The 72,089-nt window shown below is 45.6% G+C and overlaps 1 protein-coding gene across 3 annotated transcripts; it reads right to left on the bottom strand.

Annotated features, from left to right (window-relative positions):
- Positions 1 to 36,909: 36,909 nt before the first annotated feature.
- LOC147124391 (AN1-type zinc finger protein 5-like) lies at positions 36,910 to 70,281 on the bottom strand. Of its 3 annotated transcripts, XM_085986353.1 has the most exons (7): positions 70,146 to 70,276; positions 62,194 to 62,353; positions 57,431 to 57,536; positions 55,737 to 55,834; positions 39,883 to 40,008; positions 38,997 to 39,082; positions 38,727 to 38,816 (listed from the first exon to the last, which is right to left on the bottom strand). In XM_085986353.1, the coding sequence occupies exons 1-6, from the start codon at positions 70,269 to 70,271 to the stop codon at positions 39,033 to 39,035; spliced, it is 666 nt and encodes a 221-aa protein (XP_085842479.1). In that variant the 5' UTR covers positions 70,272 to 70,276; the 3' UTR covers positions 38,727 to 38,816; positions 38,997 to 39,032. The 3 variants fall into 3 exon arrangements, with proteins under 3 accessions (XP_085842469.1, XP_085842489.1, XP_085842479.1); XM_085986343.1 differs by lacking the exon at positions 38,997 to 39,082 and having other exon boundaries at positions 36,910 to 38,816; positions 70,188 to 70,281; XM_085986363.1 differs by lacking the exon at positions 38,997 to 39,082 and having other exon boundaries at positions 36,910 to 38,816; positions 69,840 to 70,230.
- Positions 70,282 to 72,089: the final 1,808 nt, after the last annotated feature.

Raw genomic sequence — 72,089 nt, 5'->3', positions numbered from 1 at the left:
GCACCCGGGAGACGGCCGGCGCCGCAAAGCAGGTCGGCGTTCGGACCAAGCAGAGGGAGGGAAAAGTCCCAGAGAGTCCGGTTGGAACGAGTCTCCACCTATTGAAAAAAAAACCTATGTAAATAAAAACCGCGGAGAACACCGTTGTCAGCAGCAGCAGCGGCAGGAAAGCGTGGGAAGCGCCATTTTTTTTTCTGCAGGGAAGAAAGGAAAGCGCGGGAGGCGCCATTTTTTTTCAGGATGCCTAAGGCTGGCAATATTAATGCTTTCGATAGCGATATAGAGGATTGGACCACATATGTGGAAAGAGTGGAGGTATATTGCACAGCAAATGAAATAGAAGATGATAAAAAGGCATCAGTGCTTCTAAATCTAATGGGCGCAAGGACATACGGGCTGTTACGAAACTTAATCACTCCAGCCAAACCAAAGGACAAGAATTTTAAGGAGATTGTTGGTACCCTACAGGAGCACTTAAACCCAACACCACTGCTGATAGTGGAATGATTCAAATTCTTCAAGAGGAATCAGCACAAGAATGAAAGTAACGCTGATTACCTCACCGAATTAAGGAAGCTGTCAAAGCACTACCAATTCGGGGCAGGACTGGCAGATTCTCTTCGAGACAAATTCGTCTGCGGTCTCCTAAGTGAAGGAACACAGAAAAGGCTACTTTCTGAGAAAGATTTGACACTGGACAAGGCTTTCAGTATGGCTGTATCATACGAAGCAGCCGCAAGAGGAGCTGCAGAGATACAGCAAAAGCCACAGGACTTCGGCACCCATGAAATGACACAGGGTTTCGAGAGATGTTATCGCTGCAGCAGATCCACCCATGACCAGAGGGACTGCTGGTTCAAGGACAAAGCATGCAGGCAATGCGGAAAGATTGGACACATTGCACGTGTGTGCCGATCTGGACACAAAAAATCCACGGACAGGAAAAAAATCAATAAGGAAAAGTACAGAAAGGTACAAATGATGACGGACAGTAGCTCCGAAGACCAGAAGAGCGATAGCGACTCCGGAAACAAGAGACTAAACTGTCTCAAATTACATAATGTAATTGCCAAAGAAGGTTACCAGGCCATTTGGGTTACCCTCACGATAGCGGGGTCCCAAGTTAAAATGGAGCTAGATACAGGATCAGCTCTGACCGTCATAAGTCGACGGGATTACGAGCGGCTATTTCCGCATATACCTTTGAAAGACACATCCATTATCTTGAAAACATATACGGGGCAGAAAGTATACCCCAAAGGGAAAATAAAGGTGCCTGTTGTACACAACGGCAAGGAAATACAGAAGTTGTATTTATACGTTCTGCAAGATGGTGGTCCACTGCTGTTGGGATGTGAATGGATCAGGAAGATACGTTTAGACTGGCACTCCATTCAGGCACTGACGGTGACCAGTAAGAAAAAAAATGATGATGACGTCATACCTGAACGATTAAAAGACATCTTGGCCAACGCCAAGGAAGTGTTTCAACAGGAACCAGGAACCTTGAAAGGCGTCACCGCCTCAATAAAAGTGGAAGATGCGGCAATTCCCAAGTTTTTTAAGGCAAGGCCGGTGCCATACGCAATTCGTCCAGCAGTCGAGGCAGAGCTGGAGAATTTGGAAAAGGCAGGCGTATTATCCAAGATAGATTGGAGCGAGTGGGCAACACCCATCGTCCCGGTCATGAAGAAAACGTTGAATAATGATAAATCTGAAGAACACAGAAAAATTCGCATCTGTGGGGACTTCAAGGTGACTGTAAACCCGGTCCTTCACATGGTACAGTATCCTCTTCCGAGGATAGAAGATATTTTCGCCTCACTGTCCGGAGGGAAACGTTTCACCAAAATTGATTTGGCACAGGCATATCTACAGATGGAGGTTGAAGAGACCTCTAAAAAGTATCTCACGATAAATACACACAAAGGCCTGTACCAGTACAATCGACTGGTTTTCGGAGTAGCATCAGCTCCAGCTATCTGGCAAAGAGCTATGGAGCAAGTCCTCCAAGGGATTCCGGGGTCTCAATGCTACCTAGGCGACATCCTTGTAACAGGAGAAAATGACAACGAGCACCTTGCCAATTTGGAGCAGGTGCTCACTAGGCTGAGAGAATGGGGCCTATGAGCAAATCGCCCCAAGTGCAAATTTTTCCAGAAACAAATATCATATTGTGGCCACATAATTAACGAGGAAGGGTTGCATAAGTCACCTGAAAAAATTGAAGTGGTCATAAAAGCCCCAGCACCTGAAAATGTCTCACAATTAAGGTCGTTCCTGGGATTGATAAATTACTATCATAAATTTTTGCTGAACTTGTCAACTCTTCTGCACCCTCTTAACGAACTGCTACAAACGGGAGTAATTTGGAAATGGAGCGAAGACTGTAAACGTGCCTTCCATAAATGCAAAGGCTTGATCATGTCCAAGGAAGTTTTGGCTCATTACAACCCATCACTGCCAATCAGACTGGCGTGCGATGCATCCCCTTACGGCGTAGGAGCGGTATTATCGCATAGATTCCCTGATGGCTCGGAGCGGCCAATAGCTTTTGCGTCATGCTCATTGAACTCAGCTGAGTGTAACTATGCCCAGATCGACAGGGAATCACTCAGCCTGGTATGGGGAGTGAAGAAATTCAACCATTACCTACACGGACAAAAATTTACCTTGTTGACTGACCATCAACCCCTCGTCTCCATATTCAACCCTAAAAAGGGTGTTCCCATTATGACAGCGCAAAGGCTACAGAGGTGGTCCCTTTTCCTAGGGGCACACCAATATGACATAGAATACAAAGGATCAAAACAGCATGGGAATGCTGACGGTTTATCGTGCCTACCGTTGCCAACGGTAGAAGAGGCACCTACAGTGGACCCAGTGGAGATGTTCCACTCAACCATAGTGGAATGTCTACCAGTAACAAATTCTGCCATTGAAAAGGAAACGAGAAATGACCCGACTCTCTCACGAGTCTACGATTTAACGGTGAAGGGATGGCCAGCACATGGCGAACCACTGTTGCCAGCATTCTCGCTAAGAAGAGAACAGCTGTCAGTGTGCCGAGGAACCTTGATGTGTGGATCCAGAGTGGTGATTCCACCCAAACTCCAGGATAAAGTGCTAAAGGAGCTTCACGAGGGGCTTCTGGGTGGAGTGAAAATGAAGAACCTAGCCAGAGCTTTTGTGTGGTGGCCAGGTATCGATGGAGACAGCGAAGAAATGACCAAGAGCTGCCTAGGATGCCAGAAGGTCCAAAACGCCCCACCACAAGCCCCTCTACATCCATGGGAGTGGCCCTCATCTCCATGGCAAAGGGTACACATCGACTTTGCTGGTCCATTTATGGACTCAATGTTCTTAATCGCGGTTGATGCGCACTCCAAGTGGCTGGAGGTAATAAAGATGTCCTCCACCACCACGGAAAAAACCATCACAGTATTAAGGACCATATTTGCCAGGAATGGGCTGCCTGAACAGATCTGTTCTGATAATGGACCGCAATTTGTGTCCGAAGAATTCAGGAAGTTCTTAAAAAACAATGGGGTTAAGCACTACACGTCCGCCCCATACCATCCCGCCACCAATGGATTGGCTGAAAGGTTTGTCCAGACTTTCAAGAAGGCCATAAAGGCCATGGGTAATGAAGACATAAATCTTCAGCATAAGGTAGACAACTTCTTGTTTGCATACAGGAATGCAACACGTGGTTACAAACCAAACTCCCGCCATGATGTTCTTCAATAGAAGCCTAAGATGCCGGCTGGGTTTGATCAAGCCAAACATCAGAAGGGACGTGGAGAACCGGCAATTTCAAGGCATGAATGAAAGGCCAACTAGAACCTTCCAGATAGGTCAACAAGTTTTGGCCCGGGACTACCGTACCGAGAAATGGCAGCCTGGAACTATTTGCACACGACTAGGACCGCTGATGTATACCGTGGACATTGGAGAAAGCATAATAAGGCGCCATGCTGACTAGATCATAGAGTCATCCGAAAAGGGACAACCTACACCACAACTCTATACGCCTAATGACGAAGCAGAGATACCCATAGTATCTACCTCCGATCTGGTGATACTGGAACCAGATGAACCCGACACTAGCATTCAAGCCGAATCAACCTTGCCAAAAGAACCTACTACACCACAAAAACTACTACACCACCGAGGCGTTATCCGGACCGAGTCAGGAAGCCTCCAGAGAGACTGACTTATAATTGATTAACTACAGCAAATGTGTAGATTATTGTTCTTGTAACATGTTAATTAATGATTACTTAAAATGTTATGTACTGGTTGTCTAAAAGGGGAGGAATTGTGGTGTATGTGCCTTTAAGAGCCCCCTGTGTACTGTAATGCCGGTAATGGCCACTCGGGCTATATAAGCCTGTATAGTGTCTTGTATCTGTTAGTTCACCTCCAGACTTTGTTCAGTAAACACCTGTGAACCCAACTCCTGCATTCCGTGACTCCATTAACACATGGATACAACAACCACCCCTTAACTCCTGCTAGGTTGCCTTGCCAAGGAGTCAGAACACCCTGCTCACCTCTGGTCCCAGGAAGTAAAGAGAGAGAGATAGCTTCTCAGCAGCTATCTTATATACCTGGTGAGCCCCCTGCCATTCTGCCTTGCAAGGGCTGTGTGCAAAATTCCCACCCAAGGGGTCCAATACACAAGAGAAATCTGTGATTGGCTAACTCAGAGTGGTTGGACTGGGTTAATGTGTCTTCTGGAGCTCCCTGGGCTGAAACAAAAGGGAAATACAACTGCTCTATTGTCCAGAATGCTAGGTGATTTAGACCCATTCAGTTCTTAAACGGTCCCATTCAAGATCCAAATGTCTCTTCTGCAGTTTAGATGTATCCACTCGATATTCAAACAAATGCTAATAGCATTCAATTGCTTTGTAAACAAAGCATTGTCCTGTGGTCATCTGGAACCACTATTGATTGACAGTCTTGAGTGCTTAGCAAACAAAGTTCTTTGTTCATGCTGGCAGTTTCAAGCACTCGATCTTAGAGTCAACATTGTAGAACGTTTTGTAAACAGGCATCGATTGTCCTGCTGCAGGGGGTGTGGGGACACTCCTTTGATTGGCAGCTCCATTGAACCTTACTTCCAGACACAGAAAGCTGCTTTCCAAGTCCTTTGTCTTCGGCCATGTGGTGACAGCCATTTTTATCCCTGGAAATTTAAAAGCACAACGCCCAGGGATACATTAATCAAAAAAATTAATCTTCAGAACTGTAAATTATCGCGAATTCTTACAAATCCCAGCCCAAATCTCCCATGTGGAGTCCACATGACTCTTTTTATTGGGCAGAGGCTCCACCCTCTTACAAGGCCCTGTGGAATCTTCAACCTCTGGTTGTGACCTGGCGTATCAGGTTCCCAACCTCTTTTCCAATCCTTCTGCCAGAATTACAGTGGGAATATGCCAGAAGTGCACTTGGCACTTCCAACAATGCAACACTTCCTCAGTACTGCACTGAAGTGTTAGCCTACATTATGTACTCAAATCTTTGAGTAGGGTTTGAAATGCAAACTTCTAACTCAAAAGAGAATACTACCAACTGATCACGCTGAAACATAGGCCTAAATTTTTACAATTACAATCATTATGATCAGGAAATCCAGGGCCTGACTTATGCACTCTGACATAAATCGTGCCATTTATGTAGAAAGGACTTATTAAATATACTGGGCGGTCTGCTGGTGGCGCTGTCCAGGGAGAGTATAAATACTCGGGCACGGGCCCAGCTTGCTCAGGGACATTTTGTAAACAGGAACTAGCGAAGGATAACTAGATTTCCATGTTGTGAAACAGTCGATTAAAGCCTTGTTTAATACTCTGACCAAGTGCCTAGTAGTTTTCTTATGTCAATTTAATCGACTGTTTGCTGCTCCATGCTCTGAGTGGTTTTGGGAACAGACGGCTATGACTCAAACGGTAGAAGAGAACCAGAGGTAGTAATCAATCCATCATGGAGAAACTACTCCGACCCGCCCGTCTTGACCTGGACCCAAATTCACCTACAATGGCTAAGGTATGGAAACACTGGCATCGTACCTTCAGCAACTTCCTCAGGGTGTGTGGTGAGAATGTTCCTGATAAGTTAGAGATACTTGCCAATTATGTATTCCCCTCATGTGTTTGACTATATCGAAGACTGTGTAGACTATGACTCCGCTATCCAAATACTACAGCAACTATATGTTAAGGCCCTGAAATGAAGAGTAGATTGCCTTTCAAAAGCTAGGCTTTATTAACCTTAAAAACCAGCAGCACATCTTAAGCACCCAGTCTCAACCAAAACTGTGGAGAACTGAATTTAAGATGGCCACCACAGATCACATGACATCAACTACCAATGAGTTTACAGCATATATCTCAAGGCAGGAAAACAGGCAACCAATTACAATGCTTCTTATAAAACAAGAATAATCACCACATTCACCCCTCCTTTTAAAATATACTTCAACCTAGGTAGCCTTTATAATTTACAATTAGTTATTTATGACTAAAACAATACATGTATAATGTTTCAACAATTTTAAAATTTTACTAACAAATTATTTTAAAAGTCCATTTTTAATCGGTCAACCGGATATCTTGTTCGTGTCGACCTTCTTAACCTTGGTGAAGTTCCTTGCCCTCCCACACCAGGAGACACAGAAATATCTTCTGCAGGGAGGCTATCAATATCCCGATTATCAACGGTTTCCGGATTGGAAGTCCCATTAGAAGGTAAACTGGGAGGGTCATGAACATCCATCGGGGGCAGACTAAGAGAATTGTAAGTGTCTGCAATAGGATTGGAAACATTCGTAGTATCTGTGACGACATCAACATTATCTGAATTATGACTATTGTTAATATCCTCAAAAGAGGGCTGGCCACCACAAGGAGCTAAGTCTTTAACTGAAACCGTACTTTCTTTCCCATCTTGGAATCGAATGTGAGCATATTGGGAATTTGCCTCCAATAGCTCCACCTCCTCCACTAAAGGATCATACTTTGACAGTCTAACATGGCGTCGGAGCAGCACAGGTCCCTGCATAGTAAGCCATGAAGGTACCGAATATCCCGTAGTGGATCTCCGCGGATAGTTGAAGAGCCTTTCATGGGGGGTCACATTAGTAGCCGTTGAAAGCAATGATCTAATGGAATGCAGGGCATCAGGCAATACCATTTCCCACTGTGTATTCTTAAGGTTCCGGGATGTCAAAGCCAACATAACTGCCTTCCAGATCACCCCATTGTATCGTTCGCACTGTCCATTACCCTGGGGATTATACGGGGTAGTTCTGCTAGTAGAAATTCCCCGACTCTGGAGGTATTCCTTCAACTGGGAAGACATAAAAGAACTTCCCTGATCCGAATGGATATACGCAGGCATCCCAAAGATGACAAAAAGTTGAGTCAGACATTTGATAACTGTAGCAGCTGATACATCTGCACAAGGAAAAGCAAAAGGAAACCTTGAAAACTCATCCACAACAGTAAATATATATCGATTCTGAGTCGTTGAAGGAAGAGGCCCCTTAAAATCAACGCTCAGACGTTCAAAGGGAGAAGTAGCCTTTATAAGATGAGCTCGTTGAGGCTTAAAGAAATTCGGTTTACACCGAGCACAGACAGAGCATGATGAAGTCATCCGCTTGACGTCTTCAACTGAAAAGGGCAAATTCTTACTGCATACGAAGTGTATCATCCTCGTAACACCAGGATGGCACAAAGCATTATGAAGATTAATAAGCGTATCTCCGTGAATCACAGAACAATAAGCCCTCGACAGCGCATCAGCGGCAACATTATCCTTCCCCGGACGATAGACTATATCAAAATGGTAGCATGCCAACTCAATCCTCCACCTCATTATTTTATCATTCTTAATCTTTCCAAAATGTTTGACATCAAACATGAAGGACACAGATTTTTGGTTAGTTACTAACGTAAAATGTCGCCCAGATAAATAACGTCTCCATTTACGCAATGCTTCTACTATTGCGTACGCCTCTTTCTCTATTGATGAATGTCTCTTCTCACTATTGTTCAGAGTACGTGAGAAAAAGGCCACAGGTCTTCCATTTTGGTTCAGAGTAGCCCCAATTGCAAAATCAGAAGCGTCCGTCTCAATCACAAAGGGAACCTGCTCATCAATAGAATGCACAACTGCTCCAAGGATATCCTTTTTAAGATTATCAAAACACATCCTGGCCTCCCATGATAGAGGATATGTTGTAACCCGAATAAGGGGCCGGATCTTCTGCGAGAAGTTTGCAATCCAATTAGAATAATAAGAAAACAGTCCAACAACTCGTTGCAAAGCCTTAGAATTAGTAGGACAAGGTAAATCAATCAGTGGTCGCAGCCGTTCTGGATCTGGTTTAATCTTGTTTCCCGAGATAATATACCCCAGTAAATTTACCTCGGTGGTCGAAAAGATACACTTCTCTTTATTAAAAGTTAAGCCAACTTTTTCCGCAGCTTGAAGGAATCTTTCTAAATTAAAATCATGCTCCACCCTTGATTTGCTACACACCGTGATGTCATCTAAATATGAAAAGGTGTCAGAAAGAGAGTTATCACTTATAAAAGCATCCATTGCCCGTTGAAAACAGGCGACACCGTTAGTAACACCAAATGGTACTCGGCAAAACTGATACAGCTTTCCGCCAGCCTCAAAGGCCGTATATGGTTGGTCCCTCTTAATGATAGGAATCTGATGATAAGCACTCTTTAGGTCAATAGTGCTAAAAACCTTATATTGAGATACTTTATTGATAAGCTCATCAATCTTAGGCAGGGGGCACGCATCTAATTGAGTAGACCTGTTAATAGTTTGAGAGTAGTCGATCACCATTCGCTTCTTATGTCTCTCATTAGTGGTGACAACTACCTGTGCCCGCCAGGGCGAAAAACTAGGTTCAATGATTCCTTCCGATAAAAGACGTTGAACTTCAGAATTAATTAATTATTTATCCTGACTGCTATACCTTCTTGACTTGGTAGCAATTGGCTTACAATCCGGCATCAAATTGGAAAAAAGTGATAATGGAGAAATGGATAAAGAAGTTAATCCACAAATAGACAAAGGTGGCTTAGTTCCTCCAAAAGAAAGACTAAGAGACTCATGTAATTGAAGCACATCATGACCAATCAAAATATCCGCACAGAGATTACGCAGAACAGATAGGCGTATATCAGTATACATATTACCTAGGAGAATTAATTTCACAAGGCAACAACCAGCTACTTGTGAGGTGAGAGTCGTCTGAGCCATACACACCTGATAAGTAACAGGTGAAATTTTCAAACGCTTCTCCCTCACAAACTGAAGACTTATAAAGCTCTCAGTACTGCCCGTATCTATAAGGGCCTTCACTTCTAACCCATTAACTTGGGCCATAACTATAGCTTTGTTTAGGCCATGGGCAAAGGCGGCAGAAACTGATGCAATAAACGCCCTATCTAAAGGCTGAATGGTCGCAGAGGAGGCAACCGATTTGCAAACACGTGCGTAATGACCTCCCTTGCCGCATTTACTACACACAGCCTCCCGGGCAGGGCACTTCAGACCGGGGTGCCGGGCGTTCCCGCAAAAATAACACTTCTGAATCCTGGAGGCAACAGCTGCCGAAGTAGAAACTGTTTCAGAATCTGGTAAACCACTCCTATTAAGTCCAAATAATTCCTTTTCATCCGGAACTGCTGAAACCACGGTCACAGGCCGATCAAAAAGAGCATAAGAATCCGAACTTCTCTGAGCCAAATCCAATGTAGAGGCTTGCTCAAAAGCACTCTTGAGATCCAAGGTTTTATTTTCTAATAACCGCTGACGAATTGATCTAGACAGTAATCCATTAATAAATGCATCCCGTACCAACTCTTCCTTATATTCTTCTGCAGACACAGCCTTATAATTACAGTTAGCACCAAGGCGCCGGAGTGCTTGTAAATAAGCATCCAAGGATTCTCCCGCCTGCTGCCTACGGGCAAATAAAAGGTGACGTGCAAATACCTCATTTTTGGGTTTAACAAAATTTTTTTCCAACGTCGCAATAGCCAATTCATAAGTTTCACAGTCCAAAATATACTTGTACACATCCGGAGCAATGTAGTTGATTAGTATATCCAACTTTAGAGATTGCTGATCCAACACACCTAAATAGTTTTTAAATGTACAATACCAATGTTTCCATTGATCATCCACTCCTGCAGAATTAGGGTCAGCATTAAATCGTTCTGGTTGAAGATATCGTTCCATTATAGCAAAAGGTTAATAAATTGAAATGAAGAGTAGATAGCCTTTCAAAAGCTAGGCTTTATTAACCTTAAAAACCAGCAGCACATCTTAAGCACCCAGTCTCAACCAAAACTGTGGAGAACTGAATTTAAGATGGCCACCACAGATCACATGACATCAACTACCAATGAGTTTACAGCATATATCTCAAGGCAGGAAAACAGGCAACCAATTACAATGCTTCTTATAAAACAAGAATAATCACCACAGGCCCCAACCGAAATTTTTGCATAGCATCTACTGGCCACAACTCAACAACAATCTGGGGTATCACTTGACGAATTCCTTCAAAAGCTTCGCAGGCTCAGCAAGGATTGTAATCTCAAAGCTGTCTCAGCTGAGCAGTACCAGGAGGAGTTAATTTGTGATTCCTTTATTAACGGAATTGCATCTCCTTTCATACATCAGTGTTTGTTGGAGAATAAAACCCTCAAGTTACAAGCTGCCTATGACCAGGCATGTTCTCTAGACTGAGCAAAAAAAATGCAGCTGCCTATCTTTTACCGCGTGCACAGACTGCTGCTATCACTTTTGGTGACTCCTCCAATGGGCCTCGGGTGGAAGCCCTCACTGATGACTACTCTCCTAGCCGATGGCGACCCTACTCTAGAAGCCCTCACTGATGACGACCCTGCCCTAGCGGCATCTTGGCAATCTGGAAGGAAGTGTTTCTTCTGTGGAGGTGCATTCCACTACAGGAAATTTTGTCCTGCTCGTAATGCAACCTGCAGTCATTGCAGTAACAAAGGTCACTTTTCTAAGGTATGTCAGTCAAGAGCCTCTGTTAGTAAGAAAGGTCACTTTTCAAAGGTATACCGGTCAAGAGCCCCTGTTAGTTTTGCAGTTGCTATCAATAAAACTGCTCCTCCCCCAAGAGCCACTACTAAGGTTACAACTGTCAGTGGCTGTGGACCGGGGAGAAGCGGCGGTGGCGGAGTAGCGAGTACAAAAGCGGCGGCAGACCAGGTAGGCCCCACAGCAGCGGCGGACCTGGGAGAAGTGGTGGTGGAGGAGCGAGTACAAAAGCGACGGCAGAGCAGGTAGGCCCCACAGCGGCGGCGGACCTGGGAGAAGCGGCGGCGGCGGAGGAGCGAGTACAAAAGCAGCGGCAGACCAGGTAGGCTTACCAATCTCAGAGCGGGAGAGAGAGAAGTCAAAAGTAATGAATCCAAAAGAATGTTCCCGATGGTCGGGGAGTCCAGAACCAGGGGTCACAGTCTAAGGATAAGGACAGAAATGAGGAGGAATTTCTTCACCCAGAGAGTGGTGAACCTGTGGAATTCTCTACCACAGAATCCAGTAGAGGCCAATTCATTAAATATATTCAAGAAGGAGTTGGATATATTTCTCAAGGCTAAAGGGATCAAGGGGTATGGGGAGAAAGCAGGGACCGGGTACTGAATTTGGATGATCAGCCATGATCGCATTGAATGGCGGAGCAGGCTCGAGGGGCCAAATGGCCTACTCCTGCTCCTATCTTCTATGTTTGTATGTAATCGAAGTGTGATGTCACCAGAAAGCAGGCAAGTGGTTGGTTGGTGAGTATTTCTCACTTTCTCCTTTTTTCCAAACTTAAACTGTGGTTTATAGTTTATAAGCTCTCTGTGGTGTAGCGGGGACTGTTGGTAACCAAGGCCCTTTGAGTGTATCATTTAATTGGTGGTATTGATTTGATTTAAATTAGTTTAAATTAATTAAAGGGTAAGCCATGGCAGGACAGCTCGGCCCCGTAGTGTGCTCCTCCTGCGCTATGTGGGAAATCAGGGACACTTCCTGTGTCCCTGATGACCATGTGTGCAGGAAGTGTATCCAGCTGCAGCTACTGGCAGGCCGCATTGCTGCGCTGGAGCTGCAAATGGATACATACTGGAGCATTTGCGATGCTGAGGACGTCGTGGATAGCACGTTTAATGAGTTGGTCACACCGCAGGTAAAGGTTGCATAGGCAGAAAGGGAATGGGTGACCGCCAAGCAGATTAGTAGGTACAGGCAGGTAGTGCAGGAGTCCCCTGTGGTCATCCCCCTCTCAAACAGATATACCACTTTGGATATTGTTGAGGGGGATGGCTTATCAGAGGAAGGCAGCAGCAACCAACTTCCTGGCACCAGGGGTGGTTCTGCTGCACAGGACGGGAGGAAAAAGAGGGGTAGAGCTATAGTAATAGGGGATTCTATTGTAAGGAGAATAGATACATGTTTCTGCGGCCGCAAACAAGACTCCAGGATGGTGTGTTGCCTCCCTGGTGCAAGGGTCAAGGATGTCTCAGAGCGGCTGCAGAACATTTTGGAAGGGGAGGGTGAACAGCCAGTTGTCGTGGTGCAATGATATAGGTAAAAAATGGGATGAGGTCCTAAAAGCTGAATATAGGGAGTTAGGAGGTAAATTATAAAATAGGACCTCAAAGGTAGTAATCTCAGGATTGCTACCAGAGCCACGTGCTAGTCAGCATAGAAATAGAAGGATATTTCGGATGAATACGTGGATAGAGGAATGGTGCAAGGGGGAGGGATTCAAATTCCTGGGACATTGGAACCGGTTCTGGGGGAGGTGGGACCAGTACAAACTGGACGGTTTGCACCTGGGCAGGACCGGGACCGATGTCCTAGGGGGAGTGTTTGCTAGTGCACTGGGGGAGGGTTTAAACTAAAATGGCAGGGGGTTGGAAACTTGAGCAGGGAGACATAGGAAAGGGAAACAAGGATAGAAGCAAAAGACAGGAAGGAGAAAAACAAAGGTGGCAGTCAGAGAAATCAACGGTTTAAATCAAACGTGGCCACAGTAAATAATAATTCTAATAGGTCTAAGAGCGTTAAAAAAGCAAGCCTGAAGGCTTTGTGTCTCAATGCGAGGAGCATTCGTAATAAGGTGAATGAATTAGCTGCGCAAATAGAGGTAAACAAATATGATATGATTGGGATTATGGAAACATGGCTCCAGGGTGACCAAGGCTGGGAACTCAACATCCAGGGGTATTCAATATTCAGGAAAGATAGGCAAAAAGGAAAAGGAGGTGGGGTAGCATTGCTGGTTAAAGAGGGGATTAACACAACTGTAAGGAAGGATATTAGCTCTGATGATGTGGAATCTGTATGGGTAGAACTGAGAAATACCAAGGGGCAGAAAATGTTAGTGACAGTGGTATATAGACCCCCAAACAGTAATGCGGAGGTTGGGGATGGCATTAAAAGGGAAATTAGAGAAGCGTGCAATAAGGGCACAGCAGTTATCATGGGTGACTTTAATCTACATATAGATTGGGCTAACCAAATTAGTAACAATACTGTGGAGGAGGAATTCCTGGAGTGTATAAGGGATGGTTTCCTGAACCAATATGTCAAGGAACCAACTAGAGATCAGGTCATCTTAGACTGGGTATTATGTAATGAGGAAGGATTAATTAGCAATCTTGTTGTGCGAGGCCCCTTGGGTCGGAGTGATCATAATATGATAGAATTCTTCACTAAGATGGAGAGTGAAGTAGTTGACTCAGACAAGGGTCCTGAATTTAAATAAAGGAAACTACAATGGTAAGAGGCGCGAGTTGGGTAGGATTGATTGGGGAATGTCACTCAAAGGGTTGACGGTGGATAGGCAATGGCAAACATTCAAAGATTGCATGGATGAACTACAGAATTTGTTCATCCCAGTTTGGCATAAAAATAAAACAAAAAAGGTGACACAACCGTGGCTAACAAGGGAAATTAGGGATAGCATAAGATCCAAGGAGAGGACATATAAATTGGCCAGAAAAAGCAGTAAACCTGAGGATTGGGAGCAATTTAATATTCAGCAAAGGAGGACAAAGGGATTAATTAAGGGGGAAAATAGAGTATGAGAGTAAGCTTGCAGGGAACATAAAAACTGACTGTAAAAGCTTTTATAGATATGTGAAGAGAAAAAGATTGGTGAAGTCAAGTTTAGGTGCCATGCAGTCAGAATCAGGGGAATTTATAATGGGGAACAAAGACATGGCAAGACCAATTAAATACATACTTTGGTTCTGTCTTCACAAAGGAGGACACAAATAACCTCCCAGAGGTGTCTGGGAACATAGGGTCTAATGAGAGGGAGGAACTGAAAGAAATCAGTATTTGTAGGGAAATGGTCTTAGGGAAATTGATGGGATTGAAGGCCGATATATCCCCAGGGCCTGATAATCTACATCCTACGGTACTTAAGGAAGTGGCCCTAGAAATAATGGATGCATTGCTGGTCATCTTCCAAAATTCGATAGACTCTGGAACAGTACCCATGGATTGGAGGGTAGCTAATGTTACCCCACTATTCAAAAAAGGTGGTAGAGAGAAAACGGGGAATTATAGACCGGTAGTGGGGAAAATGCTAGAGTCCATTATAAAAGATGTAATAGCAGAGCACTTGGAAAACTGACAGGATCGGACAAAGTCAACATGGATTTACAAAAGGTAAATCGTGCTTGACTAATCTACTGGAATTTTTTGAGGATGTAACTGGTAAAATAGATAAGGGAGAACCAGTGGAATGTGGTGTATTTGGACTTTCAGAAGGCTTTCGGTAAGGTCCCGCATAAGAGATTAGCGTGTAAAGTTAAGGCACATGGGACTGGGGGCAAGGTATTGATGCGCTATCAATTACTCATAAAAGACTGAGAGTTAGAAGAGTAACTAAAGGCTTTTATTAACAACAGAATGGAGGTCTGCCTCGTGTGGTCGACCGGTCCATGATACTAAGGGCTGGGGAGCAGTCACCTTTATACTAGGACCTGTGGGAGGAGTCAGCCGAGGCATGTCCAGGCATGTACACAGTGGAATACAAACAGGACAAACAGGAATACAAACAGTGGTTTACCACATTCACCCCTTGTTTAAAATTGAGTCCGGCGGGGTGAAGTGTATTAAAAGTTAGTGTATTGGAGTCTCTCCGGAGGTCTTGTCTGCCGCTGTGATCTGCGTGGCGACGGCAGGGGTAGTGAAGTTTCCGGCGTCGAGTCCAGCGTAGGCTGTGGCACAGGCGTGTCGTCCTCGTAGATGTCGAGCGGGTCGCGGGGCCCAGGCCTGCCGTCTGCTGGGGCTGGATATCGGATCGTGGGGGGGGGTGGTAGTGGGTAGTGGGTTACTGCGGCCCCCGAGGGTGCAAGGTCTCTTATGGAGACTGTGTCCTCCCGCCCGTCCGGGTATGCGATGTAAGCATACTGGGGGTTGGCGTGGAGGAGGTCGACCCTCTCGACCAGGGGGTCCGTTTTATGGGTCCTCACGTGTCTTCTCAGTAGGACCGGCCCTGGGGACGTCAGCCATGGCGGTAGCGATGTCCCCGATGTGGACTTCCTTGGGAAGACAAACATTTTCTCATGAGGGGTGGCGTTAGTGGCAGTGCAGAGCAGTGACCGAATAGAGTGGAGCGCATCAGGGAGCACATCCTGCCAGCGGGAGGTTGGAAGGCCCCTAGACTTTAAGGCTAGCAGGACGGCCTTCCAAACTGTCGCATTTTCTCTTTCCACCTGTCCGTTCCCCCGGGGGTTGTAACTGGTGGTCCTGCTTGTGGCAATACCCCTAGTTAGCAGGTACTGACGGAGTTCGTCGCTCATAAACGATGAGCCCCGGTCGCTATGGATATAGCTGGGGAAGCCGAACAGGGTGAAGAGGTTGTTCAGACATTTAATGACCGTGGCACTGGTCATGTCCGGGCAGGGGAAGGCGAACGGGAAACGGGAGTACTCATCAATAATATTGAGGAAGTACACATTGCGGTCGGAGGAGGGGAGAGGCCCTTTAAAATCGACGCTCAGGCGCTCGAAGGGGCGAGTGGCTTTTATCAGGTGGGCCCTGTCTGGTCTATAAAAGTGCGGTTTGCACTCAGCGCAGACTTGGCAGTTCCTGGTCATGGTCCTGACCTCCTCAATAGAGTAAGGCAGGTTGCGGGCCTTGATGAAGTGGAAGAACCTGGTGACCCCCGGGTGGCAGTGGTCATTGTGGAGGGCCCGCAGTCTATCGATCTGCGCGCTGGCGCAGGTGCCATGCGATAGCGCATCCGGGGGTTCATTTAGCTTCCCGGGCCGGTACAAGATCTCGTAGTTGTAGGTGGAAAGTTCGATTCTCCACCTCAAGATCTTGTCATTTTTGATTTTGCCCCTCTGCTTGTTGTTAAACATAAAAGCAACTGAACGCTGGTCAGTGAGCAGGGTAAATCGTTTTCCGGCCAGGTAGTGCCTCCAATGACGCACAGCCTCCACAATCGCCTGGGCCTCCTTCTCAACAGCGGAGTGTCTGGTCTCCGGGCCTTGGAGGGTTCGTGAAAAGAAGGCCACGGGTCTCCCCGCCTGATTGAGGGTAGCGGCCAGGGCAAAGTCAGACGCGTCGCTTTCCACCTGGAAGGGGATGGATTCGTCCACTGCGTGCATGGTGGCTTTGGCAATGTCCTCCTTGATACGGTGGAAGGCTAAGCGGGCCTCTGCCGTCAAGGGAAAAGAGGTGGACTTGATCAGCGGACGGGCCTTGTCCGCATAGTAGGGGACCCACTGGGCGTAATAGGAGAAAAACCCTAGGCACCTCTTCAGGGCCTTGAGGCAGTGGGGCAGTGGAAGTTCCATAAGGGGACGCATCCGGTCGGGGTCGGGGCCGATGACTCCGTGTTCCACAACACAGCCAAGGATGGCGAGGCGGTTTGTGCGGAATATGCACTTCTCCTTGTTATATGTCAGGTTTAGGAGTTGGGCGGTGCGGAGGAATTTTTCGAGGTTTGCATCATGGTCCTGCAAGTCACGGCCGCAGATGGTCACATTGTCCAGATATGGGAAAGTGGCCTGCAACGCATTTTGATCTACCATCCGGTCCATCTCCCTTTGGAAGACGGAGACCCCGTTGGTGACGCCAAAGGGAACCCTAAGGAAGTGATAGAGGCGGCCGTTTGCCTCAAAGGCAGTGTACTGGCGGTCCTCAGGGCGGATGGGGAGCTGGTGGTATGCTGATTTCAGGTCAATGGTCGAGAAGACGCGGTACTGCGCGATCTGGTTGACCATATCAGCTATACGGGGGAGTGGGTAGGCGTCCAGCAGGGTGTAGCGATTTATTGTCTGGCTGTAGTCGATGACCAGGCGCTGCTTCTCGCCGGTCTTAACGACCACAACCTGGGCTCGCCAGGGGCTGGTGCTGCCCTCAATAATCCCTTCTTTCAGGAGCCGCTCCACTTCGGTTTTAATGAAAACCCTGTCCCCGGCACTGTATCGCCTGCTCTTTGTGGCGATGGGCTTACAGTCGGGGCTGAGGTTAGCAAACAGTGGGGGGGGGGTGACTCTGAGTGTGGAGAGGTTGCACCTGGTGCGTGGCGGGCAATTTGGAAGCTGCTGGCTGCGGACTGTGAGTGGGGGGAGGGGTCCACCGTACGCCATCGTAACACTTTTAAGGTGGCACTGAAAATCTAACCCCAGCAGGACGGCAGCGCAGAGGTCAGGCAGGACCAGAAGTTTAAAATGATCGTACACGGTCCCGTCTACTACGAGTGTCACCACGCAGTAGCCGCCGATGTCCGCCGACTGGGACTCGAGGCCATAGAAATCCGCTGTTGCGCAGGCAGGACTGGGAGAGAGCAACGCCGCACCGTGTCGGGGTGGATGAAGCTCTCCGTGCTCCCAGAGTCAAAAAGGCAGATTGTATCGTGACCATTTACCTTAATGTCCATTGTGGAACTGGCCAGTTGGTGCGGTTTCGCTTGGTCCAGTGTAACGGATGCCAGCGTAGGGGTCGGTGTGTCGCTGCGGGTATCAGATGAGGCGGTGTCGGGGGCCTGCTGCGTCCCGGCTGTCGTCCAAGATGGCGGCGTCCATGATCCCCATGTGGCTGGAGGCGTCCAAAATGGCTGCTGTACCGGTGATTCGCACATGGCCGGGGAGGTCCAAGATGGCGGCCCGCATGGCCCACACGCGGCGCTGCTGGGGTTCGGGGTGGCTTTGGCCCTGCAGACGCTAGCGTAGTGTCCCTTCTTCCCGCAGCCCGAGCAGATCGCGTTTTTCGCCGGGCAGCGCGCTCTGGGGTGTTTTGCCTGGCCACAGAAGTAGCATTTCTGGCCTTGGGGCACTGCTGTCTGGCCTTGGGACACTGCTGCGGTAGTTGGGCCGTTGTTGGGGTGTGGCTGGGGTGGCACGGCGCTATGAGGCGGTCCTACCGTGTCCCAGGCTGTCATTCCCCGCGGCGTCCACGGTGCAGAGGAGTAGGCATCCATGCCCTGGTAGGCTGCATCCAACGATAGTGCGAGTTCAGAGGCCTTGTTGAGGTCGAGGTTACTCTGCTCCAACAGTCGCTGTCGGGTGTAATTGGATCTGTGGCCCGCTACAAAAGCGTCCCGGATAAGTTCCTCTGTGTACACGGCGGCCTTTACATCCTTACAACCACAGGCCCGGCCAAGCACAGACAGTAGCTGAAGGTATTCCACGGTCGATTCCCCAGGTTTTTGTTTACGACTCCCCAGGAGGTGCCTGGCGTACACTTCGTTCACTGGGCGCGTGTACTGGTCCTTGAGGAGCTTGATAGCGTCCGCGTACGAGGTCGCGTCTTGGATGACCGAGTACACTCGGTGGTTCACTTTGGAGGTCAGGACATCCAGTTTGTCCTCGTCCGATTTGATTGCTTCGGAGGCGGTCAGGAATTTTTCGAAACACTTAAGCCAGTGAGTAAACTTGGTGGATGAGTCCGCCTCCCGATGATCTAAGTCCAGGCATGCTGGTGTGAGGATCTTCTCCATTATAAAAATGTTGTTAATAAAATTGATGCGCTATCAATTACTCATAAAAGACTGAGAGTTAGAAGAGTAACTAAAGGCTTTTATTAACAACAGAATGGAGGTCTGCCTCGCGTGGTCGACCGGTCCATGATACTAAGGGCTGGGGAGCAGTCACTTTTATACTAGGACCTGTGGGAGGAGTCAGCCGAGGCATGTCCAGGCATGTACACAGTGGAATACAAACAGGACAAACAGGAATACAAACAGTGGTTTACCACAGGTATTGACTTGGATAGAGAACTGGTTGGCAGACAGAAAGCAAAGAGTTGGAATAAACGGGTCTTTTTTCGAGTGGCAGGCTGTGACTAGTGGGGTACTGCAGGGATCGGTCCTAGGACCCCAGCTATTCACAATATATATTAATGATCTAGATGAGGGAACTAGATGTAATATCTCTAAGTTTGCAGATGACACAAAGCTGGGTGGGCGTGTGTGCTGTGAGGAGGATGCAGAGAAACTCCAGTATGATTTGGACAGGTTGGGTGATTGGGCAGAAGCATGACAGATGCAATATAATGTGGATAAATGCGAGGTTATCCACTTTGGTGTCAAAAACAAGAAGGCAGATTATTATCTGAATGGCAATAGATTGGGAGAAGGGGAAGTGCAACAAGACCTGGGTGTCCTTGTGCACCAGTCGCTGAAGGTAAGCATGCAGGTGCAGCAGGCGGTTAAGAAGGCAAATGGTATGTTGGCCTTCATAGCGAGAGGGTTCGAGTACAGGAACAAGGATGTCTTGCTGCAGTTGTACAGGGCCTTGGTGAGACCACATCTTGAGTATTGTGTGCAGTTTTGGTCGTCTTATCTGAGGAAGGATGTTGTTGCCATGGAGGGAGTGCAGCGAAGATTCACCAGGCTGATACCTGGGATGGCAGGAATGACGTATGAGAAGAGATTGGGTCGATTGGGCTTATACTCGCTGGAGTTTAGAAGAATGAGAGGGGATCTCATTGAAACTTATAAAATTCTAACAGGACTGGACAGACTAGAGGCAGGAAGGATGTTCCCGATGGCTGGGGAGTCCAGAACCAGGGGTCACAATCTAAGGATAAGGGGTAAGCCATTTAGGACAGAGATGAGGAGGAATTTCTTCACCCAGTGAGTGGTGAACCTGTGGAATTCTCTACCACAGAAGGCAGTAGAGGCCAATTCATTAAATATATTCAAGAATGAGTTAGATATATTTCTTAAGGCTAAAGGGATCAAGGGATATGGAGAGAAGGCAGGGACAGGGTACTGAATTTGGATGATCAGCTATGATCTCATTGAATGGCAGAGCAGGCTTGAGGGGCCGAATGGCCTACTCCTGCTCTTATCTTCTATGTTTCTATGCTTGTATGTAAAACTGCTCCTCCTCCCATCACAGCTGTTTTTCCCCAAAGCCTGTCCCATGCGGCCACAATGGTTTCGGTAAATGGACACATTTTGAGTGCATTAATCGACTCATGCAGCTCTGACAGCTTCATCAGTGAGCAGGCTGTCAGTAAGTTAAAACTGCGTATTTACCCCTCGGACAGGGAAATTGCAATGGCTCTAACAACACTGACAACCAACTCTTCCGGCTTTTGTCTTGTCGACCTTCTTCTCAATGGCCGCACTTATTCCTCCACGCGGCTCGGGGTGCTCAAAAACCTAAGCAGTGATGTGCTCCTGGGACAGGATTTCCAGAAACAACACAAAAGACTCACTTTTGAGTTTAGAGGGTCAAAACCAGAGCTTACTATTTCCAAAGTACCGTTTTGTACGCTTTTGGCAGCTTCGCTCGACGAGCCCTCCTTGTTTGCCAATCTTTCCCCCCGGTGTAAGCCCATAGTCACTAAATCACGACGTTTCAGCCAAGATGATCTATCCTTTATCGAGGCAGAGATATCTCGCCTTCTAGCTGATGGTATAATTGAGCCATGTTCATCTACCTGGCGGGCTCAAGTCGTCGTTAAAAATCCTCTGAAGCAACACAAGAAACATCTTTGCATCGATTACTCGCAAACTATTAACCAGTATACCGACCTGGATGCCTACTCACTACCACGCATCGATGACATGATCAATAACCTTGCCAACTACAAGGTATTTTCAACTTTTGACTTAAAGAGCGCATACCATCAAGTACCGTTAAAGAACTCTGACAAAAAGTATACGGCCTTTGAGGTCAATGGTCGGCTTTACCAGTTTCGTCGCCTTTCATTTGGGGTCACCAATGGGGTGGCTGTCTTCTAAAGGGCAATGGATAGCCTAGTCAAACAGGAGAACTTAACGGACACTTTTCCATATCTGGATAATATCACCATTGCTGGTCATGACCAGAAGGAGCACGATGCCAACCTCCAGAAATTTCTTGACGTTCTCTGTCATCACAACTTAACCTTAAATGAGTCCAAATCTGTGAAATCAGTACCATCAGTCAACATCCTTGGCTACTGGGTGGGCAATGGTGTCATGAAACTGGATCCGGAGCGACTTCGCCCGCTTCAAGAGCTCCCTCCTCCTACGAATCTCGGCTCTCTTTGTCGGGCCCTCGGCATGTTTGCCTATTATGCGAAGTGGATACCCCACTTTTCCGACAAGATCCAGCCCCTGCTTCACGTGAAGTCATTTCCGTTGAAGGCAACGGCTATTTCAGCTTTCATCCTCCGCAAGCAACAACTGGAAAAAACCACGCTTCGTTCCATCAATGAAAATCTCCCTTTCGTGGTCGTGCGATGCATCGGATGTGGCGATCTTGGCTACCTTGAATCAAGGTGGTCGACCCGTTGCATTTCTGTCCAGAACTTTGCAGGGTAGCAAGCTCCATTATCCTCCTGTCGAGCAGGAGGCTATGGCTATCATCGAAGCGGTAAGTAAATGGAGTCATTTTCTCGCTCGTCGCCATTTCGCGCTTATAACCAATCAGCACTCCGTGGCCTTTATGCTGGATAACCGGAAACGCACTAAGATCAAGAATAACAAAATACAGCTCTGGAGGATGGAATTGGCCACCTTTGGCTACACCATACATTATCGACCCGGCAAAGAGAATGTGGCCCCGGATACCCTCACACGGGCATTCTGCTCTTGCATGTCAACTTCGACTCTTGCGGATCTTCATACTGACTTATGCCATCCTGGCGTTACCCGTATGTTACACTTTGTGCGATCTAAAAATCTCCCATTTTCTACGGAAGATGTGAGAAAAACATGCTCCAATTGTAGAATTTGCGCAGAATTAAAACCGCAATTCTTCCGTCCGTCGGATGGCTCGCTCATACACGCTACACAGCCTATGCAATGACTCAGCATTGATTTATAGGGCCACTGCCTTCCTCAACTCGAAACACCTACTTGCTTACGATAGTGGACGAATATTCACGCTTTCCCTTTGCTTTCCCCTGTCCCAATATGATTACTTCCTCAGTGATCAAATGCCTCGATCAGGTCTTTTCCCTTTGCGGTACAGCCAATTTCATCCACTCTGATCGGGGTCCCTCCTTCATGTCAAGTGAACTCAAAAGTTATCTTTCCCAACGGGGAATCGCCACAAGTAGAACGACACCATATCATCCTATTGGAAATGGACAGGTTGAGAGATACAACGCTATCATTTGGAATGCTGTTCATCTTGCACTGAGGTCACACAACCTATCAGAACAGCAGTGGGAAACTATGCTCCCTGATGCATTGCATTCCATCAGGTCTCTTCTTTCTACATCCACCAACGCTGCTACTCATGAACGATTCTTCGGGTTCCAGCTTCACTCCACTCATGGGACGTCCCTACCATCATGGTTGGCAGCTCCTGGCCCCGTGCTGCTCCGAAGATTCGTCCTATCCTCTAAGAGTGATCCCCTCGTCGATGAAGTGGAACTGATGGATGTCAATCCCACGTACACATACGTGCGGTGCCCTGATGGCTGGGAATCCGCAGTGTCACTCTGGGATCTGTCTCCCTGCCCAACCGGCCCCACGGACCCAATCGAGGGTGGGACCTGTATCAATGATGCCGATACCCTGCATTCCTCTGAGGATGACACCCTACCCGGGACGTCAAGGGATCTGCCAGCTATTCCGCCGGATTAACCCGGCGAACAGAGTGCTCCCTGCGGGATGGTCACCTGAAGCCAGGATGCCGGTCAGTCACCGACTACTGGGCAGGGTGAAGCCAGCTCTGCACCTGTGGGGGCCCGCACCCGGAGCCACGATATCCCCAGTCCCCCTCGGGTCGATCAAAGCGACACGGACTCTGCCAGCCTGCTGGTACGAACTAAGCGACCCAGGGCCCAAAACACGGTCCGAGGAGATGTGCCTTCCGGCCACCGACAGAGATCCAAATCGCTGCATCTATTCTTAGTCTGCCTAATTCGGTAGAAAGAAGCCGCCGACTTCTAATCTTTCAGGCGGGAAGAATGACATAAATTATGCCATTTATGTAGAAAGGACTTATGAAATATACTGGGCGGCCTGCTGGTGGCGCTGTCCTGGGAGAGTATAAATACTTGGGCACGGGCCCAGCTTGCTCAGGGACATTTTGTAAACAGGAACTAGTGAAGGATAACTAGACTGCCATGTTGTGAAACAGTTGCTTAAAGCCTTGTTTAATACTCTGACCAAGTGCCTAGTAGTTTTCTTACTTCACACTCATTACAAGTTAAAGAATTATGCACAACTATTTGGTGATACTTTTTCAGAACCGTGTCATATTATTACATCTTTAATTTAACCTCTAAATTATGCAGTCACAAAAATAATTCTGCATAAAGTTAGATTTGTTTTTTTCCTCTCCTTCTAAAGGCACTGATTTATGCTGGAATACATCCTAGGGGAACCAGCAGTACCTTACCCAAGTTGCCATTCTTAAGGTGTGAGCTCAGGCATTGACAGCAGAACTTTCAGGCTCTACGCAGAGCAGGCAGCTTATTGGAAAATCACAAAGCACCCATAATTTTCCAATAAGATGCCCATTGCTTGCACTGCTCGACTTTGGCACCTGGTGGGCATCAAAGTTGAGCCCAATCCTGTCCTCACCCAGTGTATGCGCACAATTTTCCAGCAACGTTCATTGGAGGGGGAGCTCTGGCTGATTTCCCCCGCACCTCCTCCCCGCACCCTGCCTTGCCAACCGAGCCAAAGAGCACTGCTGTCAATTGGAGTCCTTGACTGCCAATCCAGCTGCGATCAGCTAACTCAGCATCAAGGATTAAACCTAGGACCTTCCCAGTACAGTACCACTGCAAACAATGTATTCATCGACTGCTTTGATGGATAGGGTGGATAAGGATCAGGTGAGAGAGGAAGTTTCCTTTCGAGCTTCTGGGAGGAGGTTGGGGATAAGGTGCGCAGGGTGTGTATAATGCAGATAGGATTCAGTCTTAATGTGGGTAAGACAGGTGCAGATAAAGGTGTCACACATGGAACATGTGGGCCCACATATTCATCAAGTTCTATAACCCCAATGTATAATTGGCCAATGCCAGACTGCTGAGTGCCGAAAGATTTTTATGCGTTATGTGCTTAAATTTCTTTGATGTAAAAGCAATTATTTTGAAGATTATTCTTAGCAACCAAATTTGACGAGTTTATCCAATTGACAACCACACAAAACAAAAATACATTTGTCAGACATTCACACTGAACATTAGATAAGATTACGGTCTGATAAATTCAACTTTCAGTTCAGATAAATAATCAATACAAACATAAAAAGGAGCAGGAACAGGCCATTCGGCCCCTCGAGCCTGCTCCGCCATTTAATGAGATCACGGCTGATCCGATTTTGGCCTCAACTCCACTTTCTTGCCTGTTCCCCATAACCCTGGACTCCCCTGCTGCTCAAAAATCTGAATATATTCAAGGCTGAGAGAGACAATGACTCAGCTTGCACAGCTCTCTGGGGTAAAGAATTCCAAAGATTCACAACCCTCAGAGAAGAAATTCCTCCTCATCTCCATCTTAAATGGGCGACCCCTTATTCTGAGACTATGCCCCCTCGTTCTAGATTCCCTGACGAGGGGAAATATCCTCTCGGCATCTACCCTGTCCAACCCCCTCAGAATTTTATATGTTTCAATAAGATCTCCTCTCATTCTTCTAAATGCCAATGAGTATAGGCCCAACCTACTCAACCTTTCCTCAAGACAACCCTTCCATTCCAGGAATCAACCTCATGAACCTTCTCTGAACTGCCTCCAATGCAAGTATATCTCTCCTTAAATAAGAGGACCAAAACTGCAGCAGTACTCTAGGTGTGGTCTCACCAGCGCCCTATACAGTTGAAACAAGACGTCCCTACTTTTATACTCTATCCCCCTTGAAATAAAGGCCAACATTTCATTAGCCTTTCTAATTACTTGCTGCACCTGCATGTTAACTTTTTGTATTTCATGTACGAGGACACCCAAATCCCTCTGTACCGCCGCATTCTGTAGTCTATTTAAATATGTTTTCTATTCTTCCTACCAAAGTGGATAACTTCACATTTTCCCACATTATACTCCATCTGCCAAATTCTTGCCCACTCACTTAACCTATCTATATCCCTTTGCAGACTCTTTATGTCCTCCTCACAACTTGCTTTCCCGCCTATCTTTGTGTCATCCACAAATTTGGCTACAACACACTCGCTTCCTTCATCCAAGTCATTAATATAGATTGAAAATAGTTGAGGCCCCAGCACTGATCCCTGTGGCACCCCACTAGTTAGAGATTGCCATCCTGAAAATGACCCATTTATCCCGATTCTGTTTTCTGTTAGTTAGCCAATCCTCTATCCAATCTAATATATTACTCCCAACACCGTAAGCTCTTATCTTATGCAGTAACCTTTTATGTGGCACCTTGTAGAATGCCTTTTGGAAATCCAAATACACTGCATCTATTAGTTCCCCTTTATCCACCCTGCTCGTTACCTCCTCAAAGAACTCTAATAGATTTGTCAAACACGATTTCCCTTTCATAAAACCATGTTGACTGTTTGATTGTATTATGATTTTCTAAATGCCTTGCTACCGCTTCCTTAATAATGGATTCGAGCATTTTGCCAATGACAGATGTTAGGCTAACTGACCTATAGTTTCCTGCTTTCGGTCTCCCTCCTTTCTTGAATAAGGGTGTTACATTTGCGGTTTTCCAATCCGCAGGGACTTTTCCAGAGTCAAGGGAATTTTGGAAGATTACAACCAATGCATTCACTATTTCTGTAACCACTTCTAAGACCCTAGGATGCAGGCCATCAGGTCCAGGGAACTTGTCAGCCTTTAGACCCATAAAAGTTTGCCTAGCACTTTTTCTCCAGTATAGTGATTGTTTTAAGTTCCTCCCTCCCTTTTGCCCCTTGATTTTCTACTATTAGTGGGATGTTTTTAGTGTCCTCTACTGTGAAGGCAGATACAAAATATTTGTTCAATGCCTCTGCCATTTCCTTGTTTCCCATTATTTCCCCAGTCTTGTCCTCTAAGGGACCAACATTTATTTTAGCTACTCTCTTCCTTTTTATATACTTGTAAAAGCGCTCTCAGTTTTTATATTTCTTGCAGGTTTACTCTAAGCTATTTTCTTTTTATTCATCCTTTGCTGGTTTCTAAAATGTTCCCAATCTTCTGGCCTACTACTAATCTTTGCAACATTATATGCCTTTTCTTTTAATTTGATACCATCCTTAACTTCCTTGGTTAGCCATGGTTGGTTCATCCTTCTCTTCAAGTCTTTCTTTCTCACTGAAATATATCTTTGTTGAGTCATGAAATCTCTTTAAATGTCTGCCACTGCTTTTCTACCGTCTTACCTTCTAATCGATTGCCCCAGTCCACTTTAGCCAACCCTCTCCTCATACCTTTGTAATTGCCTTTAAGTTTAATACTCTAGTTTCAGACCCAAGTTTCTCACCTTCAAACTGAATGTGGAATTCTATCATGTTATGATCACTCTTCTCTAGAAGATCCTTTACTATGAGATCATTAATTAATCCCGTTTCATTACACATTACCAGATCTAAAATAGCCTGTTCCCTGGTCAGTTCCAAAACGTATTGTTCCAAAAAACTGTCCCAAATACACTATGAACTCGTCCTCAAGGCTGCTTTTGCAAATTTGATTTGTTCAATCTATAAAGATTAAAATCGCCCATGATTATTGCAGTACCTTTCTTACAAGCCCCCATTATTTCTTGATTTATACTTAGTCCTACAGTGTAGCTACTGTTAGGGGGCCTAACATGTTCTTAAATCAATCTAACACGGACTAAGATAAAGCACCACATACTAGGCTTGTAAGCAAAATTGAAACCCATGAGATAAAGGGGCAGTAGCAACATGGATACATGATATACCTATCAATTCATCCAATGAAAAGCGACGAGTTAAGAAAGTAACTATAGGTTTTTATTGGCTAAATAACAGAGCCCACCCTCGTGGGTGATCGGATACAACAAGGAGGAATGCCAGCCAGTCGACTACCTTTATACCTGGGCAGGTAGGTGGAGTCATGGGCGGAGTCAGCAGTGGTCAGCCCAGGTATAGCAGCGTGACAAGAGGCGACCTCGTATAGTGATACAACAGTGTGAACAGTGATAACCATAGAGTAACGATATAACAGTGATAACTATAGTGTAACGATAGTGAACGATAAAAGTGGTTTACCACATTCACCCCTTGTTTAGATTTGAGTCCGGCGGGGTGAAGTGTACTACCAGTTCTGGTATGTCAGTCTGTCTGGAGGCCTCGTAAGCCTTTCTGATCGTCGTAGCGGCGGTGTTGCATTATCCGGTGTTAATGCTGGTGTCTGCATGGTCGGCGAAGGCTCATGGGGTTCCGGCATGCCGTCTACCTGGTCTGGAATTGGGGGGGTGGTGGGGGGGGGGGGGTGAAGGTGGTGTCTCCGGAGTGCCCGAGGGTGCGAGGTCTCGTAAGGAGACTGTGTCCTCCCGCCCGTCTGGGTATGCCACATAGGCGTACTGGGGGTTGGCGTGCAGGAGGTCCACCCTCTCGACCAGGGGGTCCATTTTATGGGCCCTCACGTGCTTTCGCAGCAAGACGGGCCCCGGAGAGGTCAGCCAGGTTGGTAGCGTGGTTCCCGTAGTCGACTTCCTGGGGAAAGCAAACATTCGTTCATGGGGAGTGGCGTTGATGGCAGTGCAAAGTAGTGACCGGGTGGAATGCAGCGCTGCCGGGAGGACTTCCTGCCAGCGGGAGGTTGGGAGGCCCTTAGACTTTAAGGCTAAGAGGACGGCCTTCCATACCGTCGCGTTCTCTCTTTCTACCTGGCCGTTCCCTCGGGGGTTGTAGCTGGTGGTCCTGCTTGCAGCAATACCTCTCGCTAGTAGGAACTGACGGAGTTCCTCGCTCATGAAGGAAGAGCCCCGGTCACTATGTATATAGTTTGGGAACCCGAACAAGGCGAAGAGGTCGTTCAGGCATTTAATGACCGTGGTACTGGTCATGTCTGGGCAGGGGAAGGCAAAGGGGAAACGGGAGTACTCATCAACAATGTTGAGGAAGTACACATTACGGTCAGAGGACGGGAGTGGCCCCTTAAAGTCGATGCTCAGGCGCTCGAAGGGGCGGGTGGCCTTGATCAGGCTTGCTCTGTCCGGCCTAAAGAAGTGCGGTTTGCACTCGGCACAGGTCTGGCAGTTCCTGGTCATGGTCCTGACCTCCTCGATGGAGTAGGGCAGGTTGCGGGCCTTAATGAAGTGGTAAAGTCTGGTGACCCCGGGGTGGCAGAGGTCGTTGTGGAGGGTCTGAAGTCTATCACTTTGCGCGCTGGCGCATGTAATTCGTGACAGAGCATCGGGGGGTTCGTTCAGCTTACCTGGCCGGTACAAGATATCATAATCGTAGGTGGAGAGCTCGATTCTCCACCTCAAGATCTTGTCATTTTTGATTTTGCCCCTCAGCTTGTTATTAAACATAAAAGCGACCGAACGTTGGTCGGTAAGGAGGGTGAATCATTTGCCTGCCAGGTAGTGCCTCCAGCGTCGTACCGCCTCCACAATCGCCTGGGCCTCCTTCTCGACCGACGAGTGTCGGATCTCAGGGCCCTGTAGGGTCCTTGAGAAGGCGGCCACCGGTCTCCCCTCCTGGTTAAGGGTGGCGGCTAGGGCGAAGTCGGATGCATCGCTCTTGACTTGGAAGGGGATGGACTCATCCACTGCGTGCATAGTGGCCTTGGCAATGTCTCCCTTAATGAGGGAGAAGGCTGCGCACGCTTCCTCCGTAAGGGGGAAGGATGTGGACTTCATGAGGGGTCTGGCTTTGTCTGCATAATTGGGCACCCATTGGGCATAGTAGGTGAAGAGCCCCAGGGTTCTCTTCAGTGCCTTTGGACAGTGGGGGAGGGGTAGCTCCATGAGGGGGCGCATTCTTTCGAGGTCGGGGCCGATGACTCCGTTACTACACAGCCGAGGATGGCAAGGTGCGAGGTGTTAAACACACATTTATCCTTATTGTAGGTGAGGTTCAGCCGTTGGGCCGTACGGAGGAATCTCTCCAGATTAACATCGTGGTCCTGCCGGTCGCGGCCGCAGATGGTGACGTTATCTAGATAGGGGAACGTGGCGTGCAGCCCGTTCTGGTCAACCATCCGATCCATCTCCCTTTGGAAGACCGAAACCCCGTTGGTGACGCCAAAGGGAACCCTAAGGAAGTGGTAGAGGCGGCCGTTTGCCTCGAAGGCTGTATACTGGCGGTCCTCAGGGCGGATAGGGAGTTGGTGATAGGCCGACTTAAGGTCGATGGTGGAGAATACCCGGTACTGCGCAATCCGATTGACCATATCAGATATGCGGGGAAGGGGGTATGCGTCCAGCTGGGTGTACCTGTTTATGGTCTGGCTGTAGTCGATGACCAGGCGGTTTTTATTGCCGGTCTTAACGACCACGACCTGGGCACGCCAGGGGCTGGTGCTCCCCTCGATGATGCCCTCCTTCAGGAGACGCTGCACCTCAGAGCTAATGAAAGCTCTGTGCCCGGCGCTGTACCGCCTGCTCTTGGTAGCGACGGGTTTGCAGTCGGGGGTGAGGTTAGCGAACAGGGAAGGTGGCGGGACCTTGAGGGTGGATAGGCCGCAGGTGTTACGCGGTGGGCGGTTTAAAATCTGCTGGTTGTCGACTGTGAGTGGGGGGAGGGGTCCGCCGTATGCTAGCGTGACGCTTTGGAGGTGGGATTGGAAGTCTAGGCCTAGTAGGACGGCAGCGCATAGCTGGGGCAGGACGAGGAGTTTAAAATTTTTATACTCCGTACCCTTAACCGACAGGGTCACAACACAGTAGCCGCTGATGTCTGTGGCGTGTGACCTCGATGCCATCGAGATCCGGTTGCGCGTTGGCAGGACAGGGAGGGAGTAGTGGCTCACCGTGTCTGGGTGGATGAAGCTCTCCGTGCTTCCGCTGTCAAACAGGCAGGTCGTGGCGTGGCCGTTTACTTTGCTGTCCATCATCGACTTGGACAGGTGATGCGGGCGGGCCTGGTCCAGTGTGACGGAGGCTAGTGTATAGCTGAGCGAGTTGTTGTAGTCTGCGGTTGAGGCAGTAGTCGGGTCTAGAGGCACGGTGGCGGTCGGGCGTGGTGGGTAAAATGGCGTCTCCCACGAGGTTGGACAAAATGGCGTCGAAGATGGCTGCCCCCATAACTCACGAGGCACTGCTGGTGTCGGTTGCCTGTATCAAAGATGGCCGCCCCCATGACTCACATGTGGGGATGCTGGCCTCTGTTGCCTTGAAGGAAGATGGCCGCCCCCACAGCTCGCATGAGGCACTGCTGGCCTCTGATGATCCACCTCTGCAGGCCTTAGCGAAGTGGCCTTTCTTCATGCAGTTAGAGCAGGTAGAGTTCCTGGCTGGGCAGCGCGACCTCGGGTGTTTCGCCTGGCCGCAGAAGAAGCAGCCGGCGGCCCGATCGCGGGGGTCCGATGTCTGAGCCGGTAGCGGGGGTGGCGGTCTCGATCGGGTCCGGGACGCCGACGCTGAGGTAGGTCCCAGGGGGGTTGCTGCGGGGGGTATCGCTGTCGGTCCCAAGTCCCAGGGTCGCGAGTTACAATACCTTGAGTATGCCTCGAGGTCCCGATGGGCCACCTCTAGAGAGAGAGCGCGAGGGCTGCAGCTTTGTCCAGGTCGAGGTCCCTTGCTTCCAGTAGTCTTTGCCGTGAGTAGTCGGACTGCAGGCCTTTCACGAAGGCATCGCGGACATTGTCTTCAGTATTTTCTGCTGCCGTTACCGCTTTAAAGTTACAGTCTCTGCCGAGTGCTTGTAGCACCTGTAAAAATTCCTCCACGGGCTCTCCTGGCTGTTGCGGGCGGGATCTCAGGAGGTGTCTGGCATACATGGAATTTACCGGGGTTTGGTACTGTCTTTTCAGCCGGTTGATGGCGTCCTCGTATGTTTTAAGGTCCCGGATGAGTGCGAATACTTTAGGGCTCACTTGGGCGTTCAGAACTCTTAGCATGGATTTCTGAGGCACGCCGGATTCTCCCAGGTAGGCTTCGAAGCAGCTCAGCCAGTGTTCGAAGTCGAGGGCTGAGTTTGCTGCCTGTGGGTTTAGATCCAGGTACGGTGGTCTGCGGGCTCGCAGCCAGGCCGGCTGCTGTGGCTGTTGTAGCTGGGCGTCTGGCTGGTCGCTTGACTGCTCAGGTGTCGACATTTAAAAATTTAGCCAATAAAATTGATATACCTATCAATTCATCCAATGAAAAGCGACGAGTTAAGAAAGTAACTATAGGTTTTTATTGGCTAAATAACAGAGCCCACCCTCGTGGGTGATCGGATACAACAAGGAGGAATGCCAGCCAGTTGACTACCTTTATACCTGGGGAGGTAGGTGGAGTCATGGGCGGAGTCAGCAGTGGTCAGCCCAGGTATAGCAGCGTGACAAGAGGCGACCTCGTATAGTGATACAACAGTGTGAACAGTGATAACCATAGAGTAACGATATAACAGTAATAACTATAGTGTAACGATAGTGAACGATAAAAGTGGTTTACCACAATACAAAATTGGCTAAGGAATCAAAAACAGAGTTGTGGTGATTGGCTGTTTCTCAGACTGGAGGGAGGTATACAGTGGCGTTCCCCAAGGTTCAGTACTATGACCACTGCTGTTTTTGATATAGATTAATGACTTGGACTTAGGGCTACAGCACACAATTTCAAAATTTGCAGATGAGATAACTTGGAAGCGTAGTAAACAGTGAGGAAGCTAGTAAGACTTCAAGACAGACAGGTTGGTGGAATGGGCGGACACATAGCAGATGAAATTCAACGCAGAGAAGTGCAAGGTGATACAAATTGGTAGGAAGAATGAGGAGAGATCATACAGACTAAATGGTACAATTTTAAAGGGTGTGCAAGAGCACAAATCTTTGAAGGTGGCAGGACAGGTTAACAAAGCAGTTAATAAAGCATATGGGATCCTGGGATTTATAAATAGAGGCAGAGAGTACAAAAGCCAGGAAGTTATGCTAAACCTATATAAAACACTAGTTTGGCCCCAGCTGGAGTATTGTGTCCAATTCTGCGTACCATACTTTAGGAAGAACGTGAAGGCTTTGGAGAGGGTTCAGAAGAGATTTACTAGAATGGTTCCAGGGATGAGGAAATACAGTTACGTGGATAGACTAGGGAAGCTGGGGTTGTTTTCCTTGGAGCAGAGAAGGCTAAGAAATTTGATGAGATGTTTAAAATCATGAGGGATTTGGATTTAATAATTAAAGAGAAACTGTTTCCAATGGCTAAAGGGTCAATAACAAGAAGGTGATTGGCAAAAGAACCAGAGGCGACATGAGGAAAATCTTTAACACAATGAGTGATTAGGATCTGGAATGTACTGCCGGATAGGGTTGTGGATACAGATTCAATAGTAGCCATCAAAAGGAAATTGGATACATACTTGGAGAAAAAATTGCAGGGATGTGGGGAAATAGTGGGTCTAACTGGATTGTTCTTTGAAGGAGCTGGCGCAGACTTGATGGGCCGAATGGCTTCCTTCTGTGCTGTACTATTCTGATTCTAATTCAATTTCAAGCAGCAACACTTAGCAATTCACAAAATTAACTTTGCAGGTCAAAAGGTCATTTTAACAACATCCCAGAGATACAGCTAACAAACCATTTTAAAACAAATCATAATTTTTCAAAATATACATTCACAAAAACACACAAGCTTATCAAGTCAATAGATGTCAATTATATTTAGTTGGACAGGAGGTCAGCTTTCTGTCCTGGCATATCAGTGCAAAGCCTTCTGCAGCTGTATTCATCTGATCAGAGGTTTACTGGCTCTTAATCTGATGAAGCCATCTTCCTTTGGGCCTTGGAAAGCAAGTGGTGTTCCCATGTAGAACCTTGAAATTGGAGGTTTGTGGTAATATGGTTTCTCTTATGGCAAAAATTCTCTCTCTCATTGGGTAGGGTTGAGGGTGATAACAAATCTGGAGTGTTTAAAAAAAAGTTAGTTGCACAAATATTTATATACAAGAAAAAGCAGACAAAAATGTATTTTGCTCATGTCATTAACCAGGCTGAAGTCCAGCCCTGTAATAGTGCAAATCTACCCCATTCCTTTTAGATTTCTGAAAAAAAGATCAAACTCCAAGTTTGAGCTGAATAATTATCTGGAAACAAGATAACAAAGATGTTACAACTTCAGGGCAAAGCAACAGGAAATTTTTGGTTGACAGTGTACAATACATTATGTAGGAGTTTGTTTAGCAGCATTAGACAGTTATCTGCATGAAAGGGCAAATCACTGCAGCCATGGCATTTCCTTTGAAAGTTTTTTTTTATAAAAAATGCAGCTTTTGTTTATGTCTCCATATTTAACAGTTAAAGATGTGTAAATTGAGTATTTAATGAATGAAATACTAAACTATTTTTTCTCCATTGTTGAAGATCCCCAATTCCCCAACACTGCCATCTGTCCAAGCTCTCCCTCGGTCCTAAGTTTACACATCCCAGTCTTTCTGCTTGGGAATGCCTGTGGTGCACTGGGAAAAGCTAAGCAAGATGGTGACTCCCACATCTAATTGCAGGTGAATACTGAATCCACCTGGCCAGTTCTGTAGTCTCAATAGTAAATCTTGATTACTTTGACTAGGGCTTTCTACAATACTTCACAGAAGGAAACGCAAAGTGTTGGTTTGCAATTGGCTAAATTTGGGAAAAACACAATAGGACCCAATGTAGAGACCAAGGCAGGGAGAAGGATCAAAGGCATGCGTCAGGGGCAGCTTCCCCAATATCTCTGCACGTTTGGAAGCAAAAAGCCAGAGGATTTTAAACTCAGGTCATCATGGATTAGTGCCAGCCCAGTTCATCAAATGGCAAACTAACAAGTTGTTTCAGTTCCCCATATATTCTTGCTTTAGTTCAGAATATAAAACTCAAGACTACCAAAATGATTTAAGACTCCCCCCGTTAATGAAAGTAAAACATCAGCTCAGTACATTAGCAGATATAGAAGAGTGGAGAGAATGCATTATGAGGAAGTACCTCAAACTAACATATTCAAGTCATTAAGATTTGACTTGGGGAGGAAGAGGGGAAGCCTTAGAGAAACTTTGATATCGCATTGGAATAATCCATAGGAGAGAATTAAAAAAAGTCATTGTATGCATCGATAATAAATACTTGAGTCCCAATTTATACAAGTAGATACTTGAATTAAGTGGATAATCTAAAATTCTAGAGAAAACAGCAACATTAAAAGAAATCCTGTAGCAATATCCAGAAAATGAGCACTTTCTGGTACTGTGTAACCAGCCATCATTTATCACTTGCTCAAGCTGCAAAAAATATACTTTGTTCACATCATTAACCAGGCTTCATTGCCTAACCCTGCAAGCCTTAAGATATTTATATACATTAACTGCCAACTAATCTCTTTCTACAAAACTGGCTAAAATGCATACAAGTTATGAAACATTGCCATTAAAACAATGGCACTTTCAAGTTGCCTTATACAAGTCTTAGTATAGTGTTTGTGTGAGGAAGAGATGAGAAGCAAAGTTAAATATATCAGACACAAGTCAGCACACCCAATAGTGGAGCCAAACAGCTTTTATTTACCATCTATATTGAGTTACCAATTTTGATGCTGCATGCTAGGAGTGAGGGTATTTCAGATTCTTGCCATTAACAGTTTTGTGTCAATGACTCCAGCAGGGTGATTTTGGAAACCACCCTATTGTTCAGACAAAGCTGCTGCACATAAGTCCTCATTTCTGCCATCTCAGTAAAAGCATTTAAATAGAAAATACTGGAATTGGTCAGGCAGCATCAGAGGATAGAGATAGAGAGTTAATATTTCAGGCCAAACATTGACCAAAAATGTCATTGGTTACTCTCCACTCAGATGCTGCCTCTCCTGTGTAGTGTTTCCAGCATTTGTTTTTATTTCAGCGTTCTACCCTCTGCGGTATTTTGCTTTTGTTTAAGCATTGAAATAGGTCTAAACACTAACAAGTTCATAGATGGCGGTCAACTCGACTCTACTATTGAAATGCTCTTAGCCAGCTTCCCATTCTTCATAAAACTTCAGCTCACCTAAAACTACTGCCCCTATCCAAACCCATACCAAGTCTCACACCCATCACCCTTGTGCTCACTGACATTCATTGGCTTCCATTTCCAAATTTCAAACTTTCATCTTTAAAATCCATTCATGGCCTCAACCCCCACCCCATCTCTAACCCTTTGAGAACCAAATACCTCCAACGCTGGCCTCTTGTGCATACCCACTCGTTTTGCCCCACCTTTAGCAGCCGTGCCTTTAGACCCCAAGCTGTGGAATTCCCTGCCTAAACTTCTCAGCCTCCTTAAAACCCACCTCTTAGTTACCTCTCCTTTAGTTTAGCATCAAATATTGTGTGGCTACACTTCTGAAGTGCCTTGGGACATTTTTCTATGTTTAAAAGGTGCTATATAAATGCAAGATGTTATATGCCCAAAGTAGGTCTGCTACTGTACAGATTTCCCCCCCCCCCCCAAATGACTGCTGTGCACAGCACAAGAATGACCATCTGCAGTCATGCATCACTTAAGTGCCTTGGAGTAAATCAGCTCAGCACCAAAGACATTTGCGTGACTGCACAGAATTTCTTTTTTTTAATTTTTAAAAAATAAATTCATTCACAGGATGTGGGCATTGCTGGCAAGGCCAGCATTTATTTCCCATCCCTAATTGCCCTTAAGGTGGTGGTGAGTTGCCTTCTTGAACCGCTGCAGTGTGTGGTGAAGGTACCCCATGATTTTGACCCAGCGACGAAGGAACGGCAATATATTTCCAAGTCAGGATGGTGTGCGACTTGGAAATATATTGCTGTTCATTATTCTATGCATTTTAATGAACAAATTCTCTTCTAGTTACACTTCAATATCTTGTCAAAAATGTCCTAACCTTCTGGTTGAATTGAAAATCTAAGAAAAAAATGCTCATACCACTTTGCTCATGTTCACAGGGTCCTCTTCTAAATTGATTGCTTTCTGAATGCCACGATGCCATCTGTTTAACTATGCTCCTGACAAAATGGTGCTTCCTACTCTTGAGGCCACTGAACACACCCATGTAACATTTGTGGCCACCCAATGATGGCAATAAGCCACACTACAAAGAGTTACAATACAGCTAGCTGAAAATGGAGAAACAGCAACACTTCAACAGAAGACCTCCATGTACATCATGTATCCTGGAATTTTCCAACTCAACTTAATATTGACATGAACACTCCTCAGAATGCTAGAAGTCTAAAATTAATGAGGAAGTGCTGAAAACAGGATCTGGAAGAGAAACACAGGTACAGTTATAAGGCCCATCTAAGCATGTACAACAGCTTATTCAGAAGGTGGGGGTAGAACAAAAAAAAACAAGTGTGGCAATAAAGCTATTCTGTACATATTTATTTACATCCAATTTTGCATAAATGCTGACTAGCATGATTATATGCATTACATAAATATAAATACTTCTGTACAAATTACATACCCAAGATTAAAAATTAAAAAGGCATAAATACTGTAGTTGTCAACAAAAAACTCAAGCCCCTGTGTACTGTAGTTAAATGTGCAGAGTTATTGCAAGAATGAACAGTAATCAAGATCACAGCTTAGATAAAATTGTTAAGATTCTGATCACGCTACATGTCTAAGTTGTACTGGATTAAAAATGCAAATACTTAGTACATCACAGAAATCTTCCAATAACAGATTTAAAAAGTACAATAGCTTCAGTTAAGTATATTGCCATTTCTACAGTCAACATTTACACTGCTGAGGATGTTGAGTCCATGCAATAAGCCAATGCTACACTCCTACCATTGTACAAATATATAGCCCAGTTATAATGCACTGTGGTACTTAAAGGTGAGATTGGGTGAAGATGAGTGTATGGTACCAGCAGAAATATACTGCCTACTCATACCCATTGTGGCAGAGCAAGGTCACACACACACAGCCTCTGACTGTTTGAGCAAACTCATCAGCTCAAACATTAGAGGAAAAGTCAGTTTAGTGGACTGAATAAGTTCAAGGAATAAGAGAGACTGGGTGCCACATACAGTCACACTTGCCATGCAAGGCTCTCTCTTCCAGGTTTTCTTAGTGATACCAGGCTGCCAATTTCTGATATCAGCATTATATTGCACATTGGTATCCATGTGGCACAAGGAATCAGACTCACCAACATGCAGTATAACTGGGACATTGTTAGTTGCCTGGACACAGCTTTAGTATGACTTAATTCACTAACACCTCTTCTGTTAAAAGCATGTGCAACTTTTGTAAACATAGCCTGCATTCATCATATTGAGCTACGTGGAACTAATATACATATGCTTTGATAAATGAAATCAGACTTAACTGTTCTATGAAATGTAAAACAAGCTCATCATATTCATTGGCCTCTAACATTCTGCATTACTCAGACTGCCATAGTTAAATACTTTCTGAACACATTACAGGTTGATTTTCTGTTTCAGTAGAGGCAAGGAAAAATTGCTTTCTAATTAAATATTGAATAAAACAAGTTATTAACTACTTTGGAAGCCTTCCCTATTTGCACAAGTTTTCCCTGAATAACCCCGGCATGAAAGTCATTAACCTACAAAACTGGGTCCAAGTATGCCCAAGAGAAGGCAGCTCCTACAGTTGTTGTGGAATCAGCTACCTACCTTAAAATTCTACTTATTCAAAGATATGATCTACTGTATCTTTACATACTCCTTTAAAATTCTATAGACCATACAAGAAATCCAAAGACTGAAGTTTGCTTAGGCACTAGAAACACATTCAGGTTGACAAAGTTTTTGGTTGGTCATTTTACTCAATTAAAAGCACTACAACACATTGTCTAAGTTAGCTTGGCACATCAACCACTGCTAGCAATCTCCATTAAACCAGCTCATACTGTCCGTTTTGTAAGTCAATGGTTTCACTTGTCGTGATGTAGTACTGTGTGCTCAATTGCGTCTGATAATGTCCAGCCACCTTACAATTAGAAGAAACTAAGGTTAAAGCATAAACTTGGAGAACAGACAAGGATTAAAACAGCCCATGCATCTGCTCTATGAAGGATCCCAATAGATCAGAGAATAAAGGAATAAATGCAGTCTTTGATAGTTACTGTCCTCTTCAGTTGCCTGTTTAAATCCTCTGAATTTTCTCAGCCACAATAATAGGGTTCTCTTTCCTGATCTTCATTGCTGCTTCTGCCTTGTAATCATACGGGCAATTGTGTTTATCTGAGTAACGATGGAGTCCGCAAAACAAGTTCCCACATCGACAGTCAAAACCCGCTATAGAGAGGGAAAAAAATTCTCATTACCTTCTCTTAAAGTCATACTTGTGCTGAAGTAGCTTCATAGGCAGGAGGGCCGAGGATGCTCGAGTGGCCATCTTTTGTACATAAATTAATAGGGAGGCATTAAAGGCCAGCTCAATTCAACCTGACCCAGTCTTCATACATATAAACTTACAGGAATCAGCCAAATCCTCCCTTTTCCTCCCCAGATCTATTCCCTCCAGCAGCCATGGGGAACAGTGACAATTGGAAGATCACCAGCTGAGAAGGGGGGGGGGTGGAAAGAAGAGAAAGAGGAGGAGGGCACAGCAGTGGATAAAAAGACATGAGTCACAATGGGAAGTTGAGTGTGTTTATGAATATGTGGAAGCTGGGGAAGGGAGGAGGGTAGTGAGATTGGAGGAAGATACAGGGTCAGGTATGGTAAAAAGGAAAAATAGTCAGATAACTTTAGCAATGGTAGAGATCTCCACAATGGAAACACTGCACAAGACAACAATCTGGCCATGGGTGTAAGCTTAAAGGACGAGGTTGACTGAAGACAGATGGGCTGGGAAGTTGGAGGAGAGATGGCTAGAAGAGTTTAAGCTGTAGTTTGAAACTGGCAAGGATGAATCACTGCTTGATGCAGAGACCAAGGGAGGAATTTTCTCTCTTCCCTAGCCAACAATCGCCCCCACCACCCCAAAAATTAAAAGTAGCTAAGAATGACCAAATGAAAATGATTATCCGCACAGGGTTGGTCAAACAGATTCCAATAGCAGAACTAAAGCAAAGTCAAAATCAAAAAAGTCCCCATCTTAGTTTTTACATTTGCCCTATCCATAGAACAGCAAACAATTACAGTAACCAAGAGGAACACCAGATTCTTAGCAAATATAAAAGCAACCAGCTGGAAAGAATCCACCTCTTGCAGCTTATTGGAACTGTATTAAAAAATATAAACCCTAAATTAAAGGCCACTGCAGTCACTAATTCAGCCCTTAAAAGCACCAAATTCCCTTTCTCTTGACAAACGATGTACATGTGCATTTTTCTCAGGTTACAAGAATTAGTCTCACCTGTAAGACCAACTTTTTTCCTGCATTGAAAACACCTGTTCTTCTTGGGTCGGGGTACTTCTGGAGACTTATCTTCACTCCCTGATGTACTAGCTGGTGCAGCTAATGGAGATGGTTGTTCTATAACTGTACCAACACAAGTAGGTAATTTAAGTTGCACGAATTCTGCAGTTATGTACATATCTATTCCAAATAATTGCAATCCATGCTATAGTCCGATTTACAATTGTGCAAATGCTTACAAGTTACGATAAAAATTCAAAGATTAATAAAAATGTCATTTGTGCCTCATACCAAGTAATGTTTCTCTATATTGAAGGTGCTTAGGGTTGCGAAGGGGTGGAAAGTTTCTGGTAAATTTCCAGAAATTTTCCATGGGAAGTTTAGCTTGGGAATTTTGCCCAAAAAAGCACATGCTAGCTTAATATTGTTTTTTTTTTTTTGTATTTTTTTCCTCCACAGGTCCTCAAAATTAACAAATGGAATCTTAATTATTAAGGAATTTCTTAATCAATATATGTTTATCTTCTTACTTGGCTTGTTTTAATAATTACAAATTGTGCGCCTGTGAACAGATGTGTCCTGATTGGTTGGATGAGTGGATGAGCGATTAGCTCCCTCTATTGGTGATGTAGCATCGTGCATGCACAGGTCATGCTTCCATCACATGGAGCATCAGGAAAAATTTACTCACCTTGTTGCAATTGTGCTGATCGACCGCAGTTCGACACAGACGAATGCCCTTTATTTCTCTGCATAGAACAATGCCACGTTTACCGTCTGATGTGTGGAAGCATTTTACCCCAGGCATTAAAGACTGTGTACATGTGCAAACACTGTACAAAGCCATATGTAAAGAATGCCACAAAGATGCAGCAGCATTTATCCAAATGCAACAACTTCACTCAACGCTCACAGCAGTCAGCCCAGAGTTTCTCTGCTTCCATTCAAGATGATGGTTCACATTCAGCATCAGGCTCATCAGCAACTCCTGGCCCACTTGGAAGGTTCTTTGATACAATGGATAACCATAGCCAGAAGAATGCAGATGAGCGCCTTGCTCGAGCTGTATATATGAGACAGGCTCACCCCTCATGCTCACAGCCAATGTGTACTGGAAGAGATTTTTCAATATTATTCGCTCTGCATACTGTCCTCCCACCAGACATGCTCTGTCTACTTATTTGCTGGAGGCGGAGTATAACAGAGTCCAAGGAAAGCTCAAAGAAACGATAGAGATGGCAGACTGTGTTGCAGTTATCTCAGATGGGTGGTCAAATGTACGAGGGGAGGGCATCATAAACTACACCATCTCTACTCTTCTCCCGGTGTTCAAGAGCACAGACACAAAGGACAACAGGCACATAGATTGCTGATGAGCTGAAAGCAGTCATCAACGATCTTGGATCACAAAAGGTCTTTGCAGTAGTTACTGGCAATGCTGCGAATATGAAGGCTGCTTGGGCTCAAGTGGAGGAGGCCTACCCTCATTACATCTATTGGGTGCGCAGCTCATGGGCTCAACCTACTCCTCAAGGACATCATGGGTTTGAGAACCATGGAAACACTGTACAAGAGAGCCAAGCAAGTTGTTGAGTATGTCAGGGGAAAACAGGTAGTTGCAGCAACCTACAACTCCAAGCAAATGACAAAAAAACACCACCACACTGAAGCTGCCCAGCAACACTAGATGGGGTGGCGTTGTCATAATGTACAACAGCCTTCTGGAGGGTAAGGAGTCGCTGCAAGAAATGGCAATATTCCAGTCTGGGGATATGGAAACCACCATCAAGAAAATACTGCTGGATGATGTGTTTTGGGAGAGTGGTTAGCAGCCTTAAACTACTCTCACCAGTAGTATCTGCAATTGCTCAGATTGAAGATGACGCTGTCTTGTCAGATGTTGAGGCTTTTTTGCCGATTTAAAAGAACAAATCAGCATTGCCCTACCCACATCCCTGCTGCTCAAAAGCAGAGGAGAAGGCAATTGTTCAATTCATACAGACGAGTCAAGAATTGTGTCAATCCAATTCATGCTACAGCATACATGCTGGACCCAAAGCATGTTGGGAGACCAATACTTTCTGGAGAACAGATCAACACCACTTAGTGTGATTTCTACCCTCTCATGCCACCTCAATTTGGACGTGGGCAAAGTTCTCTACCAAGCAAGGTCTTTGGAATGGGGATGGCATATGGGAATCATACAAGCATATCAGTGCACATACCTGGTGGAAGGGACTTTGTGCATCTGAGGCCCTGTCACCCATTGCATCGGTGATACTCCAAATCCCACCTTTGTCAGCGGCCTCTGAACGTAACTGGTCACTTTTTGGGAATACACATACAAAAGGTGCGCAACAGGCTGACTAACCAGAGAGTGGAGAAACTGGTGGCTATCTGGGCGAACCTACAACTTATTGAGCCAGATACAGAAGTGTCCACCACACAGCTAGACAGTGACAGAGGAGGAAATGGACACATCAGAGCCAGAGAATCAGGAGGAGCAATGAGGAGTAGAAGACTCATGAGTAGAAGACACAAAGGGACAAAATACAGGCTAAATAAGCTGACGCTCTTTTTATTTTATTTAGATGGGTCTTTTTTGTGGGGGTTCAATAAAGTTCAAAATTATAACCTAAATAAAGTTTTGAAAGCCGTTTGTTATTTGTATGGAACAGTATGTCTATTTTGATGACAAAGATAATACAAGAATCAGAGACAAAAACCATCAGTGTGCAAAAAAAACCTCAATTCCCATGGAAAGTTTCCTCTTAAAAATTCCTGGAATTTTGCAACCCTAAAGGTGCTATATAAATGCAATTGGTCATACTACTCAATGTGATATGAAACCCAAGCTTTGAGACAGCCTCGTCCAGGGAGTTGTTCACAGCATCTTGTGTATTGTAGCGTATTCAAAGCAATGAAGCATTGTGGAGATCATAAAGATTCCATGCAGATGGCACTTAGTATTTATACTGCAAATTTCATGTTGCTATGAAGCATTTTACATTTCATAGTAACACTAAAGATGCAGTACAATGTCAGCAATACAGCCCAACCAAATGCTGTGAACTACTCCCTAGGAGGAGGCTGTCTCACAAAGCTTGGTTTGTTATCAGAGTAGTATAACAAATATAGACAGGCAATGATTATCTCCCACAAGAAAGAGTCTAACCGCCACCTCTTGACAGTCAACTGCATTACCATCGCCGAATCCCCCAACATCATCATCCTGGGGAGGGGTCACCAGAAACTTAACTGACCAGCCACAAATATTGTGGCAACAAGAGCGGGTCAGGCTGGGTATTCAGCGACAAATAGGTTTGTGGAAGGAACGCCAGAGCATATGACCTAGGCAGTTGAAGGCAGGACTGTTGTGAAGGGGGGGGGGGGTGGTTTGTTATAGGACTCGAGGAGGTTACAGAGACAGTGAGGGACAAGGTCTTGGAGGAACTTAATAAACAAAAATATCAAATTTCAGGTGTTAAGGACCCTGGAGCCAAATATAGGACAGCAAGAACAAACGGTAGGGTGGGGGTGAAAGGAAAATGCAAGCAAGGCTTGGTGCTCATTAGGACATGGGCAGCAACTTTGGATGATATGAATTTTAGAGGGTGGGAGACCAGCCAGAAATCAATGGAATAACAGAAACATAGAAGATAGGAGCAGGAGTAGGCCATTCAGCCCCTCAAGCCTGCTCCACCATTCAATGCGATCATGGCTGATCATCCAAATTCAGTACCCATTCCCTGCTTTCTCCCCATACCCCTTTAGCCTATCCAACTCCTTCTTGAATACAGGAAACTTTCTGGTATCCGGCACCGAGCTGGTGTTGTTAGATCAAAACTGTAGAAACCAGCGCTAATGTTAAAACATACGGAGCTCAGAGCTCCGTGTTAAGCAACAAACCCTGTGCTTCTATACAGTCAGCGCAGCTTGCAAGCGTCTAGCTGAAGCTGTTGCTTAGCTAGAGACGCTTGCAGAGCCAGGACTGGAGAAAAGAAGCAACGAAGAGAAAAAAAATTATCTGAACCGACTCCTGAACTTTGCCAGTAGAGCTTTCTGGACATTTAACCTCCAGATAAACGAAAGTTTCCTATATATTTAATGTATTGGCCTCTACTGCCTTCTGTGGTAGAGAATTCCACAGGTTCACCACTCTGGGTGAAGAAATAATTCCTCATTTCTGTCCTAAATGGCCTACCCCTTATCCTTAGATGGTGACCCCTGGTTCTGGACTACCTGAGCATCAGGAACATCCTTCCTGCATCTAGTCTGTCCAGTCCTGTTAGAATTTTATAAGTTTCAATGAGAGCCCCTCATTCTTCTAAACTCCAGAGCCCAATCTCTCCTCATGTGTCATTCCTGCCATCCCAGTTACCAGCCTGGTGAATCTTCACTGAACTCCTTCCATGGCAAGAACATCCATCCTCAGATAAGGCGACCAAAACGGCACACAATACTCAAGATGTGGTCTCACCAAGGCCCTGTACAACTGCAGCAAGACATCCTTGTTCCTGTACTCAAACCCTCTCGCTACGAAGGCCAACATACCATTTGTCTTCTTAACCACCTGCTGCACCTGCATGCTTACCTTCAGCGACTGGTGCACAAGGACACCCAGGTCTTGTTGCACATCCCCTTCTCCCAATCTATTGCCATTCAGATAATAATCTGCCTTCCTGTTTTTGCCACCAAAGTGGATAACCTCACATTTATCCACATTATATTGCATCTGCTATGCTTTTGCCCAAATCATCCTGGAGTTTCTCGGCATCCTCCTCACAGCACACACGCCCACCCAGCTTTGTGTCGTCTGCAAATTTGGGGATATTACATCTAGTTCCCTTGACTAGATCATTAATATATATTGTGAATAGCTGGGGTCGAAGGACCGATCCCTGCGGTACCCCACTAGTCACTGCCTGCCACTCGGAAAAAGACCAGTTTATTCCAACTCTTTGCTTTCTGTCTGCCAACCAGTTCTCTATCCAAGTCAATACCTTGCCCCCAATCCCATGTGCCTTAACTTTACATGCTAATCTCTTATGCAGGACCTTATCAAAAGCCTTCTGAAAGTCCAAATACACCACATCCACTGGTTCTCCCTTATCTATTTTACCAGTTACATCCTCAAAAAATTCCAGTAGATTAGTCAAGCACGATTTACCTTTTGTAAATCCATGTTGACTTTGTCCGATCCTGTCACTGTTTTCCAAGTGCTCTGCTATTACATGTTTTATAATGGACTCTAGCATTTTCCCAACTACCGATGTCAGGCTTTGATGTGCTATTAATTACTCATAAAAGACGGAGAGTTAGGAGAGTAACTAAAAGGCTTTTATTAACAAAGAACAGAGCAAGCCTCTCGTGGTTGACTGGTTTCCAAGAAGGCAGGGGGCTGCAGAGCAGTCACCTTTATACCTGGGCATGTGGGTGGAGCCAGGGGCAGAGCCAGCTGAGGCATGCATAGATACAACAGTGTGCAACAACGGTGAACAACAACAACAGTGGTTTACCACATTCACCCCTTGTTTAAAATTGAGTCCGGCGGGGTGAAGTGTACTAAAGGTTCGTGTAAGTAAGTCTATCAGGTGGCCTTGTATGCCGTCCTGATCGTCGTGGTGGCGGCGGTGATGGTGCAGCATCCAACGTTGAATCTGGCGTCTCATTGAGTGGTTGGGTGGTCAATGACGGGTCCTGGGGCTGCGGCATGCCGTCTACAGGGGTTGGGTTGTGGTGGATGTCAATGGTAGTGTTTCAGGGGCACCCGAAGGTGCGAGGTCTCGTATGGAGACTGTCCTCCCGCCCGTCCGGGTACGCCACGTGGAGGAGGCTCACCCTCTCGACCAGGGGGTCCGTTTTATGGGACCTCACGTGCTTCCGCAGTAGGACGGGTCCTGGAGACGTCAGCCATGTCGGTAGCGAGGTCCCCGATGTGGACTTCCTGGGGAAAGTGAACATTTTTTCATGGGGGGTGGCATTGGTGGCCGTACAAAGCAGTGACCGGATGGAGTGGAGCGCCGCAGGGAGGACCTCCTGCCAGCGAGAGGTCGGAAGGCCCTTAGATTTTAAGTTTAAGAGGACGGCCTTCCAAACCGTCGCGTTTTTTTCCACCTGGCCGTTCCCCCGGGGGTTGTAGCTGGTGGTTCTGCTTGTAGCAATACCTCTCGTGAGCAGGTACTGACTGAGTTCGTCGCTCATAAAGGATGAGCCCCGGTCGCTATGGATATAGCTAGGGAAGCTGAACAAGGCGAAAAGGTCATTCAGACCTTTAATGACCGTGGTACCGGTCATGTCTGGGCAGGGGATGGCAAACGGGAAACGGGAGTACTCATCAATTATGTTGAGGAAGTACACGTTGCAGTCAGAGGGGGGGGGGCCCTTTAAAATCGACGCTCAGGCGCTCGTGGCCTTGATCAGGCTTGCTCTGTCTGGCCTATAAAAATGCGGTTTGCACTCGGCACAGATTTGGCAGTTCCTGGTCATGGTCCTGACCTCCTCGATGGAGTAGGGCAGGTTACGGGATTTGATGAAATGGAAGAACCTGGTAACCCCCCGGGTGGCAGAGGTCATTGTGGAGGGTCTGCAGTCTATCAACCTGCGCGTTGGCGCATGTACCACGTGATAGGGCATCTGGGGGCTCATTGAGTTTCCCGGGCTGGTACAAGATATCGTAATTGTAGGTGGAGAGTTCAATTCTCCACCTCAAGATCTTGTCGTTCTTGATTTTGCCCCTCTGCTCATTGTTAAACATAAAAGCTACTGAACGCTGGTCAGTGAGCAGGGTAAATCTTTTTCCGGCCAGGTAATGCCTCCAACGTCGCACCGCTTCCACAATGGCCTGGGCCTCCTTTGCGACAGAGGAGTGTCAAATCTCAGGGCCCTGGAGGGTCCTTGAGAAAAAGGCCACGGGTCTCCCCGCCTGGTTAAGGGTTGCAGCTAGGGCGAAGTCGGATGCGTTGCTCTCCACTTGGAAAGGGATGGACTCATCCACTGCGTGCATTGTGGCCTTCGCAATATCTCTTTTTGTGAGGGTGAAGGCTGCACATGCCTCTGCTATCAGGGGGAAGGGGGTGGACTTGATGAGGGGTCTGGCTTTGTCCACATAGTGGGGCACCCACTGAGCATAGTAAGAGAAAAACCCTAGGCATCTCCAGTGCTTTTTGGCAGTGGGGGAGGGGGAGCTCCATAAGGGGGCGCATTCTGTCGGGGTCGGGGCCGATGACTCCGTTCTCCACTATGCAGCCAAGAATGGCGAGGCGCGTGGTGCAAAACATACATTTGTCCTTGTTGTATGTTAGATTCGGCCGCTGGGCCGTACGGAGGAATTTCTCTAGGTTAACGTCATGGTCCTGCTGGTCGTGGCCGCAGATGGTGACGTTGTCTAGATAGGGGAAGGTGGCCTGCAGCGCGTTCTGGTCAACCATTCGGTCCATCTCCCTTTGGAAGACCGAAACCCCGTTGGTGATGCCGAAGGGGACTCGGAGGAAGTGGTAGAGACGACTGTCAGCTTCAAAAGCTGTGTACTGGCGGTCCTCAGCCCTGATGGGGAGCTGGTGATATGCCGACTTCAGATCAATCGTCGAGAACACCCGGTATTGTGCTATCTGATTGACCATGTCAGATATGCGGGGAGTGGGCATGTCAGATATGCGGGGAGTGGGTATGCATCTAACGGTGTAGCGATTGATCGTCTGGCTGTAGTCAATAACTAGGCGCTGTTTTTCGCCAGTCTTCACTACCATCACTTGTGCTCGCCATGGGCTAGTGCTACCCCCAATAATCCCTTTCTTCAGGAGTCTTGCTACTTCGGATTTAATGAAGCTCCTATCCCCGGCACTGTACCGCCTGCTTTTGGTAGCGATGGGCTTACAGTCGCGGGCGAGGTTAGCGAACGGGGGGGGGGGGACTTTAAGCGTGGAGAGGCTGCAAATGGTGCGCGGTGGGCGATTTAAAAGCTGCTGGCTGCAGACCGAGTTTGGGGGGGGGGGGGGGGGGGGGGGAGGGGTTCGCCGTACGCTAATGTGACACTTAAGGTGGCACTGAAAATCCAACCCCAGTAGAACGGCAGCGTAGAGATGGGGCAGGACAAGAAGTTTAAAATTTTTGTATTCTGTGCCCCTTACTGAAAGGGTCACTACACAGTAGCCACCGACGTCTGCTGAATGGGATTTGGAAGTCAGAGATCCGATGGCGCGTTGGCAGGACCGGGAGAGAGTAACTGCGCACCGTGTCGGGGTGGATAAAGCTCTCCGTGCTCCCGCTGTCGAAAAGGCAGGTAGTGGCGCGGCCGTTTACCACAATGTCCATCATGGACCTGGACAGTTGGTGAGGGAGAGATTGGTCCAGCGTCACGGAGGCCAGCGTATGGTCGAGCGAGTCGCTGTGGTCATCAGACGAGGCGGTGGTTGAGTCCGGGTCACCTGCGATTGGAGTTGGAGGCGTCCAAGATGGCGGACAAAATGGCTGCGCCCATGATCCCGATCCCCACGCAGCTGGAGGCGTCCAAGATGGCTGCTGGCATTAGTGGTTTTACCTTTGCAGGGGCTGACATAGTGTCCTTTCTTCCCGCAGCCAGAGCAGGTAGCGTTTTTCGCCGGGCAGCGTGCTCTGGGGTGTTTTGCCTGGCCACAAAAGTAACATTTCGGGCCCTTGGACATCGCTGCAGCAGTTGGTGCCGGTCCCATGACCCAAGGCTGCGGCGCCCACGGTGCGGAGCGGTTAGGGGAGAATGCGTCCATATTCCGGTGGGCCGTGTCTAGCGAGAGCCACTGCCTTCTTCAGGTCGATTTCGCCCTTCTCCAGCAGTCTCTGCCGGGAGTAGTCGGACTTGAGGCCCGCAACGAAAGCATCTCGGATAAGTCCCTCCGTGTGTGTCGCGGCCGATACCTCTTTACAATCGCAGGCTCGGCCAAGTATCTGTAGTGCCCGTAGGAATGCCTCCACCGATTCCCCGGACTGCTGTTTGCAGGATCTCAGGAGGTGTCTGGCATAAACCGTATTTACCGGGCGTGTGTATTGTCCTTTTAGCAAAACGATAGCCGCCGCGTAGGTAGTCGCGTCCTGGATGAGCGTGTAGACTTGGTGACCCACCTTGGAGGCCAGGATTTTTAGTTTGTTTCCATCTAGTGTCACGGCTGAGGCTTCCAGGTAAGCTTCGAAGCAACGCAGCCATTGTGCGAACTTGGTAGACGAACCCGCCTCTTGAGGGTCTAGGTCTAGGCATGTTGGTCTGAGGGCATGCAGCAGCGCCTGCTGCTCAGCGTTTGGTGCCGTCATTTGCTGCAGCGCCTGCTGCTCAGCGCTTGGTGCCGACATTTTGTCTTTGTTAATAAAATTGATGTGCTATTAATTACTCATAAAAGACGGAGAGTAACTAAAAGGCTTTTATTAACAAAGAACAGAGCATGCCTCTCGTGGTTGACTGGTTTCCAAGAAGGCAGGGGGCTGCAGAGCAGTCACCTTTATACCTGGGCATGTGGGTGGAGCCAGCTGAGGCATGCATAGATACAACAGTGTGCTGCAACAACAACAACGGTGAACAACAATAACAGTGGTTTACCACAGGCTTACTGGTCTGTAATTCCCCGTTTTCTCTCTACCACCTTTTTTGAATAGTGGGGTAACATTAGCTACCCTCCAATCCATGGGTACTGTTCCAGATTCCATCGAATGCTGGAAGATGATCAGCAAAGCATCAACTATTTCTAGGGCCACTTCCTTAAGTACCCTAGGATGTAGATCATCAGGCCCTGGGGATTTATCGGCCTTCAATCCCATCAATTTCCCAAACACCATTTCCCTACAAATACGGATTTCTTTCAGTTCCTCCCTTTCATCAGACCCTATGTTCCCCGACATCTGAGGTTATTTGTGTCCTCCTTTGTGAAGACAGAACCAAAATATGTATTTAATTGGTCTGCCATTTCTTTGTTCCCCATTATAAATTTCCCTGATTCTGACTGCAAGGGACCTACACTTGACTTCACCAATCTTTTTCTCTTCACGTATCTATAAAAGCTTTTATGTTCCCTGCAAGCTTACTCATTCTATTTTCCCTTTCTTAATTAATCCCTTTGTTGAATCCTAAACTGCTCAATAATTGAGTCAGGAATGACAAAGACCCAAGAAAGGGGAAGAGGCAGACCACATTATAGGTGGAAGCAGTGCCTGTGATGGAAAGGATATGGGGTTGGAAGCTCAATGAGGTCAAACAGGATGCCGAGATGGAAAAATGTCTGGTTCAATGAGAAAGTGAATGGGGGTGGTTAAGCGTAGAGTTTGTGGCGGGGCTAAAAGCAATGGCTTTGTTCTTCTACGTGTTTAGCTAGAGGAAATTACAGCTTGCCCAAGATTGGATATCAGACAAGCAATCTGACAGCTGAGGAAATGGCAAGGTTGAGAATAGAGCTGGGCATCAGAGTTACGCAACGCCTACAGCAAGAAACAAGCCAGCCATTTGGCCCTACTTATTTATGCAGACATTTATACTCCAAACAAGCCTCCTTCCACCCTTCTTCATTCTAACCCTAAGTATATCCTGCTAGTCCTTTCTACCTCATCTCATGTGCTTATCTAGCTTCCCCTTAAATGTATCTATGCTATGTGCCTCAACTACTTGTGGTAGCATGTTCCACATTCTTAACACTTTGGATAAAGTAGTTTCTCCTGAATTCCCTATATTTTTTTTATGACTTAAAGTTTCCACTTGAGGGTGTCCAAAACTAGAAGTCTCCCCTATCAAATCCTCATGATCTTAATAATGCCTCTTTATTCTTTTTATAGTATGTAAACCAGAACTGTGCACAGTACTCCAAGTGTGGTCGAGCCACAGTTCTATACAAGTTTAAAAAAACTTCCCCATTTTTCAATTCTACCCTTCTAGAAATGAATCCCAGTGCTTGGTTTGCCAAAAAAAAGTGGCCTTATTGACCTGCATCGCTACTTTGCGAGGTGTGCATCTGTACGCCTAGATCCCTTTGCTCCTCTATCCCATTCAGACGCCAAGCAGTATGTGGCCTCCTTATCCTTCCTACCAAAATGCACCACGTCACACTTGCATCGAAATGAATATGCTAATTACATGCCCATCCTGCAAGTTTATTAATGTCTTCCTGTATTTTGTCACAAACTTCCTTTGCATTAACCACAGCTCCTAATTTGGTGTCGTCTACAAATTTTGAAATTGTACTTCAGATTCCCGACTCCAAATCATTAATGTAAATTCTAGTGGTCCCACCACTTCCCACCTTTTGCCAATCTGTGTAACTACCTTTAATCCCTATGGTTTTGTAGCCAGCTTGCTACTGTTCTGCTACCTGTCCTGACTTCACATGTGGAAGCTGACCCCATGTCTACAGATTATATAGTCAATGGGTGGCATGTAGATGAAGAGAAGGGGAACGCTGAAGGCAACATTAGCTGAGTGGAGAAAGAAGCCATTGTTGGATATTCTCTGGCTATGAGTAGGTAAAGATTGGAATCAAGAATAGCAGTCCCACTGAGCTGGACAATGGAAGAGAGGTCAAGGGGAACACAGATAATGCAACCAGTCAGAATGGGACCGAGGAAGGTGACAAATCATGGTCAAGATGAGCTTTGAGTGGGCTTGGGGGGGGGGGGGGGGCAGAGAATGCAACAGAAACCAGAGAGAAACATGCATTCAGGGCTAGGGTAGAGCAGGGGGAATGGGGAAAGGTTTGGCTTGATGAGCTTGGGGAAGGGAAGAAGCAGTTGAATAGATGGTTGCTATTTTGTTGACAAAGAAATCCGCAAGCTCCTCACACACTTGTTAGGTGGAGGAGGGGGGGTAAGGAAAGAGGGGTTTAAGGAAGCAGATGGTTAAGCCAGTTGTATGCCAGATACACAAGTTCTAGCCCCTTGGACTGAGATACATTTGTCAATGCGGATTTCAACAAAGCTTCGGTAGTTGATTTAAAATATTAGTGCACACTACTGTCCTATTTAAATATTGAGCCAGTGGGATAGGAATTCTGCACACATCTAACCATGTATGTGCAGAGCTCTGTTCCAAGAACTGCAGCTCAGCCTCAGACTGGTAGCTGCACTATAAATATGCCATTCACCAGCCAATGAGAATTGCTGCAGTTCCGTAACTGCATTATTTAAAATGACATAGGGCTTTAAACTAATGGGGGGGGGGGGGGGGGGGGGGGAGTCAGACAGGGATAAATTTGTGTCTAAAAGAGAAGTCAAGGCTGTAGAGCAGAGTAGCGATTTGGGTGAAATCAAGCAGTGTGTGTCAGAAGTGGGGGGGGGGGTCAGAGAGTTTAACAAAGGTAATAGGGCAATAGTGACCACGGTCACATCCAGGACAAATAAAATGTTAAAATTAAAAGGCGTCCTGAATCCACGAAGCATTCATAACAAGATAGATGAATTAATAGCACGAAGATAAATGGGTTGATCTAGTAACCATTACTGAGACATGGTTGCAGGGTGACTAAGGTTGGGAACTAAATATTCCAGGGAACTTTACTTGAGAAAAAAAAATGGAAGATGGAAAATGGGGGGGGGGGGGTAGCCCCAATAATAGAAGAGATAAAGCCCAGAAAATCAGGATGGGTGGAGCCAAGAAATAACAAATGACAGAAAACACTGGTGGGAGTAGCTTATAGGCCCCCTAACAGTAGTTAGTGTTGGACAGAGTATAAATCAGGTAATTAGAAGAGCATGTAACAAGGGTAATGCAATAAACGTGGGTGGCTTTAATCTTCATATGGAATGGGCAAACCAAAGTGGCAAAAGTAATTTGGACAACAAGTTCATAGAATACATTCAAGACAGTTTTCTAGAATATGTTGAGGATCCAACTGGGGAACAGGCTAATTAGATCTAGTATTTTGTAATGAAACAGGGTTAATTAGTAATCTTATAGTGAAGAGTGATATGTTGGAATTTCAGAGTTTGAGTGATTTAGTTAAGTCTGAAACTAGGGTCTTAAATGTAAACAAAACCAATCACAAAGGTATGATGGGCAAGTGGGCTATGGTAGATCAGGAAATTCAATTAAATGATATGGTAGAGAAGCAATGGTGAACATTTAAAGAAATAAAAAATATATATATTATTGCACATTCCTAATTGCCCTTGAAAAGGTGGTGGCAAGCCACTTTCTTGAACCCCTGCAGTCTATGGGGTGAAAGCACTCCAACAATGCTGTTAGGGAGTTCCAGGATTTTGACCCAGTGACTATGAAGGAACTGCGATATAATTCCAAGTCAGGATGGTGCGTGACTTTGAGGTGGTGATGTTCCCATGCACCTGCTGCCCTTGCCCTTCTAGGCGATAGAGGTTGTAGTTTTGGGAGGTGCTGTCGAAGAAGCCTTGGCGAGTTGCTGCAGTGCATCTTGTAGATGGTACACACTGCAGACACGGTGCGTCAGTGGTAGAGGGAATGAATGTTTAAGGTGGTGGATGGGGTGCCAATCAAGCGGGCTCTGCTGTGTCCTGGACGGTGTCGAGCTTCTTGGAGTATTGTTGGAGCTGTATGCATCCAGGAAAGTGGAGATTATTGCACCACACTCCCAACTTGTGCCTTGTAGATGGTGGAAATGCTTTGGGGAGTCAGCTGGTGAGTCACTCGCTGTAGAAAACCTAGCCTCTGACCTGCTCTTGTAGCCACAGTATTTATGTGGCTGGTCCAGTTACATTTCTGGTCAATGGTGATCCCCAGGATGTTGATGGTAGGGGAATTAGACGATGGTAATGCCATTGAAGATCATGGGAGGTGATTAGACTCTCTTGTTGGAGATGGTCATTGCCTGGCACAACTGTAGTATATTTGGATTTTCAAAAGGCATTCACGAAGGTGCCACACTAGATTGGGGCTCATGGGATTGGGCATAATATTAGCTTGGACTGAAGATAGAACAGAGAGGAGGAATAAACTGGTCATTTTCAAGTTGACAGGTTGTAACTAGTGGGGTGCTGCCAGGATCAGTGCTTGGGCCTCAGCAATTTACAATCCATCATCCACTTAGATGAGGGGACCAAGTGTAATCTATCAAAGTTTGCCAATGAGACAAAGCTAGGTGGGAAAGTAAGCTGTGAGGAGGACATAGAGGCTGCAAAGGAATATATAGACAGGTTAAGTAAGTGGGCAAGGTGGCAGATGGAGTATAATGTGGAAAAATGTGCAATTACCCACTTTGGTCAGTAGAATAGAAAAGCAGATTTTTTTTTTTTTTTTTTTTTTTAAAATAGTGAGAAATGTTGGTCTTTGGAGGGACCTGGTGTCCTTGTACATGAATCAAAGTTAACATGCCAGTACAGCAAGCGATTAGGAAAGCAAATAGTATGTTAGCCTTTATTGCAATGTGGTTGGAGTACAAGAATAAAGTCGTCTTGCTGCAATTATATAGGGCTTTGGTGAGACCACACCTAGAGTACTGTGGATAGTTTTGGTCTCCTTAAGCAAGGAAAGATATATTTGCCTTAGTGTGGGTGCAACGAACATTCACTAGATTGATTCCTGGGATGAGAGGGCTGTCCTATGAGCAGAGATCAAGTAGAATGGGCCTATATTCTCTGGAGTTTAGAAGAATTGAAACGTATAAAATTCTGAGGGCTCGACAGGGTAAATGCTGAGAGGCTATTTCCCCTGGCTAGAAATAGGGGGTCGGCCACTTATTACTGAGATGAGGAGAAATTTCCTCACTCAGGATTGTGAATCTTTGGAATTCTCTACTCGAGGGTTGTGGATACTCAAGTTGTTGAGCATATTCAGACAGAGCTATAGATTCTTGGACACTAAAGGCATCAAGGGCTATGGGGATAGGGCAGGAAAGTGGAGTGGAGATAGATCAGCCATGGTGTTATTGATGGCAGAGCAGGCAAGGTGTACTCCTGCTCCTATTTCTTATGTTCTTAATTTCCCCAAGTGACTTTCTATAGTAGGCTTTGATTTTAAAGGCTTCTGTACATACATTCCCAATTTCCAAGACCATGGCCCAGAATTTGTGGTCAGCAGCAGCAAAGTGAAAGCATTCGCTGCTGGCCCCGAAGTATGCGTCGCACAAGAATCTTGCGATCTTGTGTTGAGAACTTCAGGTTTTCCAACCTTCAATTCAACGGAAGTTAATGGGGATTCCCTTGTGCGAGCTGCTGTGACATCAACAGGCTGTCTAAGAAGCCAATCAAAAGGCAGAATTCTGAGACAGCTCTAAAATTTTAAATTAAAAAAGGTTAGAGCACGCAAAACAAAGATTGGCACTCATGGTGGGAGAAAGGCAAACCTGAAATAAAAGAGTTTTGATTTGGAAAAGTTTGTTAAATTTTAATTAATTACTAAAATGGACAAATTTTAGACCGCACAAAATTGAAGTCAGTTTTCCAGGTCCTTAACTTTTGTTTAGCAGTAATAACGCTGTTAAACTCCAGTTACACATAATCCCTTTTGGTTTAACTTTTAGTGGGGAATTGAACAGTGTTCTTACTGTGGAAGTGCCGAAGTTTGTCAGTTTCCCTGATTTGGCTGATTACACAGATTGCTGGCTCTGTAGGGGGTTTTGAAGGGTGGGGGGGCACAGCACAGCCCATTTTGTAGCGGTCAATGACAGACTGCAACGTCAGGCTTTCCGCATGTTCCCACACCAAATCCCAAAGTTGCGGTCAGTTTCAAAGGTGGATTGACAGCAAATGCTGCCAGTTCGCAGTTATCCTAACTGCAAATTCCAGGCCAGTATGTTTGGATCATTTCTCCTAATAATTAACCTGTACAAGAATATTTGTGTACCAAGCCTGAGACTGTAGCACACATCAATTTCCATCATATCTATACCAAGAAGATTTTGATTCTAAGAAAATGTTCAAAACTTGAAACATACCTGGCTCCGCTACCTCAACTTCTGTCTCTTTTTCCTCTCTGGAAATACTCATTTCAGTCATCTGCTGTGTCACAGGCAAGGCTGATCCAGACATACTTCTGCCAAGTACACAAAAAAAAAATACATCTTTTGTCAGGACAATGAAGTCAGTTCTCATTGGAGATAATCACCCAAGAAAAAAAATAAATTCTCAAACCTTTAATTCTACACAAGGAATACTAATGAATGGTTCAGTTTGTAATGAGCATGCATAAAACTGATCGATCCAAAGACATCTTATGACAACCTGCCAGACAGCTTTTTTGATTATAAACCAAGTTCAACAAGAGCCAAATAAAAGCAAATCAGTTTTGTGTGCAAGTTTGAGTGACATCAGGGCATCGAGAATGTGATTAACTCTAAACACAGACTACAGCCTCTTCAGATCTTTATATTGCTACCAAAATTAGTTCAGTACAAGACAGAACTGTTTTTTTTTTATATAAAAGGTAGAGCATATATCCTTGAGACCTTTGTCTTAAATCTTAAACTGGACACAATGGCAATGATGCAATACATGAAAGTGGTGTTGTCAATATAGAAGTAGATCCAGTTTTAAGTAGGACATTCAATTTTGCAGAGTGCAACATAAACATCATGGGCATTGCCACACAGACCATCTTGGGTTTTTCAAATAAATACATGTCTAAGGCTTTGCACCAAATACACTATTCTTTTAAGTTGAATACACAAAACTTCCAGATTTCTGTAGTGGCGCACCTCCTATCAGTTGTTACAGGGTAATTTTCCATTGTTGCTTTCGTTTTCTGAAATTAACTCACTCCAGATAGGCCAGCTGCCATTTTTCAAATAGAAAGAAAACCAATAGTTTTCTCAAGATTAGTTAGAAAATAAGCCATACTTACAGGGTCACTTGTATGTCAATTGATGGTAGTGCATCAACTCAAGTGTATACATATCTAATTTACCCATGACAATTATTACTTTAATACCTTAAGTTATAATGAACAGAGATTGGAGTGAGGAAAACAAAGTGACAACAAGCTAACTCAGTTTTTACCTCTGTAGGATGGGTTTTTAAACCTAGTTCACTTGCTACAAGGCTGTGGCACAGAATATTTAATAAGTATCCATCTGGTTCCTGGTAATCAACAGTTCTTAGCAATTTCACTTAATGGTTTTAAAAAAACAGGTGAAACTTTCTGATTCACTATTACACGTGCACACTGGGGTTGCAGCCAAGTAGGAGCTTTACTTGGAAACCCAAACTTGCACAAGGGACCATAGCATCAAAGAAGTCAGGAACAGAGTATGGACTTGACAAAGATCTGCAATATTACTGAATTCATTAGATAGAATTTCACTGGATGAACTGAAGTTACAGGGACATTAATTTAAATCATATGATCACAATGTCTGATCACTTTCAAACAGCCCAGTTATCCCAACAGGAGCATGGTTTTTAATTAACCCCCAATCTCTTGTATACATTTTTAGCCTCTTCTTTTGCAAGATCCACACAAGTCAAATTTAACAAATATGTCCCTTGATGTACTGCAAGCCTTGTCTATTATACATATTTTCACATGACTTTTTATTTTTTCCCCTCCATAGAAAAAGGAATGTATAATTGGTACATGGGTCACAAAATGGCAGAGTACACAGTCTGGCATGGTATTGTTATATAAACTTACTTCATTTTGACAGTTACATTGATAGAGGCACCTTCAGATTTAAAGCTTTCCGTTCGCTGGACTTCAGCAAAGTCGGAGCTGGAGCTGTTCGAATTACTTGCTGCACCTAAAAATTGAAAATGAATGTCAGTAGCTGTCCTCATTTTATTACAACTAATCCAAGATTAAAAGCTATAGTATGAAAATGAACATTTTTTTGCCCCAACTCCAAACCCTAATTGAGCTAAACAAAGTCACAAGATCAGCTCAGATGGGGGCCATTTGCTCTCAAGGTTTCAGAATACCAACTGTGCCATATTCATATTACAGCACGTAGCAGTTTCAGAAATGGAAGTGGGGTGGGGGGGGGGGGGGGGGGGGGGGAGAAAAAGACACATTCTGATGAAAGATCTCCACAGATGCTCCTTGACCTACTGAGTTTTTCCAGCATTGTTTTAATTTCTGATTTCCAGCATCCACAATTATTTTGCTTTTGTTGGTACAAAATTTCACCCTTTCTTGTAAAATCACATTTGACAACTTTTTTGCCTCATTACTGCAGGTAAATTAATTTGATTCGCTTACAATCTTACAACAGGACACCCATTTAAAAAGCACCTGAAAAAGAGTGGTCTCCCATACATAGCTATTTTGGAATTTATAAAAATGGATATACTTCCATATAGATTGCAATTATTGTTAGATTCTTCCCTGTCATGGTATGGTGAACTCTGTCTAAGGTTGCCACCTACTCAGGTTTGGACTGGATGGCCCAGATTTATATAGTGCTGTATCCAGAAGCTTTTACACAAGAAAAAACAGACACCAAATTAATAAAATATACAGAGGGCTCCTCCTCCTTATTCAAGGAGTTATTTTACAACTTTCAAAAATATATTCCACTGAGGAAAAAGGGTGTAAAAGAAAAGACAGCCATCTGTGGCTAAGTAATAAAGGATAGTATCCAACTAAAAACAAGGGCATATAAGGTAGCCAAATCTAGTGGGAGGATAGAAGATTGGGAAGTCTTTAAAAGACAGCAAAAATAACAAAGATTGATTAAGGGAAAATAGATTATGAAAGTAAATTAGCTAAAAATATAAAAAGATAGCAAGAGTTTCTATAGTTATATAAAAAGAAAAAAAGGGTGGCTAAAGTAAATGTTGGTCCCTTTGAGGACGAGACCAGGAAATTAATGGTGGGAAATATCAAGATGGCAAAAACGCTGAACAAATATTTTGTATCAGTCTTTACAGTAGAGGACACTAAGAATATCCCAACACTGGGCTCTAGAGGGGGGGGGCACTAAATATGATTAAAATCACTAAGGAAGTGGTACTCGGTAAAATAATGGGACTTAAGGCGGATAAATCCCCTGGGCCTAATGGCTTACATCCTAGGGTCTTGAGGGAAGTGGCGGTAGGGATTGTGGATGCATTGGTAATAATTTTCCAAAAATCCCTGGACTCAGCAAAGGTCCCGGCAGATTGGAAAACTGCTAATGTAACACCCTTATTTAAAAAGGGTAATAGACAGAAGGCTGGAAACTATAGACCAGTTAGCCTAACATCTGTGGTTGGTAAAATTTTAGAGTTGATTATTAAGGAGACAGTAACGGGACATTTGGATAAACATAATTTAATAGGACAAACTCAGCATGGTTTTACAAAGGGGAAGTCACATTTGACAAATTTACTTGAGTTCTTTGAGGACGTAACATACAGGGTGGATAAAGGGGAACCAGTGGACGTAGTGTATTTAGACTTCCAAAAGGCATTTGACAAGGTGCCACACAAAAGATTATTGCTCAAGATAAAAAAAAAAATCACAGGATTGGGGGTAATATTCTGGCATGGGTGGAGGATTGGCTATCTAATAGAAAGCAGAGTTGGGATAAATGGTTCATTCTCAGACTGGCAATCAGTAACTAGTGGTGTTCCGCAGGGGTCAGTGCTGGGTCCCCAACTCTTTACAATCTATATTAACAATTTGGAGGAAGGGACCGAGTGTAACATATCAAAGTTTGCAGATGATACAAAGATGGGAGGGAAAGTAGTGAGTGAGGAGGACATAAAAAACCTGCAAAGGGACATAGATAGGCATGGGCAGAGATTTGGCGGATGGAATATAATACTGGAAAGTGTGAGGTTATGCACTTTGACAGGAAAAATCATAGAGCAAGTTATTATCTTAATGGCAAGAAACTGGAAAGTACTGAAGTACAAAGGGATCTAGGGGTCCTGGCGCACAAAACACAAAAAAAGTTAGTATGCAGGTGATCAAGGCGGCCAATGGAATGTTGGCTTTTATTGCTAGGGGGATGGAATATAAAAACAGAGAGGCATTGCTGCAGTTGTACAAGGTATTGGTGAGACCGCACCTGGAATACTGCATACAGTTTTGGTGTCCATACTTAAGAAGACATACTTGCTCTCGAGGCAGTACAAAGGTGGTTCACTCGGTTAATCCCGGGGATGAGGGGGTTGACATATGAGGAGAGGTTGAGTAGATTGGGACTCTACTCATTGGAGTTCAGAAGAATGAGAGGCGATCTTATTGAAACATAAGATTGTGAAGGGGCTTGATCGGGTGGATGCAGTGAGGATGTTCCCAATGATGGGTGAAACTAGAACTAGGGGGCATAATCTTAAAATAAGGGGCTTCTCTTTCAAAACCGAGATGAGGAGAAACTTCACTCAGAGGGTGGTAGGTCTGTGGAATTTGCGGCCCCAGAGAGCTGTGGAAGCTACATTAAATAAATTTAAAACAGAAATAGACAGTTTCCTAGAAGCAAGGGGAATTAGGGGTTACGGGGAGCGGGCAGGAAATCGGACATGAGGCTAGGTTCGGATTGGTCATGGCCCTGTGGGTGGCGGAGCGGGCCCAGGAGCCTGGTCCTGCTCCTACTTCTTGTGTTCTAATTGTGTGTTAGATTTCAGGAGATGGTTCTATTCACAGGGATTAGTGGAGACCTCGGGAACAGGCTGCCAGCTAGGAGTCCGTCAAGAGTAAATTGGGCCGTTCCAGGCTGGGGTGGAGATCACCTCTTACAGAAGGTAAGTACTGTAGGAAATACAGGGACAGTGATCTCCTGGACGAGTTTCAATCGCCTAGATGGGTCGGAGAGGAATTTCCCAGGTTTTTTTCTCCCAAATTGGCACATTGGGTTTTTTTAAATCTGGTTTTTCACCTCTCCTGGGAGATCACATGGGTTTGGGAGAGCACGGTGGCATAGTGGTTAGCACTGTTGCCTCACAGCGCCAGGGACCCAGGTTCGAATCCGGCCTCGGGTGACTGTGCAAACTCCACACAGACATTCTCCCCGTGTTTGCGTGGGTTTCCTCCGGGTGCTCCGGTTTCCTCCCACAGTCCAAAGATGTGCAGGTTAGGTTGATTGGCTATGATAAAAAAATTGACCCTTAGTGTTAGGGGGATTAAATACATGGGGTTACGGGGATAGGGTGGGATATGTGTTGGATTAGGGGTTACGGGGATTGGGAGGGATGTGTCGGTGCAGGCTCAATGGGCCGAAATGGCCTCTATCTGTACTGTGAGGTTTCTGTGATCTGTGATTTCTGAGATGGAGTGTGAAAGTAGATTTGAGGTTAGGATCAGATCAGCCATGATCTTATTGAATGGTGGAGCAGGCTCGAGGGGCCGATTGGCCTACTCCTGCTCCTATTTCTTATGTTATGTTAAAATGATACAAAAATTGGCAATGTGGTTGATAGTGTGGAAGAAAGCTGTAGACTGCAGGAAGAGATCAATGGACTGGTCAGGTGGGTAGAAAAGTGGCAAATGGAATTAAAGCCAGAGAGGTGAGGGGTAATGAATTTGGGGAGGGCTAGCAAGGCAAGGGAATACACAATAAACGATAGTACACAGAGAAATGTGGAGGAGGATACAGCGGGACCTTGGAGTGCATGTCCACAGATCCCTGAAGGTGGCAGGACAGGTAGATAAGGTGGCCAAGGAGGCATACGGGATACTTTCCTTTATTAGCCGAGGCACAGAATACAAGAGCAGGGAGGTTATGCTTGCACTGTATAAAACACGAGTTAAGCCACAGCTAGAGTACAGTGTACAGTTCTGGTCACCACATTACAGGAAGGATGTGATTGCACTAGAGGGGGTGCAGAGGAAATTTATGAGGTTGCCAGGATTGGAGAATTTTAGCTATTAAGAAAGATTGGATAGGCTGGGGTTGTTTTCTTTGGAACAGGAGGCCACCAAGGAGAAACTTGATTGAGGTGTATAAAATTATGAGGGGCCTAGACAGGTCCTTCCTATCCACTCTATTTCCCCTAGCAGAGAGGGCATAGAATTAAAGTAATTGGTAGAAGGATGAGGGGGGAGTTGAGGAGAATGTTTTTTTACCCAGAGTGGTGGGGGTCTGGAACTCACTGCGAAAGTGTGGTAGAGGCAGAAATGCTCACATTTACAAAGTACTTGGTTATGCACTTGAAGTGCCGTAACCAACAAAGCTACAGAACAAGAGCTGGAAAGTGTAATTAGGCTGGATTGCTCTTTTTCAGCCAGCAGACACGATGGATCAAATGGCCTCTTTCTGGGTCGTAAATTTCTATGATTCTATTAACTCAAGTCATGATCTCAGTCTTCATCTTGCTCAATTTTCCCAGCCTGTCCAGATTGGAGCTGGCAACAAATTTCAGGCCAACTAGGAAACAGCATGCATGAAAATCACTACATCTGCAAGAAGAAAGTTACTCTTCACAGGGCAGCATGGTGTTTGGGAGGAGAAGAAAACAATCAAGTTATCCTACCCATAGGACTCATTCGGCCACCATTTTGTTGTCTTTGTAGGTGTTCCTTGTAGCACACTGAACACATTCCATTTGTCCGAGGATTTCCATAAAACCCACAGCCAGTAGTGCACAGCATAGGCACTTGAGTTTGATTGGTTTCTTGAGCCATACTTGTATACTGTGTGGACAAAAGAAAAGCACATTAAGCATGGGTTTGGCCATAGCAATTGTAAGCAAGTTATTAAATGTTATCTTTAGACAATTGCTTCAAGGCTTTGATAGGTGAAAATATGAATATATGCTACAGTGAGTTCAAATGAATCTTGCATAGAAGCTTCAAGTCTTACAGCAATAGAACTGAATAATTATGTTTTAGATCTTTTTCCAAATCTAATTTTAATATATGCACTGTATAATAGTCAAAAAGGCCTCGCATGAGCTGGTTCAGGTCATATAGTTACATATATTCTGAAATAGCTATATGAAGTATACCACACACTTCAAGTGTCACTTCTGTAATGCTTCCCTAATCACGTTTTATTGATTATCTCAAAGTAAAACAGCAACAAATCAGAACTGAAGAGGTAGACAACATTAGAATCAAAATCAAGGAAGGCTGCTAGCAAACTGCCAGTTAAAAAAATTAAGAAAAGCAATCCTGAAAGACCAGTTAGAAGCTACCAAAAGTAGTGAACCAAATCCAATTACTCAATATGCTTTCTTAAAAATTACCTGCTATTTACTTCCCTCAAGTTTTTTTTGCCCAAAGTTATAAATGAAAGCCACAATTCACAATGTAATTAAATGTACCCATCAAGTACTCTTCGTTAAGGCCTTGGTGACTCTCCCAAAAGCCTAGGCTTGGACTTGATATTTTTGTCCAGAGCCTCAATTGTTTAGCTGAGCAGTGTGTAGAATCTCCCAAGAAGCATTGAGTCAGCTCAACTGTTATATTTACTTCAGCTTTCAGCAGTATCTGGCTGGTTATTTTGCAAAATTGAAGAGCCAGAGGACAAAGATTCTAAGTTTATATTGAGCTTTAAAAAAAAAAAAATTCCAAGACTGAAGAGATCTGCTTCAAATAGCAGTCTGTACTCTGCACAACTGTTGTAACTCCTGTTGAAATTCTAAACATTCTACTTATTTTTTCAAATTGTGCCTGCTCATAGTATAACTTGTTTTTGAAAATGATTAGACAACAGACCAATAATTTGAATACTCAACTAAACTTAAAGCTACTCATGCTTTCAGAAAGTGTCACACGTGCAATTCCTCATCCTAGTTCGAATTCTTAAAAAAATGGTTTGAAATGCAAACATTGTAGTCAGTGACAGCCCCTGCCCTAACCCTGAACCAACATCTTTCTCATCTCCCATCATGCCCATGCCAACTGCTCTCTCTACTCTTATTCGCACTAAGCCACTGACCACCCAACATTCCCTTCCTGGCCTCCATGCTAGATGCTATTGCAAACAGTCCCAAAATCTGCTGACACCTCTCCATCACCCACCCTTGTCCCTCAAACCCAAGCAAACTGCAGCCCCATCGCCAACGTGCTTAAATGTGCTTCTGCTTTCCAAATCTGTGCCCATCTTCCATGTTTGAATCTTAGGTTTCTTCCCCTGGCACAGCACTACATAATCACAACATCCTCTATGACTGATGCACTATCCTCCTGATTCTTCAACCCGTCTGCAGTCTTTGACAATTAACCACATAATTTTTCTCCAATGCCTCTCCTCTGCTGTCCAACTGAGTGGGACTGACCTCGTCTGGTTACACTCTTGCCTAGCCAGCCACAGCATCTCCTTCAATGGCTTCTCTCCCTGCCCTTGCATTGTTGCCTCTGCAATCCCACAAGGGCGCATCCCTGGCCGCTCCCATCTCATCTACACGCTGCCCATCGACCGTAAAAGACATGACGTTGAGGTCCACAACAGCCAGCTCTACCTCACCTTCACTGACCCCACCACTGCCTCTGTTGCCAGCCTGCGTGTCAGACATCCAGTCCTGGATGGGTCATAATTTCCTCCAATTAAACATTAGGAAGACTGAACCCATCATCTTCAGCCCCGCCACTGATCAGAAACACAGAAGATAGGAGCAGGAGTAGGCCATTCAATGAGATCATGGCTGATCATCCAAATTCAGTACCCCGTTCCTGCCTTCTCACCATATCCCTTGAGCCTTAAGAAATATATCCAACTCCTTGAATATATTTAATGAATTGGCCTCTACTGCCTTCTCTGGCAGAGAATTCCACAGGTTCACCACTCTCTGGGTGAAGAAATTCCTCCTCATCTCTGTCCTAAATGTCCTACCCCTTATCCTTAGACTGTGACCCCTGGTTCTGGACTCCCCGCCATTGGGAACATCCTTCCAGCATCTAGTCTGTCTAGTCCTGTTAGAATTTTATAAGTTTCGATGAGATCCCCTCTCATTCTTCTAAACTCCAGCGAGTACAAGCCCAATCGACCCAATCTCTGCTCATACGTCATTCCTGCCATCTCAGGTTATCAGCCTGGTGAATCTTCGCTGCACTCCTTCCATGGCAAGAACATCCTTCCTCAGATAAGGCGACCAAAACTGCACACAATACGTAAGATGGGGCCTCACCAAGGCCCTGTACAACTGCAGCAAGAATCTTGTTCCTGTACTCAAACCCTCTCGCTACGAAGGCCAACATACCATTTGCCGCCTTAACCGCCTGCTGCACCTGCATGCTTACTTTCAGCGACTGGTGCACAAGGACGCCCAGGTCCCGTTGCACTGCCCCTTCTCCCAATCTATTGCCATTCAGATAATAATCTGCCTTCCTGTTTTTGACACCAAAGTGGATAACCTCACATTTATCCACATTATATTGCATCTGCCATGCTTCTGCCCAATCACCCAACCTGTCCAAATCATCCTGGAGTTTCTCGGCATCCTCCTCACAGCACACACGCCCACCCAGCTTTGTATCATCTGCAAACTTGGAGATATTACATCTAGTTCCCTCGTCCAGATCATTAATATATAATTGTGAATAGCTGGGGTCCAAGGACCGATCCCTGCTGTACCCCACAAGGCACTGCCTGCCACTCGGAAAAAGACCAGTTTATTCCAACTCTCTGCTTTCTGTCTGCCAACCAATTCTCTAGCCAAGTCAATACCTTGCCCCCAATCCCATGTGCCTTAATTTTACACGCTAATCTCTTATGCGGGACCTTATCGAAAGCCTTTTGAAAATCCAAATACACCACATCCACTGGTTCGCCCTTATCTATTTTACCAGTTACATCCTCAAAAAATTCCAGTAGATTAGTCAAGCACAATTTATCTTCTGTAAAGCCATGTTGACTTTGTCCGATCTGGTCACTTTCTCCCCCCCCCCCCCCCCCCCCAGTGCTCTGCTATTACATCCTTCCCCTTCTCCAGCCACTGTCGCAGCTTAACTACATTGTTCGCAACCTCAACGCCCTATTTGACCGTGTGGAGATTCCAACCGCATATCCTCTCCATCACAAGACCACCCGCTTCCACCTTCGTATCATCCATCACCACGCTGCTACAGCCTACCTGCTGCCAAAACCCTCATCCATGTTTTTTTACCTTGAGACTCAACTATTCCAATGCTCTGTTCACTAGCTTTCAGACCCTCCTGAAAACCTACCTCTGACCAAGCCATTAAGTCACCCATCCAGATATCTTCTCCTTTAGCTTGGTGTCAATTTTTTGTCCTATTACCCTCCTGTGAAGCATCTTGGTAAAAGCAAATTGTGTTGTTGCTGAGTCAGACATGCACTCAGGAACCAATGAATTTAATGTTTGCAGTCTTCAACAAGTCAATGCTGCCAGATCCAAGACTTCCCCTCCCGACAGACAGCAGTGATTCAAATCCCACATTTCACTCCCCAGTTCTGCCAAACCCTAGGTTCTCTCTAGTGGTGCAAAAATCACTCGACTTCTCCCCATTCCAGTGCTACAAATGACTAGGACCACCCCTTCCCCCCCCTCCCAGTGCATTTAAACCCCACCTTTAGTTTTGCCAAATAGAAGAAACATTTTGTCCAACTAGTACACCCTACGTTTCCAAAGTATTAGCATAAATCCTAGCATACCATACAACATTCGAACTGTTCCCCTATTGTTAGAGAACATCATATTCTTTGATTTACCATGAGCAATGCCATGGGAGAACTATTATTCCAATTAAAGATTTATAGTATAGTACTGCAGCTAAGTGTTAAGGATAACTGAAACCAGGATTGATTCAATCATATGCCAGTCAGATTAACAAAATTGGTAAATTAATCTGGGAAGGGTATGACCATGGCCACCAGATTACTATTGCAGAATAAGTCAAGGCCTTTTTCTATTACATGGGGCTCATATTTTTACTAGTGTCGTTTTTTTTTGATGAGTGGAAGAAAAGTCATATTTTGTAATTCTGTCCATTTTCCATGAAGACCACACGATAATACCATTGGCCACAATCAATGCATGTACAAGGCTTAAGGCTACACTACCTTTTCTCAACCAAGTGGTGGCTCTAACTTATTGCAAATAAGTGGACCAATATGCAACTGTAGTAGCAATACTTAAAAAGCTGCCAAGGCCCATCAATTTTTGAACCCTCAATTCCTAATCTGGATAAATTCTGTTAATTGGCCACATATTGCTCTCGAGGCGGTTCAGAGAAGGCTCACTCGGTTGATTCCGGAGATGAGGGGGTTGACGTATGAGGAAAGGTTGAGTAGGTTGGGACTCTATTCATTGGAGTTCAGAAGAATGAGAGGCGATCTTATCGAAACATATAAGATTGTGAGGGGGCTTGATCGGGTGGATGCAGTGAGGATGTTTCCACTGATGGGTGAGACTAGAATTAGGGGGCATAATCTAAGAATAAGGGGCTGCCCTTTCAAAACTGAGATGAGGAGAAACTTCTTCACTCAGAGGGTAGTAAATCTATGGAATTTGCTACCCCAGAGAGCTGTGGAAGCTGCAACATTAAATAAATTTAAAAATGGAGATAGACAGTTTCCTAGCAGATAAGGGAATTAGGGGTTACCGGGAGCAGGCAGGGAAGTGGACGCGAGTCTAGATTCGGATCAGCCATGATCCTATTGAATGGCGGAGCAGGCCCGAGGGGCCGTATGGCCTGCTCCTGCTTATGTTCTTATAGCCACAAACAATCCATTTTGTACAAGGCACACAACAGTCTAAATAATTAATCAAATGTAGATTTGCAATATAAGTCATAATAAGTGTAACTGTAGCTAGTCTTTTTTGGAATTTGGTTTCAATATGCAAATGTTTTGATTTAGTCCAATCAGATAATTGATTGTGAAGTTGTCTTCCTTGTGACAGTGTGGGATCATACAAGTTATGACCCAATAGAAAACCAAATGTTTCAGCACCCAGTTTTCTTGTCTACCTCCCCCACAGAGCTCTCAGACAGGTCATGTTGACTTCAGCTGTTTTGTATGTAGATGGCAGCATTAGTCACTGAAACAGTTGTTTTGCTGGAGGACAGAGAGAAAGCAAGATTTTTTCAAAACGCAGTTTGACAAAAAAAGGTAGGAAGGGCTGTAATTATCTTCATTTTAAAAACTATGATAGTCATACGATGATTTACTGCTTCCAGGATGCCTTGACAAGTAGGAATGAACTTTAAATTAGCTAAATCCTCAAACCATAAAGTTTGCTTCACTGTACTCTGCCTACCATACATTTAATACCAGCATTTGAGGAAAACAAGGATTCAATTTCTATGGAGAAATTACAGCATTACATAATTTGAAATATGGCCAAAAATGCAACTTATACTAGAAAAATCTCAGTTTACTGTATTCAGCCCCATAACTTGACTGGGCATAATGTTGTCATCTGAAATATATTCAAACAACTTTGTCAAGAAAACCTACAGTAACTCAAGATGTATTATTGTGTTACTCGTCTTAATGGCTGACAACTGCTGATGTACTGCTGCAGCAGATGCAATGACAGTACAATTTTCCTTCAAAGCTGTAGTACAATCTTTTGAGTTATGACTCAGTGCATAAAACCAGGCCCAAAAATACCTGGGTGAAACATGCGGCTGTACTGCTGAAAAGTAGGTCATGCGATGAGTGAGCAAAACAAGTGTTTTGCAATCTACTGCTTTAGACCAAGCCCGGGGGGGGGGGGGGGGGGGCACACCCATTTTTAGAAGTAACTGTCTGCTACAGAGTCCAATCGAGTCAACAGCCAGTACATAACTTGCATTTATTAGTGTCTAAAGACAAACATTCCATACACTAGTGTTATCAACCTGAGGAAACAGCTTTCCAATATTTTTAAAGTTTCTCCGTGACAAAGCATGCAAGTAACCAGAGCAGATTAGTGCAAGTACAACATAGACTAAACCTTTACTAATATCCACTTTAATTGGAAGTGCAATTTAAAGTGGTCACAATACCTAAATCTTGATTTTAAAATCCCATTTCTTTAAAAACCAAATGAATCCAAGCATATTGCCCATTTTCCATCCCACAAACAAATGTTGTGGTTATCAATAAAATTACTATTCAACAATCAAAGTGCACTTTCTCTCCCAACTCCCATTGTGTAGCAAAAACAAGAAACTAGTGTAATTAATAACTGCATGATAGCATGGCTCACTCACCTAGTAAAAGGACAGTTAAGGATCCCTACTGATAGCAACATTCTCAGAAGGATCACGCGGACCAAAATACTCAATTCCGCCCATCGCAAGGCTGCAAACATCTCTGGAAAACTGCTGTTACTTATACTGTGTTACAGTACAAACCATAACATTAAAAAAAACACCAGGAGAGTTTGTGCATGTAAATAACACCACCAGCTTAAAATACCTTTTCTATTATTCACAAGACACTTTCCATGATCTACAAGCGCTGTGGAAAGCAACTTCAAAATAATGTTTGTCTAGAACTACAGTATTTCCTAATCTGTGAGGCATTGAAGTGTTCAGCAAAGCAATTTCATTGCCCAATACATCACATGACGGATGCTATTTAGAATAGAAACATGTAGAAAACACTCCAGTCAGTCCAACTCAACACTTTCAGTAAATCACCTACTGCCCTACAAGTTTCTCTTCCTCCTTCCCCCCCCCCCAAACAAAATCCCCCTCAGAGGGAAGTTGTGGATGCTTATTTCCAGCCGCAATCCCACCGAGTCCGTCTGTTTGCCCCAACGACCACATTTAAAAACAAATTTTCTTCCAAAAATATAAAATTTAAGTGTTGCACCGTTTACTAAACACAGCAACTTGTCACCGACTGACGGTTAACAGGTCGCCGAGTGCAGACCCCGCGCCCCGGGCAGAGGGGCCGCGAGTGTCGACCATTCAAAGGGCCCCAGCGCCCAGCCTCGTCAATCAACATTAAACAGCGGCCGGGCCCCACTCACACCGCTGGGCCAGGCCGGGCCGAGAGAAGCCCCGGGCCATCACTCCCTGCGCCAAACCCGCACAGGCCCGAAGCCAGGGCCTTCACCAAGCGAGCCACATCCCCGCGGCCTCAGCCCGGGCGAACCGCCGTGGAGAGGGAGGTAGGGAGGCGGGGTTTCAAACAGGCCGGAGACCCAGAAAACAACACAACACCGCAGGCCCGAGGCTGCGGCCACCGCGTTTCATTCGTCACTTCACCCGGGCTCACCGTGTCCGTGTCCGCCGCCGCGTCGCCCGGAGCCCGGCTCTCTCACTCGCTCTGACCCGCCGTGTATCCCGGAGCCCGGCTCTCTCACTCGCTCTGACCCGCAGTGTATCCCGGAGCCCGGCTCTCTCACTCGCTCGCTCTGACCCCGTCGTGTATCCCGGAGCCCAGCTCTCTCACTCGCTCTGACCCGCCGTGTATCCCGGCTCTCTCACTCGCTCTGACCCGCCGTGTATCCCGGAGCCCGGCTCTCTCACTCGCTCTGACCCGCCGTGTATCCCGGAGCCCGGCTCTCTCACTCGCTCTGACCCGTCGTGTATCCCGGAGCCCAGCTCTTTCACTCGCTCTAACCCGCCGTGTATCCCGGAGCCCGGCTCTCATGGGAGGGGGAAGCGCTCGCTGCTTCCTTCTTGAGTGAGAGGCGCATGACGTCATAGCCGCGGAGCTGCGATTGGTCGCGAGGAGTCGCGTGTTCTCTTGCCCTTTTCCAGGAAGAGCAGGTGTCCCGTGGAGAGCTGCCAGGGACACGTGTGTTTCCCGGCCTGGGACAAACACAGTCAGGGTTGTGTTTTCATTGGTCTGTTTTTGCCTTTGGATATTTGGCTTCAGTTTAATATTAGCAGACCTCAAACGAAAACGGTCACCCTCCCCAACTCCACCCCTGTGCTCATCACTCACATTTTCTGAGACCCACACCGCCTGACTACTCATTCAACCTCCTCGCCCAAAGCTCCCCAACACAGTCACATGCTCCCTCTCGTCAGACACTGTCCCCCTCCAATGTTAAAACTGCAGTAAACACTCCACTCCTTAGGTCCACTGTTCTTACTGCCTCATCCCCAATCTCATTTTCAATCTATAAGGTTCGGAAATACACATTCACCTCACACCAATCCTTGTTCAAATGCTTCCAATCTGTTATGTATTTTGTGTTCTCCTCCCACCTGTGGTGGCGCTGTCACAGGAGATAAATGGTTGGGTGTTCTCTGTTAAGTTTAGCTCTCTTTGTTCGGAACTTGCCAGAACTTCCTTTCCTTCCAATAAAGCACTTCATGTTTGAATCTCTGAGTTCTGAGTCCTAAATTGTGTCTAGGTAGAAAGGTCCTGACACAACAAGTGGCAACGAGGAGTGGACGAATCTGCGTACGTTACGGGTGCAGTGAGTAAACAGAAAATTTAATTTGAAACGTGAGATGGCTAGGAAACATCGGTGATTTTGATGAAAATGTGGAGCAATGGAGCGCTTATACAGAACGTTTTGACTATTTTGTATTGGCGAATGCGGTGGCAAATGAAAAGGTCGTGCCTACCTTTTTGAGTGTAATCGGGCCGAAGACATTCAATTTACTTTGCAGCCTCGTGCAACCAGATAAGCCAGGAACTAAAACATATAAGCAACTAGTGGAAATTCTTGGAGCACATTTTTCACCAAAACCTCTGGTTATTGCTGAGAGATTTAGATTTCATAAACGGAATCAAGAGGAGGGGGAATCAGTGACGATGTTTATTGCTGCTTTAAAAAGGTTGTCGGAACACTGCCAGTTCAAGGAGGTGCTGAATGACACCATTAGAGACAGACTTGTGTGTGGTCTGCAAAATGCAGCCACACAGAAGCACCTTCTTACTAAGGACAACCTTACTCTTGAAAAGGCCATTGAAGTTAGTGTCTCCATGGAGATGGCGGAAAAGGAGGCTCACCAGTTGAGTTCAACAGGGAGAGTTCACAAGGTGTCATCTGAGCCTAAAGGTGCGCGGAACGGCACATGTTACCGTTGTGGGAAAACGGGCCATCACGCTAATGACTGCTGGTGTACGGAGCTGGAATGCCGAAATTGTGGCAAAAGGGGTCACATTGAACGCGCCTGTAGAGGTAAAAAAAAGAACAGACAGAGCTGGGAAGCATGAAAGCAAAATGTCTGTATTTGGACAAGAGAGGAAAAAGAGTGTTCATTCAGTGCAGTATGGAACAAGCAAAACAGAGGGGAGCGACACCTCTGAGGAGGTAGAGGTGCACATACTGACGGTTGCAGGTGATTTAAATGGCTACTGGGTGTCACCACTGGTGGAGGGACAATCAGTGCGGATGGAGGTGGACACAGGCACGGCTGTGTCCCTTATTTCAGACACTGTCTACAACAAAATGCTAAAGCATCTTACCCTTCAGCCAACAAACATTGTGCTAAAGATTTATACCGGCGAACCTGTGGCATGAGAGGCGTCATTGAGGTGACAGTTAAATTGAACGGACAGACT

This window comes from Somniosus microcephalus, chromosome 1 (genome assembly GCF_052327205.1).
Source record: "Somniosus microcephalus isolate GS21.2 chromosome 1, FLI_Smic_1.0, whole genome shotgun sequence".
In the NCBI taxonomy this organism is placed as follows: Eukaryota; Metazoa; Chordata; class Chondrichthyes; order Squaliformes; family Somniosidae; genus Somniosus; species Somniosus microcephalus.
The sequence above is the reverse complement of the archived record's forward strand: the minus strand, read 5'-3'. Positions and strand labels throughout refer to the sequence as shown.

Coding starts and splice junctions, on each gene's coding strand:
- LOC147124391 (XM_085986343.1), bottom strand. CDS start 70,271: ATGACGTCATGCGCCTCTCACTCAAGAAGGAAGCAGCGAGCGCTTCCC. Junction 57,537..62,193: donor TGGCCGAATGAGTCCTATGG/GTAGGATAACTT, acceptor TTCAATTTTTAG/GTGCAGCAAGTAATTCGAAC. Junction 38,817..39,882: donor GAAAAAAGTTGGTCTTACAG/GTGAGACTAATT, acceptor CCCTCTCTATAG/CGGGTTTTGACTGTCGATGT.